This window comes from Anopheles moucheti, chromosome X (genome assembly GCF_943734755.1).
Source record: "Anopheles moucheti chromosome X, idAnoMoucSN_F20_07, whole genome shotgun sequence".
Taxonomy (NCBI): domain Eukaryota; kingdom Metazoa; phylum Arthropoda; class Insecta; order Diptera; family Culicidae; genus Anopheles; species Anopheles moucheti.
The window spans coordinates 13,389,818-13,460,320 of record NC_069142.1 but is presented as its reverse complement, the minus strand read 5'-3'; the positions used below and the strand labels follow the sequence as shown (position 1 = coordinate 13,460,320).

General features: G+C 45.2%; 7 protein-coding genes across 10 annotated transcripts; 5 read left to right on the top strand and 2 right to left on the bottom strand.

Annotated features, from left to right (window-relative positions):
* The first annotated feature begins 10,693 nt into the window (after positions 1-10,693).
* On the top strand, positions 10,694-12,187 carry LOC128306645 (lysine-specific demethylase 7A-like). The gene is made up of 2 exons (XM_053044214.1): positions 10,694-11,114; positions 12,141-12,187. Exons 1-2 carry the CDS (start codon positions 10,694-10,696, stop codon positions 12,185-12,187), a joined length of 468 nt encoding a protein of 155 aa, XP_052900174.1.
* A 15,224-nt stretch (positions 12,188-27,411) lies between these two features.
* Positions 27,412-37,691, top strand: LOC128306934 (monocarboxylate transporter 8-like). The gene is made up of 6 exons (XM_053044608.1): positions 27,412-28,156; positions 34,159-34,332; positions 34,400-34,802; positions 34,873-35,418; positions 35,500-35,794; positions 35,881-37,691. Exons 1-6 carry the CDS (start codon positions 27,412-27,414, stop codon positions 36,529-36,531), a joined length of 2,814 nt encoding a protein of 937 aa, XP_052900568.1. The 3' UTR covers positions 36,532-37,691.
* A 663-nt stretch (positions 37,692-38,354) lies between these two features.
* On the bottom strand, positions 38,355-44,199 carry LOC128306355 (arginine/serine-rich protein PNISR-like). Its single transcript, XM_053043833.1, has 8 exons — positions 44,062-44,199; positions 42,728-43,823; positions 42,547-42,654; positions 42,377-42,473; positions 41,522-41,575; positions 41,288-41,454; positions 40,899-41,208; positions 38,355-40,822 (listed from the first exon to the last, which is right to left on the bottom strand). Exons 2-8 carry the CDS (start codon positions 43,724-43,726, stop codon positions 40,104-40,106), a joined length of 2,454 nt encoding a protein of 817 aa, XP_052899793.1. The 5' UTR covers positions 43,727-43,823; positions 44,062-44,199; the 3' UTR covers positions 38,355-40,103.
* A 377-nt stretch (positions 44,200-44,576) lies between these two features.
* LOC128307356 (NADH-ubiquinone oxidoreductase 49 kDa subunit-like) lies at positions 44,577-46,822 on the top strand. Of its 4 annotated transcripts, none has more exons than XM_053045145.1 (2): positions 44,577-44,660; positions 45,061-46,822. In XM_053045145.1, exon 2 carries the CDS (start codon positions 45,147-45,149, stop codon positions 46,557-46,559), a length of 1,413 nt encoding a protein of 470 aa, XP_052901105.1. In that variant the 5' UTR covers positions 44,577-44,660; positions 45,061-45,146; the 3' UTR covers positions 46,560-46,822. The 4 variants fall into 4 exon arrangements, with proteins under 4 accessions (XP_052901105.1, XP_052901107.1, XP_052901106.1 ...); XM_053045147.1 differs by having other exon boundaries at positions 44,604-44,660; positions 45,066-46,822; XM_053045146.1 differs by lacking the exon at positions 44,577-44,660 and adding an exon at positions 44,789-44,921.
* A 225-nt stretch (positions 46,823-47,047) lies between these two features.
* On the top strand, positions 47,048-47,550 carry LOC128306644 (uncharacterized protein C15orf61 homolog). The gene is made up of 2 exons (XM_053044213.1): positions 47,048-47,167; positions 47,230-47,550. Exons 1-2 carry the CDS (start codon positions 47,048-47,050, stop codon positions 47,548-47,550), a joined length of 441 nt encoding a protein of 146 aa, XP_052900173.1.
* Positions 47,551-49,730: 2,180 nt separating this feature from the next.
* Positions 49,731-59,603, bottom strand: LOC128307357 (adenosylhomocysteinase-like 1). The gene is made up of 6 exons (XM_053045149.1): positions 59,280-59,603; positions 53,806-54,764; positions 53,344-53,663; positions 51,439-51,788; positions 50,786-51,357; positions 49,731-50,693 (listed from the first exon to the last, which is right to left on the bottom strand). The coding sequence occupies exons 2-6, from the start codon at positions 53,813-53,815 to the stop codon at positions 50,566-50,568; spliced, it is 1,380 nt and encodes a 459-aa protein (XP_052901109.1). The 5' UTR covers positions 53,816-54,764; positions 59,280-59,603; the 3' UTR covers positions 49,731-50,565.
* A 1,161-nt stretch (positions 59,604-60,764) lies between these two features.
* LOC128307025 (BTB/POZ domain-containing protein 17) lies at positions 60,765-65,464 on the top strand. The gene is made up of 4 exons (XM_053044734.1): positions 60,765-60,883; positions 62,079-63,081; positions 63,164-63,339; positions 63,428-65,464. The coding sequence occupies exons 1-4, from the start codon at positions 60,797-60,799 to the stop codon at positions 63,677-63,679; spliced, it is 1,518 nt and encodes a 505-aa protein (XP_052900694.1). The 5' UTR covers positions 60,765-60,796; the 3' UTR covers positions 63,680-65,464.
* Positions 65,465-70,503: the final 5,039 nt, after the last annotated feature.

The window sequence follows — 70,503 nt, the reverse complement described above, 5'->3', positions numbered from 1 at the left end:
ACTCAGTCACACACCGAAGCCAGGTCAGCACCACCAAGCAGAAAGAGTCCAAGGAAAAGAAAGTGGAAAATAAAGTACAAAATTTATAATGATATATATTTACATTAAGCAAGGTACAAGGACAAGATGGAAGACCCACTCGCACGTGTGTGTGTGTGTGTGTGTCAAAGAAACGAAACCATCCTGCCAATCGTTTTGGTTGCTTGGTCGAGCTTTTAGACACAGAATTCCAACACCTCTCCCGAAACGCGGACCAAAACAAATAAAAAAAAGAAACCATTATCAGGGTTTGCAATTTATTTCACACCTCCTAAATCAGTCCAGGTTGAGCTGTTGGGGAGGGGAAGAATCGGACCGTGTAAATGCAGCGGAACGCTTCGTAAGCTTTGCTCCGGGACGCACCGTTCCAAGTAAAACCATAATCGGTCATCCATTTGCGCATAGATCATAATTTAATCGCCCCAACGGCATGGAATTTCGCTGACACAGCGAGAGGGGAGGGGTGTGGATGAGAAGCGGGCGAAGGGTGGCGAAGGTTTTGTATTCAGGCAGATTATGCCGGGTGCGAAGTGTAGCGTATTTATCATGAATCGACACACGCACATAGCGGGGGAGGGGGTATTTTTCGGAGGCCCATTTCGGATACGCACAGCAAACAGCACGAGAGCGAATTATTATTATGCTTTTGGCTTTCGCTTACCGATTTGGATTAATCGCCCTGCTCTATACGGTGCATTCGAATGTTTACATTACGACCTTCCTAGCGCTTCCCAGCCCTACACGACCCACCCCCAAACTTCACCTTTAGGGGTGGGGTGGGTAAAAATAGGTCGCATTCCACCGGAGCACCGGTAGCACCCGTGCGGGAGATGAGAATGTTCCGGCCAATATGAATTACGTGCACAGCGTTGGGAGGGGGTTTTATGCATGGATGAAAGCGGTAAAGCCAAGAAGCCAAATTGGTTGGCCATTACCTTCGCCGGGAAATGCATCATGCAACAGTTTGCCATTTGCGTGCCAAATGAAGGTGAATAAATGATAGCAACTGAGTTGTGAATTTTATTCGCCCTTGTACTGCTTTAAATTAAATGGCAACTCATACTCAATGAGCTTATGTTGTAAAATGTTTAACAGTTAATTATATCATTAATTACAGCATTAAAGTGCATAAAACTTCTACCTTATTATTTTACAACTTCAACAGAAAGCTTTCATCCCCGTCGGGAAAAGCTCCCACCATGCGACGGCAGCGCCCTCTGGCGGTGGCTAGTGGAAGCGTTCTGTGTGTGGGGTGTTTTTTTCTGGACATTATCCGGCCACAGGAGAACGGTGACAATCCCCCCTCCACTTCCTCCCCCTCACCCTTCGTTTCTTCCACTCCATCCCCTTCCACCCCTTTCTTTTCCTTACCCTTATGCATGCCAATTAAACAATTTACCGAATGCCAATCGGTCAAGGGGTCAAGGTGGTGCGTGTGGTTGATGCAAACCGGGTGGATGCATACCATCCAAGTGCAGTGTGGCATTTGTGCGAGACCAAAAAAAATACAGCCTCCCCCCACTACCTGTAAGGAGCTTCTGTTTTGCGCCGGAACCCAAATGCCAAATGTGGTCTGCAATCAATTACCGCAATCCGCAAAACCCACAAATGGAACCGCGCAGAAATGTTCGGCGAAGCGTGAGGGAGCCTGAGAGAGAATGAAAGAAACGTCCCAAGTAAAGAACAGCGGTGTGTGCGCCCCAATCTCCAGGAAGGATACGCCGGTATGCGAGACGGCTTCGACACTTTGGGTTTTTGGCACCGGGGGTGGGTAGGGGGCCTGGCGGGACAAATCTTTCCGAGTGCTATAAGAGTAATTATTTTATTTTATTTTTGAGCTTCATTCCTACCCGGCGGTATCGTACTGTCGCTGCATTCTGATCAACGTTGGGCGACGTGATGGGCTCGCGTCACACCCGTGTTTCTGGTTGCCCGGTTATTGTTTGCGCTCTGTGTCGCTATGTGTCGGGCCGAACACGGCAGGGAACAACACGTGGTATCCCGGTGAAGGGCCAGAGCAAACACGAATCGTGAAAACATTCGTGGTGCAGAAAAGCAAAATCAACCCGGAGCGACCAAGCGACACCAAACCGGACAAGGAGCCGGCGCATTCCTTATGCGAGCTGCCGGCTTTACTTTACTGTCGCCAGCCGGGAAGATGTACTGGAACCTCCCCCCTATCCGCGGCATAGCGGCACGCACCGATCGCACAGTGCGCGACTTGTACGTAGCATTCCCCGTCTTTCTTTTGCAGTATTGTTCGTCCAGCACGGTTTCCCACGGTGTTTAGTGGAAGGTGTTGAAATTTGCCAAAATTCATTTCAACCTGCCCGGTTTGTTTCAAATGGACACAGGCAGCTCATGCAGTTGTACTTATGGGGAGGATGCTGGGAGAGGGGTGGGGAGTGGGGGAGGAGGTAGATATAAACACGTAAAACAACCTATCGCATCTATAAAAGGGAGACGATTTAAACGTGCCGACACGACGCGCAAAGTGTTTATTAAATTAAGCGCATACAATCATCATCCCGGTCACGGCACCAACCGGAAAGGGAGGAGGAAAACATACAGGCAGGATAGTATGCGGGATGCGTGTAGAAAAAGCTCAAGTTCTGCTTTGCAACTACAGCGCCATCTACCGTCAACTAGGAAATGCTAGATAAATTTAAATTGACCGTTACCAATCAACCCCTTAGGATTACAGTTTCCACCCTTATTTTGCGTATTGTTATTTAATCATTTAGACAACAAAATATTACACAAAATTATACATTCATTAACATATTCGCATTGATTATCCTGGTAAGTGTCACGAACGCTTAAGCAATTACCGAAATTTAAAACACGTGATAAGTGTAATCAAAGTAAGATTCCCCTATTGCCCCTTAGTGAAGCTACTTTGTTTTTTTTCTTTTTTAAACCAACCATAATTCGGCGCACCCTTTCGCACAAACTTTTGCTCCCTTTCGCGCATTTTCCCATGCCCGATGTTGGTGGAAAAAATGGGGGCCTGATAAACGGTACGACAGCAAAACTAAACGCTCTTTCGAGCGGCTCTTTCTTCTGAGATTTTTTTTTCCTTCTTCTTCTTTTTGCCACTCGCTCTTCCCTTCTCTCTCTCTTTCTCTCTCTCTCTCTCTCTCTCTTTCTCTCTCTCTCTCTCCATCACTCGCTCTTGCTCTGTCACGTTGCGTTTCTTATGCCGCACGCAGCCTCCCGAAGCCTGCTCGGTAACCAGCTGCCGCATTTCGGTTTTCGAGTGGTCGTCGCCCGAACGGCCCGGCTGCGATGATGCGTGCCAGTACGCGGTTTGTTGTCCTCGGAGGTAGTTCGGGCTCGGAGGGTAAGACAAACAAATAAACACACACACACGCGCAAAAAGCGCGCGCGCTCGGAAGGTGTTTCACGTGCGTTGTGTATCGTTTTTCGAGTTCGTTTCTGGCGACGATTCATTATTGGGGTGGCACTGGCGCGATCGCGAAAATCTACCTCACTCCTTCCTCCATCTGTGTGTGTGTGTTTGTATGTATACAAGTGTAAACGAATAAGCAGGCACGGAGTGAGAGTGATCGAAATACCGGGTCATTCGGGCATTAGATCAACCTCCAGCATGAAGTGGAGCATTATAGTATTATTGTGACAGATTAGTTTCAACCGGAATAACCGATCGTCCCTAATAATTAGTGTATTTCAGTAACGACTAGATAAACGACCAAAGAATGTAGAAAGAATGGCTAAAAAAATCCGTTTACCCATGAAAAGAGAGAAAGTGAATGTAAAGAGAGAGAGAGTGAGAGATATTTAGTACCGAGAATGAAAGTGAAAATTGTTTAAATCATTATTTTTTACAACTGAATGGAGTAGTATTGGATTTTCTCAATTGTGTGTATCTTACACAAATTCTTTAATCCATTCCTGCCTCCTACACAGTGATAAAAGTTCTCAAGTCACAGTTCCATATACATAGTGGGATTTGAACTCGTAGCTTCCACTGCAGTACCTGATAGTGTTTTGCGCTGGGCTAAGTTAGTCGTTGCTTCTAGAGGCGATAGAAATCCATCACGTTCGGGTGATACCTGCTTATCAATTCCATATATTACCCTAGGAGAAATACATTGTAGATGATTTTCAAACAAATTTCACTCGCTAGCTGCTAGCTTTTAACGCGAACGGTGAAATGTGGCCATAAAGCAGTAAAAAAAAGCATCACAAACTATGACTGCCCCCCCAGTAACGGCTGCAAAACCCAAACCACCAGCGAACCAGTTAGATAGAAGCGAAACGAAACGATCTTTTTATGAATTGTTGACAAGAAACGCGAGGAACCACAGGCGAAAGGTAACGCATGGGCCTGAAGGGTGTGGAAAGTCAAGTGCAGAAAACTGGTTTGGATGTTTCTTTCCCGCAGCGGCGTATGTGTTCCTGCGTCTCGTTCTCACCACGAACGCCGTGTTCGATCTTCATTCGGTCCGGTGTGCCAGAGATCATGGGTGGGGAGGGAGTCATGCTACAGTTTGAATCTGTCCTACCCGCTCCCCATTCCTGCCACGGCTCCTAGACCATCCGTCGGCCAGCCTTCTCCAAATGGGACCGAAGCCAATTTGCCGCTGTACGACACGGGTCGGTTTGGCGTTCGAACTCCCTCCAATTCGGTCTCTCCATTTGCCGAGGATGGTTGCGTGGATCATACAGCTGCAGCGATACAGCTGTAAAAGCAAAGCAACCGAGCACCAAACCACGTATACAAAATCGCACGCATTCCCGGTGCGCGATTGCGATGTAACGCCCGGGAGGCTCGCACCCGGCCAAAAGGTAAAACAAAGGGCAGGGAAAAAAGCCTCCTCCCGATGGTAGGACCCAACCAACAGCCGGGCAAGAGTGGACAGACGAGTGGCGGATGGAGTGGCTGGCTGGGAAACATGCGAAAGAGAAAGGCAGTGAAAGCCCCCTGGCAAATCGGGAAGGCTCAACCTCCTCGTGTCAAACGGTGAACATCGATCAACGTCTGGCGTCGATCAGCGATCAACCATTTACAAAGCGCCCCAATAGCGTGGGGACGGAAATCTTCCCAACGCCGAGCGGGGCTTTATTTTTAATGGCGCCAGCATGCCACCGAGCAGTGGGACGTTTCGGGGCTGCAATTTGTCAGCTTCTTATTATTTGCTGGCGGCTCGAGTCTCGTACAAACTGGTGGAATTTTACGAATTCATCTTACAAAAGGCTCTCCTTCCACCAGTCTCGCTTATGGAAAAATGTTTGTGAATACAAACAAAACGAACCTTCATTTACAATGGCAACTGTATGTGGTACAATGGACGAGAAAAATGCAAAACAAAATATGGAATTTTGGTCTCAACTGTCACACTGCCGTACAGTAAATGTCACCGTTGCATATAAGCACGACATTCCATTCGTGGCATAGACGACAGCGTACACTCACCCCCGGTTTGAACTTTCGGTTTCATGTACCTACCGAGACTCAGCGCCGTGTGCAAGTTGTTTTTAGGTGGTTTAACACCCTCGTCCTCCGTTTATACCCGAAGAAAACACGTAATACAAATTAGAATTCATCAAACTTTCGTGCGTTGTTAGAAGTAGGTAGGAGCACAAGGCACTACCCCGGACAGACACTAGAAGGACAAGCAGTAAACATTTTTTTAGGACATTTAAGGAATCATACATATTGCAGTCAAACGAATGACCTCAACAACGACGATTATTGTCGGCATGAATGCAAGAACAACTTAGTCGTTTGGTAGCTTGACATAAGTTAGAAGACGGGCGCCGGTCCTCTTGCAGAAGAATCGGTACAAAATCCCACATTTATCTTTTTCCCATACGTTAGATTGCCTATCCAGATCCGAGTCAAAAGCATAAAAAACAGAATAGCTTTTCGTCACCTTGATCATCGACTACTTCTTCGTTTTGATCTCCATTTGAGAATTCCAGAAAATCCTCTGTTGAAACTTTGCCCAAGAAAGTTCCTTAATATTCCTTCCTGCTGACATCTTCAGTAAACTCTGGAAGTTTTGTTGTGACTTATTTGGTTCAAATTCCTCAAATATCGCAAAGATCAATTCATTTGCGCTGAGTGTCTAAAGTCGAAGAATCTTCGGAGAAAGCAATAGTAATTGAGAATTCCAAAAATCCTCTGTTGAAACTTTGCCCAAGAAAGTTCCTTAATATTCCTTCCTGCTGACATCTTCAGTAACCTCTGGAAGTTATATTGTGACCAATTTGGTCCAAATTCCTCAAATATCGCAAAGATCAATTCATTTGCGCTGAGTGTCCGAAGTCGTTCTGTTAAAGGTTTTTTTTTCCTAGACACTGTGAAAGTCATCTAATGATCTCCATAATGATAATGATGATCTCCAGTTTACTGGATAAAGGGAGATAATATCCAGATTACTGGAGGTATGCAGACTAGGAGAAGCGAAGAAACTTTGTCTTGGTATTCGACCACTATGCGTTTCACGGAAGTAACAAGCCCTAGTAAAAACTTGGGTGAAAGTCCCACAAGATCGCCAACTCAAACCAACAGTCGTTCAATTTCTAGTTGCCCGGATTAGCGTTTTGAGCTAGTGTGCATCTCGTACCAGAACGTGTACTGGGTGAAGATTAAAATATGTTATTAATTTCTACTCCCAGCTGTCAACAAAAGGGACCCAATACCCATTGATCATTGCTTTCCGTTCGACAGCGTTCCTGTCCGATTAAGCCGTTGTTAAATTCAATAAAATTTAATTAACAGACAACCTACATCAATCCCGTGCGTACGCCTCCCTCGAGTACGCGCGAGTGAGTGATCGAGTTGCGGCAGGCGAAGGAACAAATAAACATAAAATATCATTTGATGAAAGCCACCACCGAAAGGGGGAAAAACGCATAAAAAACAATAAACCTACCGAACCGGCAAATCGTAGCACCACATACGATGCCCGTAAATCGAAGTAAGGTGAAGAGCATAAAAGGCAACAAGCCAAGCGGCACGGGCATGCTTCCCGTGCTGCTACCGCTCGGTGGAGTTTGATGTTGATTCTGCCGCTGAGTCTTTATGACTGCTCGAAACGATCATCATCATCATTATCATCGACATCATCGTCGTCGTCATCGTATGTGACAAGGCTGTTCTGTTTCGTTTTTGTTTTGGGGTTCGGCAGTAGGTGAGCGCAACAGAACGCATGGGGTGCAACGCGCGAACCGATGGCGATACCAGGACCGTGGGCCGCGTAAAGCATGAGCGCCAACAAACGGTCCCGTGCCGTACGTGTACGCGGGTGCTGCCGTAATGAAATATGATATTTACAGCCGCCTGCTTACTGTTACTGTTATTGTTATTATGTTTATTGTCATCCTTACGCGGAATAGGATGGGCGCCCGGGTGTTGTGAATGATACACCACGCACGATTTATGAACTGTGCGAGAAATTATTTAATCGACCACACTGCAACCCCACCTACGACGCCTGCCTTGTCCCACGTAGCTCGAGGTGGTCAATGTGAATGACGGAATCAGGTCCTTTCAAACATTCGCCTGGCAATGGGTGGATGGATGTGGAATACAGCTCACTAGAAAGATGTCCAGTAATTTCCAATGCTGATTTAATTTTATCTGTCAAACATTTGTAATATGGCGCCCAAAATGACAACATTCCGCCATTTCGAGAACGGACGGTACCAGGCATGAAGGCCGACGGTTTTGTTTTGTTTTTTGTTTTTCTTTGCTGTAACCTGCAACAGGACAGCTTTCAAGAAAGGGTAACCAATGAGCATCGGTAATCGATTCCACGTGCGATCGAATCAACGATAAGCATGAAGGGGGAACGTGAATAACTGGAGCTGATGCCATACCCTAGTAAGGTCACCGGTGTCTCTACCATGCACTTGCTTGCAATTTTCCTACGGGAGTCGTATCAAAACCAACTCACCGATTCTCGAACGGTAGCAAAATGAACGTTTCTTCCAAATCACGCATTATAGGAAAATCTGTGATAGTTGTGAAACTCTTAGTCCGAGATCTCATAGATATACTGAGAGCATCGTTTACTACTTAGTTTTAATATTAAAATGTTATACGACGAATAATAATCAAATAGAGTTCTTCTAGAAGTTCTTCTCTTCTCTATCGGCACTCATCAACCTTCAAGAGGTCTCTTCTGTCTCAAGAGGCCATTCTGACTTTCTTTGGACATTATTTACCCGTAGCTCGATAGTGTCAGTTACTACGTACGAAGCACTGGGGTCCGGTCCGAATGGGATTTTGGACCGGCCCGTTCGTGTCCTGCGCCGCAACCAACATACCACCGGTCCGCCACGTCGTTGAAGATTGAACACCTAATAATACCTACACCTTTAGCGAGACTTCGATTTGCGAACTTGAAATTAATTTCCAGTAAATATATTGAAGCTACTGGATGATCATCATCATGGCAATTCTCATCTTCAGTGATTATTTTCCGACTACCTCACTGCGTATTATCCTGCGTTACCGCAGCCCACCAGATCGATGTCCTTCGATGGTGATGATGATTAATTGCATCAAAAACCAACCACCGAAGTACTTCGATTCGCTTAATCCTCCCGCTCCGAACCATTCGCACGGTGCCTTTTGCAGTTGCGTTTGCTAGAACCTTGCCAGAGTTCATTAGCAGCAAAGCGGCCGGGTGCGTAGCTGTGCCCCATCAACCATCCACCAGCTAATGGAATCGGATTATTCCCGAACCCCGAAGGCCGAATCGTCTTTCGGCATCGACGTTAACGCAACCGTCCACTAATGGGGTCAGCCCGGCCCGTATGCGCCCGCTTTCGGGGGTGCTCCAGTGTACAGATGTACGAAATAAACCGTTCATTAAAAGGTCACAAGTGACGGAACGATATGCCGTCTGAATATCTGTTTACTCCCAACCGGCTGCCCCACTCTCTTAATCCCCTTTGTACGCCAAGATTCTAGCGCTCGCTGACACAAACCAGACCAAACACCGGGGGCTGATGGATTCCTTCTGGTTGACGGTGTTGTCTGTCATCAGCGAAGCGATATATGCCAACAAGCAGCACTCACTCAAAGTTTGCCTCTTGAAAGGGTCATCAGATGCGGTGCGGTGGATGCGTCACACGCATCATCATATCTTTCACCGGTCTGCCAAATTGGCATGCCTTTAGGAGGGGGGGGACCAAAACCCGAAATCCCATCGCTTCTTCGCGGTACGGATGGTCAGTGTCGTGCTGGGATTTGCAAAAACACATTCGCACACACACCCTCCTATCGATCGGGAACAGATAGACACATGCAGACAAAGTAGACAGGAAAATGCCGTCGTCAATCAACACGTGCCAATCAACCTGTCAGCGTGCGTGAGGCATCAAATATACAACCGAGCGAGCACCATTGGAGGATAGAATAGACGACAAAGTAAGAAGTTGCCCATTCCCCGGTAGCTGTTAGATACTACTCGTGGGGTCTGGTCCAATTCGCAAAATATGTGCCGTTGTCTCACTCGTAATGGAGCTGGACACAGCAACAGAATGGACCGATAATGAGGAATTAGTCGGCACGTTTGTCGCACGTCCATCACGATGCCGATTGACACTGTGGCGTGATGGCGCTGGGCCTGACCCAGACAGCCTGCCATCGATGTAGCCAAACCTGCTCGCTACTTGCTGTGGCTTGATGGCACGGACAGATTCATCGATAAGTAATTGATTAGCCACAGTGTGGCCACGTCCAGCTCGCCCATCTGGTCATGATGTGCTGGAGAAAGGAAACGTTCTAATTTGGCAACACTGCTCCACTTCGGTGGGCTTATTTTGTTGCGGAGTGGATGTTGGAGCTCACCGTGGACGATTTCGCAAAGTAAACACGAGTGCAAAGCAAAACAACAAACCGGTCATCATTTATCTCATTCTTTATTGCCTCCTCCCCCACCCCCCCGAAACCATATCCACCGGTTCTGCTGCTGTTCGCCTTCTGCTACTTGCTGCTTCCTTTACGATCAATGACGCTCCGTTGGTGAACCACGTACGCAGGGGAAGATGTTGAGTGCTCCACAGCTAGTTCGGGTCTTGTGCTACCCTCTTACGACCCATTTCGCAAAACGTGACGATGTGTGAACGCGTAGTGAACCCATCTGCTAGTGCGCCAAAACCCTCTTTGCCCCTCAAGGTGCGCGCTGAAGTTACAGCGGCAGTTAATTATCGCTATCGTTTCAATTAACCCAACCAATAACCTGTCGGACTCGTGTCGAGCAGCAGTTACAATCCACGGACACTGACACACGCGGCCACCTTCCAGCAAAGATCGCCAGCGGGTCGGTTCAGCATGCCCGGCCCAGTGCCGGTGAGCAATGGCAGTGTGCAGTTGACAGCCTACCCGAGTCACAGCACGTCACCCCAGCCTATGGAGACTATGTGCGGCTGCCACGTACATGCCGGTGGCATCGAGTGTTGTCGGTCGCTAGTACGGCTCGACTACCCGCAAACAGCTCCAACAGTAGTGGCGTGTCCAGTGTTTTACGGTGCGTGGACAGTGTTGCCAAACGGCCGAAACTAACATCTCGTACCCCGCGTAACGGACATCGACGCTCACGAACTAACGCGTAACGCTAGTGAGACGGTTTGTCGCTAGTTTACCAAAGATACGGACCGCCGTGAGAGGGACATGTCGTTCTCGTCGAACGATACGATGCGGCCGCTGGCACTCCAGCGTTCCCATTCGCTGCCCCACCTCACGAACTCCCGGGAAGATTCCGGTGTAGCGCTGAGTGCCAGCGGTTCCTGCAGCGGGCTGAACAATCTCGGCTACGGTTCGGACGGTTCATCCGGCAGGCGGCATCGGCACCATCACCATCACCATCATCACCGCCATCACGATCTGAAGATACCGTACGGCGCGCGTCTCGTTGCCGATCTGCGGCAGCTGATCACGCTCAAGCAGCACTACTACCCGGAAGGTGGTTGGGGCTGGCTCGTCACGTACATCGGGATCATCATCAACTGCATCGCCCACGGTTTGCAACTGTCCTCGGGTGTGTTCCTGCTGCAGACGGCACACATCTTTCCCCACCTGTCTGTGGCCGCAGGTGAGTTCCGCTCTATCTCGACAACTGCAATTTGAACTCCTTTCGATACCTCACACCACACGACAATTAAACCAAAGATGTGTAAGAAGAACAGCGGCTTTGCGTGTATTAGTGCTTTGCACTTAACAAGATCGCAGAAGTGTGCGAGAGCCAAATGTGGTATACACGTTACAGGGTTTGCGAGGTAAGGAAATCGGTAAGAGTAGCGTGAAACGCATGGAAATTGAGTGTTGTCAACTCAAAATGAGCGACTTTTTTCTGCCGGAATACTTCCGGGTGGGTGGGCTACGCCTCGCTGGGTAGAAGGCCTTCCCTTAAAGCCCCCAAAGACAGTCTCCGCGGTCGATACGCGGCATCTGATCAAATGCGCTCCGTCTCGGCGTGCAACGATTCGCCACTCATAAGGGGCGTTTGCCATCTTTGGTTCGATCTAATGTTTTAATTTTCTGTTTGAATAATTCATGACGTGGCGTCGCGCGCAACCGCGCGAACTCAAGATGAAGATTGACTTTCCACCTCAAGCTCGCTTGGCTCTTCCACTCACCACTGCTCATTCGCTATCCCTGCAGCTAAATAAGTTCACAAGCAATGTGCGAGTCGGCTGGAAATGGTAGTGATGCATTATGCCATTTTTTTTTCTCCCCAAGCCTCCTCACTGCAGCGCATTAGATTCCTGCGTTGATTGCATTGCGTTGAATTTCTCCACCTCCAATTCTCCACGGTTTGTCCACGGTGCGGTTTTTGTTGTGTCCATTTTGGAGTAGCGGGAGCCACCTCACGTGTTCCAACGATTGGATGCGATCGGTGCGTAGATCTCCACGCTGATTGATGTTGGCAGGTCCCGGGAGTGTGTGCTGCGATCGGAAAATTAAAGCACCATTTGGAGCGCCAATAGCGCCCGGTGCCTATATGGATGATGATTTTTCTGATGACACTCCGTACGCGTATTGCCTAAGGGGACGTTAATTGTGCCATAAAATCGAGTGCTCTTTTATCCTCACGACAACTCGTCGGGAATATCTCCAGCTTCGCCAGGTCGTCCAGAAATTCTTCACACCATCAACCTGCGCTGAGGTGCGATGTAGAGAACCCTGCGGACATTAGTTCCAAAAAATCTTACACACTGCACTGGACACAACCTCTGGTTCAGCTTGTCAAAAAGGGAAGGACCTCATAAATTACCGCCACCCTGCTCCATTTCCGGAGATCCCGCCCAATCGGTACGAGCGGCCAATAAATCATTTCGCCCCGCAGAGCAATCCAGCTGTTGCGCATCTGTAACCGGCCCAGACAGGGCCGCTACCAAAGCGATATGACAAACAAACGCAAAACCTCCAGTAGCAACAACCAAACACAAAAAAAAACCGCCCTTCACGGCAACCTTTCCTCATTTTGCTACCTTGCCGCAACATCGACGAGATAAGGCGCAAAACCATAACGGAATCAATTTCCAATTATGTTGCGTTGGTTCGCTAAATTAAATTATCATGAATAAATGCCCACCATCAACCGGGTTTCCCATTTTAGGAGTGCATCCAGCACGGCACGGTATGTGTTCTGTGCTAGCAAATCATAATCGATGCTATTAATGAGCACGATGATGACGATGATAATGCTGAAAATAGCCACGTCAGCGTCATCGAAAACCGGTAATGGGCGTCCCGGGGGATAATTGGGTGAACCCACCCTGCTCCACATTACAGTGCGCTACGGTTGCGCAGCGGCACTTTCTTTTGTTTGACCGGGAATTTTAACCGGCCTGAGTTTTATTCCTTCATTCCCTCGAAGGTTTCTCAGTATATCAAAAATATATAACATTTGTATATTAAAATAACATGCAAATGCAACATTTGTATATTAAAAATATATAAAGAATTATTAATCACACCAACAGTACACCACAGAGCGATTATAATCCAAAGAGTAATAAAACACTTGTACTCACTCCTGAGTATGTTTATAGTCGGCAAAGAGAGTAAGATTGAGTATAAACGCAAAAGAGTGATAAAAGGAGTCATAAAACACTCTTCGTGCTGAGTTATATTACTTCACTCCCTCGAAGATTTCAACTCCCTCACTCACTCTTACTCAGTGCATTGTATATTGAAAATATATAAGTATATAAATATATAATATAACATTTGTATATTAAAACAACATGCAAATGCAACATTTGTGTAATGAAAACATATAAAGATTTATTAATCACACCACAGAGTGATTAACAGTACCACAGTACCCTTTTTAACAATACCACTGAGAGATTATAATCCAAAGAAGAGTAAAACACTTTTACTATCTCTTGAGTGTGTTTCTCTTCGGTTCACTCCCTCGAAGGTTTCAACTCACTCATTCACTCTTACTCAGTGCGCACATCGTCGATTTTTTCTTATTCTCGGATAAAGTAGGCAGTACAAACAAACCAAAGAGTAAAGTTCTTGCACTAAAAATCAAATTCTAATACTACAAAACCAACACGGCAGCATGACATTTGCTAACCAAGGCCAAACGAACATTTTTGTCTTAAGTGACGTTAGGGTATGGCCACCCGAAAGCAATAGGGCTAAACAGTTATTAAAATCGTTGCAAATTGCATACTTTGCGGCGCAAAATGAAGCTTTCGTTGTACAGACAGTGTTATTATTGTACAACCGGCGTAAAGCTTGGTACGTCACTGTTGTCGTATGCCTCCTCGCAGTTCCTCTTTTCCAAATGGACCTTCCCTTCTTCACCTTCCTCCCCCATCCCCCACCCTCTTTCCTCCCTTCACTCTCTTGACTACCTATTACGGTTGATTTAATACGCCATGAGTAAATATTCGTTTCTGCTTCACTCAACAATTCAAACCAACGGTGGTGACCACTCATTTCCTGCCATCCAGTCACCGAGTTCCGTAACCCTACCCCGCCGGTGTACCAATCTTGGATGACATTATTCTGCCAGTTCTGCAGCACGCCGGTGGTCCACAACTTCATCTTTGTCCCGCACACCACACCGCACGACACGTTTCGATGTCCTTTTTTGGCGATCGAATTGAACGATCGATTTCCCCCTTTTTTGTGCAAATAAGATGGGATGGTGAGGCCGAGATGCTCGAATGTAAAATAATTGCAGCAGGCGTTTCGGTTTCAACGAAATAAAAAAAAACAGTAGGACGGAGTGGATGGAATTTTGGTTGTTTTGTTTTTATTGGCCGTCTCGCCTGTTGAAACGGTGGCAAACGATGGGGAAGGATCGTGTGGTACCGCTACCATGTGGGTGGGTGATCAGCAGCGCACAAAGAGGAATGTAAATGAGTCCATTCGCGAACGCGCGTGGCCAGTACGAAATGTGTTTATGATATTTTAAATTGGCATTACTAACACACGACTCGATGCGTGGCAAAATGGACATTTTGGCAATAGCAGTCCGCAGCAGCCAATTTCGGATGCTAACGAGTGTATAATTTGCTTCCCGGCTTAGCACGTCCCCTTAATAATGGCATCGCAAACAGATTGCGAGGAGTTTGCCTGTTTTGCTGTTGCTTGCTTCTCGCAGCGATTGTCATTTAAATCTATTTACATTTCACACATGCCAATACATTTATGCCACATCTGGGCTCTTTCTCTTTTAACCACCCACCCCCTCCCCCCCCCCCCCCCCCCTCCCAATAACGTCCCATTTGTATGCAATTTTCCTTTCAATTGGTCGTAAAATAAGAGACAAATAAAACCCCTTTCAGCAAACGCCACGAAACAATCACTCAGAAACCAACAAACAAAAAAAAAATAACACTGCAGAATCAGAATGAAAGTGAAATTTCACCCCACGAAACGCCCGCCAAATGGGGGAGTGGGGGAGGGTTTTCTTTTCTTTTGGCATCAGAAAGCAAAACAAATGACACAGCACTAAGCAGCGTTAAAACAGCATACAGCGTCTCTTTCGCCGGTCGTCCCTAGCCCGGGGTTCGGACAGTCGCGTTCGGCCGTTGTCAGCAGTTCTTCGTGAAGTTTCTCGTATCAGCATATTTTGTAGCGCTTTGTTTGTTATGCTGTGCCAACCGGTCAAGGTGGGTGGAATGCCTGCAAGCGTCTGGGCGAATGTTTCCCCAAAAACCCCCGCTTTTGACCGCGTTCGGGCAGGATCAATCGGTACCGTTGTGCATGTGCTTTTTATTACCATTATTTCCCAATTTAACGACCATCCTGTCGTGTGGCCAGACAGGGTGAAACCGTCCCCTCCTCCAATGTACATGTTGTGTTGCTCGGTCTGCGTCATTCGGTGACATTCGAAGACAAAATGGAATATCGTTAAAAACAAACAGCCCAGCAACCCATTGACCGGGGAGACATTGGTTAATGGTTAAGCAGATATTGGTGGATTGTTTCTGCCATTCACCCCCCCCCCCCCCCCCCCCCCCTTCCGCACACACCTCTTCCCCTACCAACCCAACAGGCACATGCGAATTACATTGAGAAACTGAAAGAAATGGCGATTTTTTCCCAAGTTCCAAATATGTGCGCACCGTAAATCACGCCGGGAGCGGGCAAAAAAAAAACCAACCAAACAAAACATCGCCGTGTTGGTGGAAAAGGTTTTGCTGCACAATGCAACTGATTCGATTGGGTAATATGTTTTCAATGTCGGTTTTCGCTTGACAGCTGTCATGGGTTCGGGGCGATATCATACGCTATGATTGCGGCGATCGAGCAGGAGGAAGGCACGGGAAAATTATGGCATGGCGGATTTGTTTCCCAGGCCGCGGTTTCTCAAAAGGTTTGCCGACGATACACATTCACGCCCCGGGTTGAAGCAACAACGGTAATAACAGTTCCAGCACCACACAGCAACGACAAATTAACTCATTTTAAACCGGTTCATTTGGGACCGGGTGGGCACGGTGTACGTTCCGCATTCGTGTAAGTAATGTATGAAATATGCTCGACATGAAGCATTCGTTTTTTTTTGCCCCTTCCTGCACTAACAATCGCTCTGTGGAATGCAGCAATAGAAAAGATTATTTGAGGGCGCCGTGGTATTTTATGTTTGAAGCAGGATAGGACACGTTTTAGAAGAAATGATAGTCAAAAACTTAAAAATGGATTTGTTAATGTACTTTGTTACTAAAAAATATACTCATTACCGATGGTAGTACCCAAGGAGGCGCCCAGTACTTCACTAAAGCAGTACGGAAAGGACTAGAGATTAGTGTTGGGTAATTCAGATTCAGATTCATGAATCTGAATGAATCCTTGAACTGAATGAATGAATCTGAATCTCTATTCCGAAGATTCATGAATCCTCGAAATTCACGTATGCTCTACAAGTATTTTTGTAATACAAATATATAATTTATTAAAACACCTTGAAAACAACTTAAAACACCTCTCTCATCTTTAAGCAATCTAGCTTTAAGAATGCTAGCAGTGCTGATAATAACTTCAACTGTATAAAACTTCTTTTTTTAGACGCAAACATCATAAAAAACACGCCATAAAAAATTATGATTTGAATGACTTCTTGTTAAAGATTCATATGAATGACGCTTCTCAAAAAAAATCATAAAGCACAAAACTACTAAAAAAGTGATTTTTGACTCTTCTAGAAGAATGAATCTTAATGTTTCGCTCTCTGGTAAGAGTCGACTCTTTGAGAACATCTCTAAAAAGGACAACTCCACATAAAAAAAGATTCTAGGCTCTAGGAAATTTTAAAATTCTTGGCAATTTTGAAATAGTAAACAACGATCAAATTCATTATGTTTACTGATAATGAGATAGGTGAGTTCAATAACCCAATTTCGACGCATCAACTTGTTATTGGGTGATTGTTCCTCATGAACCCTATAAATGTCTCCCTTAGTTTATTGGATTTCCTTTACGTCTCCTGTAGAGTAACCTTCTCGACCTTTGGATCTTCTTCAAAATTAAGTTGAGTTAATCGTGTACCTTCTCAGTTGTCAACTCCCGAACTTCCTTGAAAAGTTTGATCAAATCTGTCTCACCTACCTACAGATATTCCCAGATCCCAACAAATTCTAATAGGTGGAAGCCTACGATGCTACGTTTCGTTCCGATGCATACGTTTATTCTTTGAAGACACTTTCAGCTACAATTAGATGCTCTTTGTACAGTTAGGACACTCGTTGTTCACGTTTGACTTCTCTAACACCCAGTCTGATCAATAGCATATCACAAATTAAGTGAGGTCCTCCCAGAATTCTCGAACTCAAGAACTCCACCACCTCAGAACGAGAGAAGCATGCAGCATACTCACTGGATACTAGTCCGAGAGCGGAGGCACAGGTATACTAAATCCAAGGAGGCAACCACACACATTCGAAAAACAAGCGCAACGTATAAAAACATCATAAAACAATGCTCTCTTAGTGTCACCAGTGTATAGGGATAGCATTCTGATAATGTTTACTGTAGTGATGAGGAATACAGAGTACATTTATCAATAAAGATAAGAGAACTTCAGTAAAAATCCAGAGTTTACTCTGGATTTGATTCCATATTACCCCGAAGTCGACTCCAAATTTAACTCTGACGACGACACTCAGTTCTTAACACTGGTGAATTCCGTAGTCAAATCCGTAGTGATCAGTGTGATCACTATAGTCACTGTAGTCACTGAAGTACCTCCGCAAAACAAATTTTTCCAACCTGCTCACATCCAACAACGTCTGTTGCTCACTCACTCACGGTTCCTATGGCAGGTTGCAAGTACCAGCATTCCTAGACACGGCAATTAATCGGTCTCACGCACATTCCCGACTCGAGACGGTGGGCCAATTTGCAATTTGATTTGCCGTTGGCACTCAGCCCAACATTTTTTCTTGCTATTTTATTTTTGTCACCAACCACCGGCTGGACGCGTGGAGCGGCCAAAAAGTGCACGGACCAGGGGAGAACCATTTCCGGCCGAGACACACCGCCCATCCTGGCTGTCCGTTACACCGAACGGGCGGTTGGTGATTTATGATTGGGAGTGAAATTTATGCTCTCACTCCAAAAGCCAACCCACAAACCGTCGAATGATCCGGCGGGGTGGCAATGTCGTTTATTTATGCGTGTTCGTTTTGTTTTAACCTTCGCCCTCCTCTTCTTGGGGTGGGCATGGAAATGACAGCAAGGTAGGCCTGACGATTCCTTCAAGCGCGCTACCTTCCATTAATCAGTGTCCATCAGCGAGGAAAATACACTTGCTTGAGAAATTCATACGCAAGATACACGATTTGATTAGGATAATTAATTACCCCGTACAGTTCGGGGTTGCATTAAAAATGATCCATTGTGGAGTGTTTGCCCGCCTTTGGGGCAGGGCAATCAACACCACCAAGTGCCGCACAGTACAAAGCTTTTCATTTCATTGTCCTACATCCTCGTTATGTGTTCGACCGTTTCCATTCGCCTCATCTACCCTTTTTTGTAGTGAATTTTCCACCCTACGGTACAACTTTATCGCTTTATGACGCTAGCTGTTCGTCCCCCCTTTTTTGCGTCCTTCGGGTGACGAAAAATCTCCAACGAGAACGGATGCACATCATTTTACAGCGCGCTGCCCGTTTTGCTGTACATCAACGGTAACAAAGGCGATAAAGAAATGAGCGACGGAAAAACAGTATCTAGAGCACACCACCCTGCTTGCTGCACAACGGTTGGATTTGGAGCTTAAAAATGCAAACTCTAATGGTGTCGTTTAGCAGTTGCGAGTTGAACGGATTTTTCTGCTGCGGAAACACAAAAAAAAACCCTTGCAATGTGTTCACACGAGACGTGTTTGACACGATGCGTCCTTTTGTGGATTTTGAGTGGATGTTGTTGAAAAGTAGCTCAAAAATATTGTTGAAAAGTCAAACTGGTCGAGTTCATGACGTAGAGTTTGATATTCCTGTGTTACTCCCAACACTTAAATTTCAACAGCCTAGAAGCGTAGAGTCCTATAAAGTGAACTCCAAAGTGGAATTAATGGGACAAAGCATTCAGGACATACTGCTCCATGACTAACTAGAAATACAAATCATCAAGGACACTCAAAAGAATGTAATCTTTAAAGATGAATCTCTGATGATTTACACCCTGGAATTACCAAATATCATGTGGTTTCGATAAGAAATAATAGAATTGCCAATAACTAACTCTTGAGCATCATTTGCCAATTATATATACGGGTTTCAAACTTAGACGAAAACCTTGAACACTCGTCTTTAAAAATACAGTGCAAAAATACAATTGGAAATGCAGATGAATGTCAAGCCCTTTGGTCATTTAGAATGGATATTAAAGACTCACAAGTGGAATTCTAGAGATACCATTAACCTCCCTTATAGTAGACTGAAAATCTTCGTTCTGTGTATCTGGAGTTCCAAATACAGAGTTTGACATTAATGGTTTAATGCTGGGATCGGCACACCTTCCCCGAATAGAGCCAGATAGTACAAACAATTCTGAAGTTGCGGGCCAGACACTCCAGGAAAAAGGTGATATCACAAAACTAATGTTTTGCGTAATGAATCTTTTGAGAAGAGTCTTTTATATGAATCTTAAGTGGGGAGTCATTCAAACCAGAAATCGACTCCCAAAAGGTTTCATGAATCCTCGGAGCATTGGCGTATCAAGTCCTTGAAGCCTTGATCATTAGGGAGGGGGATAAACAAGCTCCATGAAGGTCATGAAGGTTAGAAGTTTCATAGATATTTGAGGATTTATTAATCTTTAAGGACATATGGATCTTTCAGGACACATTTGACGATGATTCACTCTGTTTTACTCTAAATTTGAACAAATGTATGTATTTCCCTTTCAAGCCAGCTCAGCTGACAAGTACGCTACGTGTGAACTCAGGGTTACAGAAATGCCGTTGTGTCCTTGTGCTATAGAGGAGACAAAGTATAGTTCAATTTCAACATAAAAACAACTGCTATTTCAATTGAAGAAGCACAAAAAAAGCTTCTCAAAATGTATGCTAAAGTGATGCAAAGCTTCTACAACATTATGCACGTACAACTATCTGACGTGCGGTACACTTTCGCCAGAACAATAATTTGTATTTGAACAAAAGAACACTCCACCAATCGAGTGGGTTAGTGCAAATTTTGACAATTAATTTCACTCCATCTCGCACATTCGCCATTGCATTTGCTTATTCCGGCCCGATGATGCCATATATCCGTTTCTTTTATTCCATCGTGTCGATACCGGCCACCTCAATGTTTGTAATGTGGCAAACCGGGACCACTTCCGGGGGTTAGCATTTTCCACGCTCGTTGCATCGAGAAGAAGGTACCGACCTGCTGATGGTACCGCACAAAAGAAAACAGTGAATATTCCTGCATTTCGATTTCCTCTCTTGGTGCGTCACCCCACCCCGGCCAAAGTAGGTCAAAGTGGTCCATTCCCAACCGAGCGACAAATTGGTGCGGTGGTGGTGTGAAACGAGAGTGCAGCAAGTGTTCCTGTTCTAGTGCCACCACCAGTAAACCACCTCAGCGCCGGAAACTCAAAGGGATACAGGGTGTGTATGTGTGTGTGGCCGTGTGTACTGTAGCTGGTCCGGAAATCGGACAACATCACTGCATGTTCTGTCGTTGCTCGGAAGGAAAAAGTTGCAGTCGCACCACGAGGAGTTAGAGGAGAAACTGTTAGACGCAAACGGTGCGTTTGTTTGCCAAAACGATGAAAACTTAAAGTGATGTTTTCGAGCACATTGACACCACCATTACAGACGATGCACAGGGAGGCAAATGGGGTAGTGCAAAAACAGTGGAATTTGGCGCTCAGTTTTTTCTACATTTTGGACATGTTGTTTTCTATGCTACCATCCCACACATCCACACAAAGCGAGAATCCTGGCGTAATGGTTGCAATGAATCTTGATTGTACAAGGTAAGCGCGTTCTACAGTCCGTTATGGTGCGGTTCTGATCACATTAAATCGCACAGGAACAAACAAACAGGTATACGCGACCAACAAAAGCACACACTGGGTGGTCGATCCTATTGTTTTTTTTGGTATGTTTGTTCTACAGTCTTGGTACGAACCATGAGTGGAAATAATTCCCAAGCGTACTTTCCGGTACTTACCACTTCAGCATCATAATAATTCGGCTAAAACAATGCAGCGTTGCGTGAAGAGATCGTAAGAACTGCACCGAGTTGAATGTTGGCGTCATCTTGGAGCACTGCTGCCGTGTTGCCATTGCAAAAGCGTTGTTTCTGCATTCCCACTCCTCAACGTCACTTCATTATTTGCCCAACTGCACTTCAACTCTAGACGACAATGGTAAACAATGGCGCACCAGTTATTAAACCCCACCCCGGTCCAGTTTTTGCTACCAAAATAACAAATACACACATTTTATTTACACTGGGATACACTTCTCCAAACACGCGCTCCGGGTGTGAATGCAAACATCTGCATTTTTTTGTTTTCCTTAAATCAGTTCCACCCCATTCATCGCGATCGCGTCCCAGCATCCCCATGTTGTCAAAACAAACGAATAAACTACCAATCTGGCGTGTGGCGGCTGAACACTGACAAACAGATCGGATACAATGAACGTCAAAGCGGATCGGCAGATGTGTTAAATGGGTCACACTTTAACCACGCGCGCCTTCACCGGTATGGAGAGATTATTCACGCTGCGATCGTTAAGCCAAATATCTGCCTCCCATTGTAACTCCCGGTCCGAAATGTCATCCGGGACCGATCGCCGTACGCACCGGCACGATTAACGCAGCCAAACGTAAACAAATGCGTGCGTGCGTGTGGTTTGGCGGAGCGGAAGCCAAAACCGTGTGCGAGTGTGTGAGCGTGATTTCACTTTCATCTGGTTGCGGTACAGTTTATCTCACCGTCACTAAGCGAGCTCGTTCGTTGCAGCTGGAGGCTTCGGCATCATCACTTTCTCTCACGCGTGTATTATCAGCTCGGGTTGCTCTCGCAGGGTTTTTAATATCGAATGGAAAGCAGATGGCCCTTCGCGCTCTCTCTCTCTCGTTTGTTATTGCAGGGTATTAGATTCTGCCTTAATGATTAGTAGTGGGATTTAAACAAAAACGTATCTTGTTCCTCGTAGTCTTCTACTACCATTCATTATAAATAATTTACAATGTTTAAATTCATATTCAACACGCATTAATATGTGTTCCAAATCTGCAAATTAGTGATTAATTATTTTAAAAAAATGTTGAAAACGAATATTTCGACCATTATAGGTTTAATTTATATTACAGATAAACACATTTTGCAGGACTACGTACGCAGGACTATCTAGCTACGGGTAAATAAAGTCAAACGAAGCCAAAAATGACACGCCTAGACCTCTTGAGGTTGTTTTGCTAAGTTGCTATTATATCGTCACATACTCCCCAACAAATAAGAAATAAACTTTCCAGTCTGTCAACATGTTCAAAATCGAATTGATTGACTCGTTTAACTAACCTACGACTTAGCTGGCCATGTTAGACTGTTCATGGCTATATCATTTTCTACATTTATTTAATTCCATTTTCGACTCGAATTTTTTTTTTGTTTTATTTTCTAAGTATAACTTTTTCTAAAATTTTGTACATCTTCATCATCATGCCAGAATGACATCAATGACATAAATTTCACTCCTTGCCATCAGTAACTTGAGTACATATTAATTCTTTGGAGGATGCATACGTTCATGTACTCCGTTAGGAATTCTTCAATAATGGTATTTTCAATACTTAATCTCAAACTGATGACCAATGTCACAACTTCATGAACTACTGGTGTTTTCGTCGAAGAAACTGTCCGAGCAGCTCCTTAACCTTCTTATGTGGTTATAGCTTATTTCGACACTAAGCAACAACAACAAAAAACAAGAATCTTTCCACAAAACAAATTTCTCGTTGCAAGTGATGGCTTTGGAACATTTATATCTACTCACTAGCCGAAGAACTCGTTAAAAGGGGGGCTTGACTATTGACAATTCGAAGTTATTATATTTCATTGAGTGTTTCATTGAGTCCCTGACGTGTTATGTAAATCTGTTCTAGGACCAAATCAACGGAAACAATAGATATAATAACAACGTTGACATGGAATAAAAATTCAAAAAAACTTATTTAGAAAAAAAAATTTTAAAACCCCTGCTTTTAGTAAATTTTACCTTCATATCCGCTTCATTCCGATCCGCTCCGCTTTTTTATCTCACCGATCCAACAATGAGAGAGCCGAACGCGAAAACTGCGTGCGAATCGGGTTCGGGTTCTGCTGTGCTTTTTGGTAGGTTTTCTGGTCGCACGGTTGAGCACCGGTCGCCTGTCAGTTCACCAGTGACAGTGGACCGATCCGGATCTAGTCTCCGGCGAGCTGGACTTAGCCGGTCGTGGGGCACTACATCTCGACCGTTTAACAGCGCGCGCTTTAACATTGCATTGTGTGTGAACGTTTGTGAAAACTTGGGCAGTGTTGCTCGTCGGCTAGTGCGTGCGGTGATAAAGATACATTTGCCTAGTGCCACAACCATTCGGTAGCTGCCACAATCAAACCCGATCAAAAATAGTTCAAAAGCGTCACAAACTTTTCGGCCTGCCAGCGGATGTAACGTGTTGGCAAAACAGAACGGACGCGCAAAACCCAATGTCTTCAACGACCCACTTCGAAAAGGTTTCGCTGGAAAAGATCGTAGCGAAGATCACCCCAAAAAGGCGGAGAAGAACATGGCCTAGGTTGAAATGGGGCCCATTTCCGTGCCACACAACGGCCCAAATCGCACACCAGATTGAAAGGCATTTTTAAGCGCGCGCGCGAGAGAGAATGGAAAGGAGGAAAAAAAAAGATTTTAATCTACCGCATCTCAACGATCATTGTTAACTATGGCCAAGCCATTACCATTGTCAAGTGTTTTTTTTTTTGCAGCGCTGACAGGTGGCAAATGTAACTACCAGCTAACATTTCAACCAGATTGACTTTCTAGCCATTTTCTTGCTTTTACCGCATGTTGGAAAATGTTTTCTGATCTCCAGGAGGAAAAGTAGGGCGCTTTTGACATAGATTTTGAGTCGCATTCGTTAACTTTCCCGGCAAATCTCAAACCCTTGAAAGTTAATAAGCGATAATTGCAACTATGTTGCATACATCCTGGCGAGAAACGATATTTCCGTGATAAAGTGCCAAGAGTATTATTATATCGTAACGCCATTTACATTGGGTGCTTCTTGCAGTGGAACCTTATCAGACAAAGGAACTTCAAACTTTCGGGAGTTATAAATATGAAGTTAATAAAAACGAAAACAATGAAAATTTGGTGTGTGAATATGGCGGCTGCAGCTAGGGGTGTAATTTCTCCGGAGCTACATGTAACGCTTGCTCCGGAAAAGATAAATCTATCAGCTATACCCTCTGCCTAGCTGTACTTCAAACTTGTTCATGTGCTTCTAATTGGAATACAATAAATTCCAGCTGCGCAACAAATCAATCGACACTTAAGCCTCCACTAATTGGCCTTCCTCCGAACAGTCTTTCTCCTCCGCTCCGAGACAGGGGGCAAAAAACCACCGCCAAATAATCGAAACTGTCGATATGATTTATGTTGCAACGTCTTTAACTCCTCCTATGGATGCCTCTGCTCTACATGCGAGACAACCGCACCGCGTCCTTTGCAAAAGACAAACCGAATGTGAGGTTTTCGGTGCTCATCCCGGAAGTTCCGTCGCTTCCGGTGTAGTTAGACGAGACAGTAGAGGGGGTGGTGCACTGACTGAAACAAATCTCGCTTTCGGTAAAAGTTCATCTTCGAAAAGTTCCAGGCAGATCAGGGGAGCAACAACACAAAGGGGGCTGTACCGGGGTTCATAAGGCAGAAACCTGCAGCACCAACTACTGTAAAGTGTGAACAGAAAAGCAAAAACTTCCTCACCACCTCTACCATACAGCAACCCACACGCTCACGGGACACTGCCCTTCCTGCAATGCACACAAATCCGATCGGAAAGACAGTTCCGATGACGTGCTACTTGTGCAAACACACATTCCAACTTCAAATTGCGCTATAAAAAGTTACATTGCTCGTCGAAAAGGGATCGTTTCGAGTTTTTTTTCCTTCCTTTCTTCATCTTCTGTGCTTGCATTGCTAGCCACCCTTAAAGCAATGGGATCTGATCGCATGAATCGCAGCAAAGGCAACAGAAGAAGGAAGGGTTTTTCCAAGGGCAAATTGTACGGAAGAGAAAGCGAGAACAGAACGAAGAAAAAAAAACAAATCTCACAAATGGTTGCATGGTATAAGATTGGCAGTAGGGTGTACTTGGGAATGACTGACAGTGAGCGGGCATGATAGTTGCATTGCAAAGAACCTCTAACTGACTGTTGAATGCAATATGACACTTTCCGTTGAGCAGGCAGTGTTGGGGTGGATCAAGCGCAGAAAACTGAACCTTAAACGTTCTGGAATGTGTGTTTGGTGGAGGACGGTAACCAAACGAAAAAACAAAGCTGACAAAATGAGGACGCTTCTTGTCCTTTTTTCGAGTTTGATTTGCACCCATCGCAGAACAGCGCGAAGTACAGCTAAAAATCTTTTTTCCTCCTTAATGATTTATTACGATGCTTGATGTTGGAAATGAGGTGGAGTTTTCTTTATTTTCCTCCATTTTCACTCCAATACAAACACACACACACACAAACTGGCCAATGTCATGCTGGGGACAAATGGTTGAAGAAAATACAGGCGGGAGTAACTCCCAAGGTAAGCGCAACCACCCCCCCAACCTGACGGGGTGTTGTTTCGGTGCTACGCGAACGCATCTTTATTAATTATTACGGCTCGATTTCGGCCCACACTCCGGCTACTTCAACACGATCAAGGGTGTAGATTTTTTTTTATTTTTCGTTGCTTTTTGTTGTGTTTGTGTGAAAATCTAAATTTCGCCTCAACGGGTCGGGAAAATCAGAAAACGAAACAAAAAAAAACACATGTCACACAGCCCAACCGGACGGGTTTGGTGCCGGTCCCTCCCGCAGCCCGGAGCATTATACACGGCTAACCTTCGGTGCTGCCGCACGTATAAATCACACCACTGTTGCGGTACGGATGGAGTAGCAAAATAAACGAATGTACGCGCACGGGGACACAAGCGCGAAAGGAACCACGCATTTTCATGAAAATGTGAGCCTGTATGCGGCTTTTTTTTTGCTTACTTACAGTGGGGTGGAGGAAGGGGGGGGTGGAAAGGGTGTGAGAAGAAGAAAAGAAAATATTAGATTTATAGAACCATCTCCATCTATTGCAGCGGAAAACCTCACGAAGAGTATTATCTACGCCACCGGATCTCCGGCACGATGTGTCACCACGGAAGCATGGGTGAAACATCGCAAAAGGGGTATATTTGGGGCAAATATTTGCCCAAAAAGTCACACAAGACACATTCGTGTACTGGTCGGTCGCCAAAATGAACCTTCCGCTGATAGGCTTTGGTTCGATAGGCACGGTTGTTGCAATGGTCAGACGAGAGCGATAGCATTTCACCCGATGGAGACAGTATGTCGGAGACTAGTTGCTAGCTGCCCGTTGCCTTGTCGCCATTTTCACCGAGCGACAGCTTGAGATAGTGCTGCGGGTATTACCAAAACATTTGAATTTTATATCTACCCTGACATTAACACGGCTGTATGGTAAGGGCTTGGTCTAATGTAGCTGCGAGCAACATGCTGCTGGTGGACTCGAACCATGAACGTTGAGAGCTTCTTGCTTTCATAAAATGAGCTCCAAAATCCAAACTTTATTGCCAGAAAAAACACAATTATGCTCGTTCCGAACCTCCTACCAAGGTTAATAGAAAGATGTTTCTGATGGTGTGACGGGAAAAGAAAAACAAAATGAACTGAATTTCGTTTCCCCGCGACAAGATTAGACCATTGCCTAACGTTAATATGCCCCACACTCACGCACGATGAACGGCGATGAAGCGGAATGTGATGGGGACTCATATAAAATTATATTTATACATCTTCCCATCTCCATCACTGTTAACATTTGGTTTCATGGTTGTTGATTTGTTTTTTATTTGTTGTTAGCGTGTATTAGTGCGTCGGGTTAAGTGCGTGTGTGGCAGTAAGATAGACAGTCCTTAGATTATAAGAGAGGAAAAAACAAACACATTCAGCAAACAGGCGGTGGCCTTTCGGTGCGTACGATATGCCGTAATGTAGGTTCCCATGTGTACCCGAACCCGTTCGCTCCATTTTGCGAAAACACTCACACTAGTCCCGCACACGATGGTGGATGAGGTGGTTTAAACGCAATGGCGGCACGGTGAACGGATTGCTAAGCGACGAACACGATGCGCATACTATTCCAAAACGAGCCGGTGTACGGGAACTACGAGGATTCGGGTGTCGCCACCAGTGCCGACGCGCACTCGCTCGTGTTCGATGAACCGATCACACCGCCACCGGTCGGTGGCAATGCACCCGGCGGTACCGTCCACTCGAAGGTAAAAGGCACGCAGGAACGCGGCACACCGCTCGGTGAGCTGGAGGCACTGGCGAAGGCACTCGCGCAAGCACAAGGAGCAAAGCTGGTTAAGCTGGCACCCGGTGGTACCGAACCCAAACCGAAGCGAACGCGAAGACGCACCAACAAACCGAACGGAGGTGATACAGCGGTGCGGGAAAACAAACCACCAAACGGAGTGGATGGCGACGAAGAAGAGGACGACGAAGAAGAGGAGGAAGAGGAGGACGAAGAAGAGGAAGAGGAAGAGGAAGAAGAGGAAGTGGATCCGGAGCATGGGGAGGGCGGGGAGGATGGGTTGGGTGGGGATGGGCATTCGCCGACATTGCCCCATCTGATGCACCACCGGCATCACCATCATCTGCCGCACCAGCAGCGTGCGTCCAGCCGCATGTCCAACACCAGCACCAGCACGATCAAGCAGCACTATTATCCGGAGGGTGGCTGGGGCTGGATCATCGTGCTGGTCGGCGTACTGATCCACATCCTGACGCACGGTCTCCAAACGGCGGTTGGGGTGCTAATTCTCGCGGCCGGACGCGCCTACCGCATCGAGTCAATCATCTTCACAGGTGAGAGATCCAACCGAAGATCTCGTCGATAGTAACGTACACAGCTACAGGGACTCTGTATCAACTACCTTCTGAAAACAGGAATTTCTGTCTTGTTAACCTTCTAATCGGTCTAGGAGTAGCTTGTGGAGAGCTAATAACCAATTTCCAAAGACTTTGTGAAAGATTGTAGGAACCCACGTAACGCAGTGGTGGTTCAGGCCAGGAGATCCTTGGAGAACTAATCTATCAAAGGAATTTCAAGAATTCCGATTTATAATAGAGGTAGAAGACGCTGCGCTTAGACATTCACGAACCAAAACCCAAGATTATGAAGATTTCATCAACTCTCTAATTGAGGATGGGTGTTCACACTTTTGAAGTCATCCAATACCTTAAAGGTCCTGTTGCTCACGTACACCTCAGAGAAGATTTTTTCTTACGCGTGACGGCTGTCACGACCTCACCTCCTGTTATCCTGTTCTCAAGACCTCACAATTCTACAGCAGCTTTGTCAAGTTGTCCAGGCTGAGTAAGAGTTAGTAAGAGGAGTACTCAAGAGTTTTATTCAACCTAAGCATCTTGGTGAATCGTACATTCGCCGGCAACTTTATTTGATCGAACCTCATTCCTTGTTTTTTCCTCCCACAACCAAAACATGTGACTCATTTCCATCTTCCTCTCTGCCTCCTCCAACACAGCTTCCGGGATTGGGGTGGGAGGGGGTGGGGAGGGATTTTTGAACCACTTTACATTGAACCCAGCTGCCCGAAGAAGCGTGGTTGGGGCAAAACAGTTTTGATTACTTTTCACGAAGTAATCACATTCTCAGCACACCGAAACCGAACTATCTCGGACCGTTGCGCTTTCTTTTATGTTTTACGCCCTCCTGCTTGCTTTCCTTCTTCCGTTGTGCCTTTGTGCTCACCACCGAACCGTGCAGCGGGGTTGGAAAACTCAACTCATAATCCTCACCATCGAAAAACCAACACAACCACTGCCACCATCTTCTCATGCACACCAAACCCCACTACTGCTCATCCACCCGCTGGCCTTTTATCTGCTGTAGCGAGTAATGAACTTGAGAAGTGTTTTTTTTTTTGCGAAACAGCACATAAGATGACTCTGTGTGCCGAAACGTTACGCAGACGGTCCTGGTTTGTTTCACCAATCCACTTGGAATGTTTGTTGTTGGCCTGTTGGTTCCGGAGCACGCGGCCTAACGATGTTTTTCATCATATGCTAACGTCCATCCAAGGGCGCATGGTTTGTGCATGTGGGTAGGTGTGTGTGTGTGTATGTTGAGTATATTAAATGATCACACGGCACTTCATCGTCCAATAAACATGATGTGGGGTATGTTCGGTGTTGATTGACTCTATAAATTTATTCTTCCTGCTAGAGTGGAAGCAAAATATAATGCGACCCTACATTCAGCTATTTCAATCTTTAATCTACTTCGAAGGTAGCGACTAGAAACAGTGTCTTCGGCTGATATAAAAATGACTTTAGGGTCTTAATTTTAGACATCCTATACAATACAGATGGTTTAAAAATCTACCCGTCAGAATTCGTGAGGATTTTCTCCTTTTGCTGTACTTACCCTATTTTTCGATAAGATTTTTAAACTTTGTTTATCTTGGGTTGGCAAATCCCTAAATCCTCTATCCGACTCCGTTGTTAATAGCATAGAGGACCCCGGGAATAGGTAGTCTAATTGTTAAAAAATTTTTAGATTTCCCATAGTTGACAGCTTTCTATTGTTCGCTGGTCAGATCGATCCCGAAGTCCTTTTTAGTTGTAAGATCGCTTATAGCAAAAACTACATAACTGAAGCCTTGAACCAAAAGGACCTTTAGTGGAAACACAACTCTCGACGTACAATTGATCAGATCTTGAGTTTTCTTAAAGATTTCAGCGTACAGGATGTACTAATTCATCGAATTACTTTCCCCGAAGTCTTAGCGTTGGTCTACACCAGTATTCTTCTAAACCATTCTGACAATTTGATACACCGGCCTTTTTGACGGACGCATCAACGTCATCAGTCTATCTCAGTTTAGGCCTACCACGCCTCCTCGGTCCATGTGGACCAAAAACCCTTCTGAGTATCTGAGGAGGGCTTCATCAGTTTTGGACTAAGTCCATGTCTGAGAAGCGTTTGTGAGTACCGGAACTATAAAAGTTCTTTACAGTCTCAGCTTCGTTCCCACCAACACAGACAGATCCAAAAACCCGCCTGAGCATCTTCCAGGAGTTCTGAGCATCTGAGGAGAGTTTCATCAGTTTTGGACAAAGTCCATGTCTGAGAGACGTATATGAGTACCGGAACTATAAAAGTTCTTTATAGTCTCAGCTTAGTTCGTCGCGACAGGTGCTTTGAGAAGAGTAACGCGTGTTGTCTTTCTGTTAATATAAACTTCCTGATGTTTATAATATCAAAGCTGCTTTCCGTAGCGCCCATCACTTTATGTCGTGCTACTGGCGGTTTATAATAATGTATATCAGCTCCCTGCTCTAGCTTTTAGTTATTTCCCTTTACGTACCATGCAAGCAAAAGTGCTGATCTACACGCGCGGCAAATCATTGCCTCCGTTTACCAACTCTCTAATGCTTTTAATTGAATTTCACCCCCAAACGCAGCCCCCTTTTATGTGCTGCGAACCAATTCCGGTTGAGTTGTGACAGACAGACTACCGGCCATACACCGTACGGCCACACTGGTGGGTATTTTCGGTCGTGGCAAGTGTATAAATTTACCACCGATTAGGGCGGACCAAAAAGGCAAGACAAATGGCATCCATATATTGCTTGTTTCCCCCCCCCCCCCCCTCCCTCCTTATCACCCAGCCTCCCTCTCCTCCTCCTCTCCGTTGTTGTTCTTGTTGCAACCTTTTTCCCCTTTTTCATTCTGCTGCAACCGTGCAGTGGGCCACAAGCTACCAGGCGTCTCCTTCACAGTGGTTGATGCTGCTTTACGATAATTGTCACATTCGGTGGTACGCGGTGGTTTTTGCGGTTTGCGGTTCGCTTGGTTGATTTATCATTCGCACTGAAACCTTTCCTCCACACCTCCACACCTCCTCAGCTGGTACACAGACAGCGGCACACACCCGCAGAAGGATGCAACCGATGAATTTCCATTTCAATTCAGCGCTGTGCGTAAAATGTGCGATCATCAGCAGTCAGCCGCTATTCTCTTTCCCTTTTGCTGCTTCACGCGCTGTTTTCGACTAATATTTCCGCACCCCGAACAAGCGCTTTTATTCCATGCCATCAAACATAAGTTGTACGAGGCACACACACCAACGAATGCACTAGCAACTCCATTTTTTTTTGTTTTGAAAGGATGGTTGATAAACGGAAGAAAAAACTAGTCACACTTGTACGACCGCGCTCCACAGTTTTGGGAGGTCGGAGGGATGTTGGAGTTTTTTTTGGGAGGGTGGAAAATGTAATTTAGCAGCCATCCCGCTGAATTATGGCGCGTCGGTTGCTTTCAAACCAAGTAGCGGCATCCCACCACACCGTCAACAAATTTTTAGACGCCTAGACGATGTCTGTTACTTCCATCCTTCCCCAACGGTTCGCATTTTGTAGCGGACGTCGCTAAAAAGGTGGTTGTTTATGTTTGGAGATCATGGTGAAATGGTGCAATCTATTTGCCCGAATGTGTTCCCGAAGCGGGCAAGGATTTAAGGATGCCGAAACAACGCGTGATGCATGGCGCTTTGCTAAAGATTGGAAACAGCAAGCGATACACACACGATACAACGTATGATGTGTGTAAAGGGTTAAGGAGCATTATGTGAGATGGAAAATAAATGTACAAAACAACATGCAGCATGCACATGCAATTTACATTATCAACTGCCAAGTGGACGCAATCATAACGATGACTACCTCACTTGGGCGACGAGTTACGAGCTGGTGTTCCGATCGAAACAGCTGCTAAACTCATTAGACGTCTACACCGAGTCCATTGCCTACCGAGTTGCAACTACCGCTGCGGCCCATTGCGGACAAGTGTGGTCGGTGATGTGAAAAGTTTGGCTTCACATCCTGACGCCACGGTGACCAGTCAAGCGTTCCGGGTGGAAAAAAACACACACATACGTTCGATTGCTCGCTCATCCGTTTCCCGTAAAAACGGGATGAACACAACAGGAACAGGAAGTAATGGCAAGGGGGTGGGGAGAGAGGAGGAACCATAACCTCCCCTCCACCTCACCAAGCACAGTGGCCATGCGACAAACGATTAAGTGGAAAATAAAAATTAAAAACCATAAAACATTCCAACCGGCCCTGAGTTCCCCACACAGACACACACATAACAGGGATGAAGCACACAACCGTGGCCGACGGTTGAGGTAAAAGTTTTAATGGTTGTTTTTGCTATATCTTCCAGCTGGGAAGCGGATACAATTTTATAGCCCCACACAGCCCGTTGTTTGCCGATTTGAAATTGTATTTAACGCTGATTGCATTGATTTCTTGTCCCTTGTCTCTCTTTCTCTCTCTCTCTCTCTCTCTCTCTCTCTCTCTCTCTCTCTTTCTGTCCCTTTCTGTATCTCTCTCTCTCTCTACTTCAAACGATTATAAACTTCCCTTCACTGAAACAGGGATAAGCACATACACATCATGCAGGATGCTATAATAATAATTCCGTTGCTCGATGTCGATCCTCTTGTTTCCGACAAGCGTACACGGAATGGACGAGGGCAGATTAGAGCATCGGCTATTAAGACATGCTACATACGGCTGGATTGTAATCTTAGTTGGGTGACACAACCGTAATAACTGGCAGCAGCTGGTGGTGGATCGTTTATTTCAACACCCTTGCCGGCTCAATGGGTTTGGTCTAGTTGGGTGAGTTGTCCGTAACTTGGGCTACGATCGGCTCAACTTCTTCCCGTGATGTTCATTATCGTCCAGTTTTCTGGTTGCATATATCCATATGCTAAAGAAACTTTTGCTCTGGAGTTCCGTTCGAGTGTAAATAGTATTCCAAGATGTCTAAGTTTTGAAAGATCTCAGTAGCACCTCATTCATTTCGCGGGTAAATCTCCGACATTCTCCGACGCTTAATTCCGATATTCAAAATCCACTTTCAAAGGTCTTTGAAATTGTGCCTATATCCAGATATCCACAGCAGCAGTCACTCATACGAAAAGAATTTTCAAATCTTCTCGAGGTTTTTCTCCAAATAGCTCAAGAGCACCGAATGAAATCATTCTCGCAACGCTTTAATTATGCTACTCGAAGACTAGCGCAACTTCATAGCATACACTGAACCAGTAAATGTCAATGGTTCAACGAAATCGTAGCTCGTCCCGCGAAGATGAGGAAGAAAAAAAAAACTTTACCCAGCATTATTAACTCATCATGCTATCTCCGCCACTATTCATCATGTTTATCTTTCAACCCGACGCTAATAAATCATCCCGCGTCGTACAGTGCTTGTTGCCACGGATGTCAGGAACGCACCGAGGCAAACCCGAAAAAGGGTAACGGAACGAACGCAACAGTGATCTAGTGTTTTCAGTATGGATGATTTTCGGTGTCTGGGTGAAAAAAAAAGCTTGTTGTGTCAATAAAGCAACAGCAAGAAGAAAAACCAAACTGTTAGTGGGAAATTAAAACGAGAGAATGAAGTCACCACAACTGTGAGTTGTGGGTTGCGTTATTAGAACCAAACGTATTTCGCAGGCGAGTTGTGGGTGGACAAAAAAGGGCTGAAGATGGCACACACTTTCTTGCTACCGATGCATGATTTATGTGGCACTTTATGGAATTAAACTCTAGCGTGATGTCTAGCGCAATATTGAGATCACATCTCACACAATTCTGCTGCTAACGTCTTTGTTGATGAGTAGTTACGCGTGAGCAGCAATGATATTTCCACATTAAAAATGTAACCATAAATATTATCACAGTTTAGCTGTCTGCAGCAAGAATACCTAGGATCTCCTCCACTCCAATGTACGACAAATGATTAACAAAAACAATCTCTTTCTCCACAGGATGGTTGGGCGCACTGTCGACAGCGGTAGCACTCTTCATATCACCCATCACTATCGCGGTATGCAAACGCAAGTCAACGCGACTCACCGCCGTCATCGGTGGACTGGTGACCGCGCTAGGCTGCCTCTTCACATCCTTCGCATCACAGTTTCACCAGCTGTTCTTCAGCTACGGTAAGCCAATTTCAACATCAACATCTCCAGCATCTCCGGCTATATTTGCCTCTTTCCTCCTTGCCAGGTGCCGTCGTGGGTGTCGGTGTTGGGATGACGCGCGACTGCTCCACCCTGATGGTGGCCCAGTACTTCAAGAAGCGGCGCGAATTCGTCGAGATATTTATCGTGTCTGGCAGTGGGCTCGGTATTGCCGTCATGTCGAGCTTCATCAAGTCGGCGATCGATGCGATCGGGTGGCGGCTGGGACTGCAGGCCGTCACCGGTACCGTGTTCATCACCTTCATCCTCGGCACCTGCTACCGTTCCGCGTCGCTCTACCATCCGCAGCGGCGCGCGATCTTACACCTGAAGAACCAGAAGCGTAAGATCAAGGACAAGAACAAGCACGACGATCGGCCACCGTTCTTTGACTTTAGCACGCTGCGCAGCAAAACCGTACGCATACTACTCGCATCGACCGGCATTGGGTAAGGGGGCGTTGTCTACTACACCGAGACACACTGAGCTAACTCTGTCACTCTGCTTCTCTGTTTTAAGTGCGTTCGGTATCAACACACCCATCTTCTACTTGGCACACGAAGTGCAGAAGGATGGCATCGGCGATAAAGTGATGATCTTGCAGATCTACCTCGGACTGGCCTGGACACTCGGGTGTACCGCGTTCGGGTTGCTGGTCGTCCGGAACAGCGTCGAATGTCGCATCGCACGCCAATACCTCTGCCAAACCGCCATCTTCATGTGTGGCGTGTGCATTCTCGCACTTACCGCTGTGCACGGTAACTACCACGGGTACGTGATGTTCGTCTGGATATACGGTATCTTTTGCGGCGGCTATCACTACTCACTCAAGATGTACACCTACGAGAAGGTGCGGGCACGCAACTTTGCCCGCGCCTGGGGTTTCGTCCAGTTTGCCCAGGCAATACCGATCGCACTCGGCGTACCCATCTCCGGCTACATGAACGACAGCGGATCCGGCACCGCCGGGTACTACTTCAGCTCAGGCTGTGCCATCGTCGGGAGTGTGCTGATGTTTCTGATCGATTTGCACCGGCGTTCTGTGTCGCGCCACAAACACACAAGGTACGTACTCATCTATTTCGCACAAAATTAAGCTTCATTTACCTCCGCTCTGTACTCAATAATGCCTTTCCCCAACTTTAGGGCGAACGGTACACGCCACTTGTGCGTCTCGGAAACCTGTCCCCAGCGCCGCAAACTCTCCTTCTCGCAAGAGCCAGACAACGAACCGGGCATTATCACCGGCAACACGGCGATGATGATCGGTCCAGAGCTGCTCATACCGCCACTCAGCGACGGTATCGTAGAGCCGATCAACGGACTAGACAAGCCAGAGCTCACCTGCATCTCCGAGGAGGGAATCGCCGACATGGATCTGCCAGATAACTTGCTGGATGATCTGGACTACGTCGGTGATTGCATTACCTCGTGCAACAAGGTACCGTACACTGTTTCCAGGTGCTCCAACACCTCCGCACCTCATCTTCAGCAGCTCATCCACTTGCAAAACTCTATTCGTGACAGGTGGAAAACTATCTCATGCTGAGCGAGTTCGAGAACAACCTCAGTGCCGAAGTTCCTATCCTGCTGGACAAGCGGGGCCGCCGGTTATCCCTCTCCAAGACGAAGGCACTGCTCGGGGCGGGTGCCGGTGGTGCATTGTTGGCAACCGGTACCCAGCACCATCCCGAGTGTCCCATCGAACACTCGCTCGGTCAGGCCGCCCTAGCGGCTGCCCATCCCGGTGACGCGAACGGTCTCGCCCTGCTGCATCATCCCCACCAGCCACACCACAATCAGCATCATCATCCCCATCACCACCATCACCACCATCATCCCCATCATCTGCATACCCAGCAGCCGCAACCGGTGAATGGTGATCTCGGGAAGAATGTGTCACCGCTGGTCACGAAATCGGACTCCGCTCCACAGAACACGATCGGTGGTGGAGGCACCGGCGGAGGAAGGGGCGGTGGCGAAGGTGGCAAGCAGCCGGCCGGTAATGGGAGTGGAAGCAGCAGCAGTAGTAGTGGTGGTGGTAGTAGTACCGTCACCACCACCAACACTCTCCAGCCTCAGCAGCACTGCAGACTGAACAGCAAATGGCGCCCGAGCCAACAGGTCGGGTTTCTCAACAACCGCGTTATATCTGTGATCGATGAAGCCTCAGTTTAGGAAGTGTGTGTGTGTGTATGTTTGGGTGACAAGCGGGACACCATAATAGGGATATAGAGCTATAGAGAAAGGGTGCGTTACGGCTGGCAGAAAACGCGCAGTAACAGTCACAGTACGGTAAAATAATAGATGATCGCCGGCCAGGAGTACTCCCAAAATTTTCACTATTGTACATAGTACTTATTGGTAGTTTATCGATGTATACCTGCTAGCATGCTGCACGTTTGTACGTTACGTTACGTTACGTTAATGCGTTATTTACTTCAGTTACTTAGCCTTAGCGAAAGTTGTTTACATGGCACCGTTCACTTCTGTAGAGAACAATTGACTGATTGATTTTGAGTGTTTTTTTGTTTTTGTTTTTGTGTTTTAGTCCTATTATTTTACGTTTGTTGTAGGTCTCCATGAGTTTGTTTTACTTTCCGCCCATAAAAAGGTTCTGTTACATTTTCGTTCCCTCACACTATCTCTCATACACGTACTCTCTCTTTCTCTCTCACATACTCCTCTCTGTCTCTCTCTCTCTCTTTCTATCGATCAATAAGATGATCCTTTTTAGAAGCCATAATTGAATTTCTGAGATTTTCTCTTCGTATTCTTACCAGCACTCTAACCTTCATCTAGCCCTTCTACCCCTCCTACTCCCGCTCCCGATCACCCTTCCCACTGATCTACCAAATTCCAAAATAAATTTGTCACATTTCTTCACAAAATTAACCAAAAGATGCTAGCAATCTAATACGAACACAAACGTAGCAAGGGCGATTGAGCAAGTATAGAATTGTGCACAAAATAAAATAATTATACTACTAATAACCGAAACGCTGCCAATCCATCCCTCCCCACTCGAATGATCGTGTGTAAGATAAATGATATACACAACACTATTACGTAGAAGCGTTTACATATTATAATAGAGTATACATACTACTGTACACAGCCACACTAAACTATATTGAGAACCCTGCCTCTCCCTTTTCCTTCCCATCCCTCCACCCCAATCCCCACCCTCCCCCACCCACACACACACACTCAACCCAGAGCGAGGTGAATGGAGGAGGTTGGGGGGAGATGGGTGGGGAAGAGGGGGCGGTTGATGGGGTGAACCGGAACAGCAGCACTCGTACAGAGGGTGCTGTAACCCCGCAGCCAAAACGCAACGCAACATAACTGGACAGTGTGCTGAGCGAATATTGACTGTAGCGTTTTAATAAAAACCAGATGAAACCAACAGCGTTCCGTTCAGCGTTTGTTTGTATTCTTTTGTTTCAATTATGTTCTGCCGAGAGACATTCTCGATTTCAATGAAGAGACATTCGAAATGTGAGCTAACTTTCAAATGATTAGGCAATCGTTAAAGAGTTATGAATATTTAAAGATTCATGAATAAGTAAACATTCAGTCGCGCCGATCAAGAAGCTAAGACTATGTACATCCGGTGTACAGACATAACCCTCGTTGACATGGATTCTGTTCAAAACTGATGAAACCCTTTTAGCAGCGTTCGAGAGGAAGTTGCTCAGAAGGATTTCTGTCCTAGTATGCGTGGAGAAGCTCGACAGCGATCGGTTTAGACGACTCCTGCAGTAGACTAAGACCGCGCCTGTTAAGTAAGTTGAAGATCTTCAAATTCATTGATGATTCATTAATCTTCAACGATTTCATAAGACTACATAAGATTAATGATTCTTCAAAGATTCTTGAATCGCTATTTTGTTTGAAGATTCCCAACAAATTCTTTCAGCTGCATTTTACACAGACCACAACACGGAGGGCATGAAAACGATTCAAGTAGGAATTGTTGTTCTATTTCTGCGATAAAAAACCTTTTGTTTTGTACGGGAAGGGGAAGGCGGGGGAGCGAGGAGAGGCGACAAAAAGGCTTTTGCTAAATCGAAACTCGGTTCCCAGGTTAGGAAGAAACTTTCAACTACAGTAGTTTATACAAGGGTGAACATTTTAAGCAACGAGTTAGTATCCTTGTATGCTTCTCTTTATGATATTCCTTCTGTTTTTAATCACTTCCTATTCTCTTGATACAGCAGCACATATCTCTGATACGCATTGTGCTTCAAAAACTTGCGTGGTTCAAGTTTTTTTCCCTTACCTCGCTTTTCTACGGTTGGGTTTTAACGTACGTCGTCGTCGTCGTAGTTTAACTAATGGTGCTCAATACGAATAAAAACAAACAAAAAAAAAACACTTGAAACTGATTACTTAAAATACACAAAATGTTTGAAAAACTTATTTTAAAATGTCTTAAATTATTCAACCCAACAACGTGAGGTATATTTCGTTCGGTCTTTAGCTTTATCGCATTTTAATTCCGTTAAAATGTAAAAGGAAATACATCTCACGTTTTTAGTTTAATAATTCTAGACATATTAAAATTTATTTTTAATAACAGTTAATGTTTTTTTTTTGGTTTTAATTTGTTTTTATTTTGTTTTTAGCTATAATGAACACCTCGGGTTGTTTATTTTTTTAATTATCTGGAAAAGAGTTCATGCAAGAGGATACCGAAAATGTGCATCGAATACGAAGCCACTAAATCCTTTCCATCAATGTTTATCAGAGACGCAGCTGTATCGACTACACTTTCAGAGCTGTCCTTCACTTTCTAGCTAACTTCGTGCTCACGGTAACACAATTCCTTTTCAATTTCGTAATTTATGAAAAAAAGGTAAATAAAAATATATTTAACACACCACAAGCCAGACGCATCGATGGTTGAAAAGCTAGACGCACAGACGCAGCTACACTTTCACAGCAGTCCTTCACTTTCTAGCTAACTTCGTGCTCACGGTAACACAATTCCATTCCACTTTCGTAAAGGTATTCAAAGGAATAAACAAAAAATATATGTAAACCACACCAATAGCCATCGGAAGGGTGGCATCATTGGTTGAAAAGCTACTGAACTTAAACTTAACATATCCTATACACTGTCACTGTGCCAAACCAGATAGATCCTGCTGCACGTTCGTTAACTAGCCTTTGGAAAACTAGCTCTAAAGCGCTAGGAATTATTTTAAATTTTTACTTCTTTCTTAGAACTTTAAGGGTCAAATCCCCTAACGCTTCTAATCATTCAATTCATAATAATAAAAAGGTCATTAAAAAAAATCGAGCTTGCCTACCTGTCCTGCAATGCAAGTTCCATATTCGCTCTAGCTATCGCTTGTCTTTACAACTGTGTGTTCGTGCCTTTGTTGTTTGTTTAGAATTCCTTGTCTCACTGCTTAAAGATAACTAGAGTGTGTGCTTTTATGTGTCTGGGAGAGAAGGAATCGAATAGATGGTTGGGGAAAGGAAAGGAGGAAGGGTGTAGAGAATGGGTGTTGGTGTTCAGGTATGTGAAATTGTAGCGTGTGTTGTTCTGTGTGTATTTATACATACTTTCCCTAATTTATCACACTGATTTGATTCTCTCGTTGAAATCGGCCTCTGTTCGGGGACGGTAATGCTCTTGTGCACAACCCCGGTGCTCACGATCCGGCCATTGAATTCACCGAAAGAACATTGCAATAACTAAAATGCCACTGCAAGACGCATCCCTGTGGTGGAAACGCTTAGAACCGCCGGCGGGAAGAATATTTCGAAGAGGAACGCGACCGGGATCGGGATGGATCGCCACTGTCCCGGCGGTGACGGCGCGATGATGAGCTGGACGATGGTGAACGACGGTCGCGATCGTGACGGGATCGCTTGGACGAGGAGCGTCGATGGCTCGAGCGCGAATAGTGGCTGCTCGGCGACAGACTGGACCGGGACGAGCGTGAATCGCCCGAAACCGATCGCGAAACGCTCGACCGTGAACCATGGGATGAACGCGAACGCGAACGGTCGCGGTACTTCCGTCGATAGCTACCGCCATCGTTATCCTCCCCGAGCGACTTCTTTCCACCGTCGAAGTTCGATGTCGGGTGGTGCTTTTTTCGCATTTCCTCCACTTCGCTCAATGCCTTAGAATGGGTCCCCCCCTTCGGACCGGGCCTAATACTGTAGATCGTTTGGTACGATTGCCCTGGTGGTACGTTCAAGTACGTGTTGATGGACTGCTGGCCGGTAGGGTGGCGTGCCTTCCCTTCCTGTGCTGGATGTTTCTGGCGGACGGCACTCGAACCAACTGTGGCTACATTCACACCGGCAGACAGTTCCAGCGCTTTATTGGGACGCACTGTTTCAGCGGACGTTGATACAATCGAAACATGCGTGATGTGCGTCGTACGTACCGTGTCCCGCGGATCACTGAAGCGCGATACGCGTTTATCACGCCGCTTGCGGACCACTAAAAAAACATAAAGAAGCGTTCGATAATTTATAAAAAAAACTATCTCACATAATTTAAGCAAAAAAAAACGAACCATTGTCCTGGCTGCCACTCGCTCTGTTGACTTGGTCCGACTGTCGAGTTGTGCTGGCGAAGGGCGTGAACTGCGACATAACGAATCCATTACCGGTGCTTGCCTTTCCGTGCCGTGGAGATTCTGCACGCTCTGGATCGGAATCAGCTTCATCGTTCCGCTGCAGCTCATCAACCGGGCCTTCGTCTGACGATAGTGACTCTGTCTGCAATTCGGTATTATGAGGGGTGTACTCAGCCACATCGCCCAGCCACTGTTCGATTTGCGCAGCAGTAGATTTGAAATTCTGTTGCCGATAGCGTATTTTTTCCTGCGTGAAAGAAGTAATACCGAGGTTGTTTACAGCTCTCCCGTAAAGTGAGCGACAGCAATAGCACATATTAACATACCATCATTTTTTTCATCGCTTCTGTATCGGAATCATCGTCGTCCGAGTTGTTTGCACTTTCCAGATCAGAGCCAACATTTGCACTCATCGATCCCTTGCTAACATCGTTGATCGTCTGATCCTCTTCCTCTTCCTCATCCTCATCACTATCGCCATATATACCAAGGCCTGTAACAAATACTACCCTTATAAATACCCATTCAACCAGAAAATTCCGGAAACGAGATCTTCATACCAAGCCCTCTGGTATATGTTGCGCGTCCAACATTTGATATGGCTGCCTGTTTAGCTGTTATTTGGTGGGACATATAAATATAAATATATATCGAATGAATTCAACTTCACCATTTCTGCTACCTTAATATGCTATATCATAGAACCACAATTAGCACACAGGGAAACGAATCTGGCACAAAGCGCCTTTTACATGTGCATATTTACATATACACAGTCCTTTATTCCTTTACCACGACTTTAATCCGTTTTACGGAAGCTTTCTTTCCAAAGCAGTAAACTAATCCATTCTTTCTGAGGAATAATTCTAATTCATAATGGATATAATTTGTATACGCACCTAATAACAAGAATATTATTTACAATTTGCATTCCGAAATTATTGGGCAAGCTGGAATGCACATTTACCCTGAGAATGAACTGACCGAAACAGCGACACTTAACGCTGAAATAACTATGGAGGCATATAACTTTTGAATACGTAACCTAAGAACGATGCATTACACCAGTGGTCTCCAAGCTACGACCCTCGAGCGCCTGCTGCCAATGTATAAATGGCCCGCAAGTTAATTTGTGGGCTGTAAACTTTGGAGACCCCGGCACTATACGGATAGCTCCTACCCGGTAAGTTATGACATTCAATATCATTCCAAAAACTTGTTTCATTTGGAATACTTTGGAACCGAGATGCAAAAAAATTGTAAGTTTCAAGAAATCACACGCACTTGTTATGTGGAAATTTGCTCGGTGTGCGAAATTCATTTAATAGGAGTACTGATAATGAATGAATAGACTGTATACAGAAACATGACACATCCTTATTTGCAAAGGCAACCAATACTGAGGTAGTACTTACCCTTTCGCTTCTGCACCTTGCTCTGTTCTTCCTTAGCGATGGAAAGTAATACTTCATTTGTTGTTTCCATAAAAATTTCAGTCAATATTTTCTTCGTCTGGAATGAAACAGAATGGGTGGTAAAGATATATAAAAAATAGTTAAACATAGGGGAAACATTCAATACATACTATCTGTTCAATGTCCTGTTCGTTTAATGCAACCTTCTCTTGGATCGGTTGCGATTCTTCCTGCTCTTCCGGCGAACCCAATGGCATGGTTTGTTCCTCACGGCTAGGCTGTAGAAAGTAAATGGCAATAAATTTTCCCGTCCCTCTCAATTCTGCTAATTCTTCCCTGTCCCATACGTACCGACAGAGACAGAGAGCGAACATTTTGCTGGCTGGATAGTTTCTCTTCCCGCTGGCGGTGTTCCTGCTCCCGCTTCAGCTTTTGCTGCTTTTCGCGTTCCATCTTTTCCAACCCTTCGCGAATCCATGCCGGCAGCATCATGCGTTTTTCCTCGTTAATCGTGGCAGATCCACCACCACCACTGCCAAAGTTCTCCTTCGTATTGACCCGATGCACATCGGTGGACGTGACCGAACTGGTAGATGACACGTTCATCTTTATTTCCTGATCCATCAACCCGGGCAGGCGTGCCGGTTTCGGTTGCGTGCTAAACATCCGTCGGTTTCCCGTCGTCTGTTGTCGCACCGTCGCAGGATCTTTGGGATATGCGACGGGGAAGAGATGGCTGTTTTTCGCTTGCCATAGCGCAATGGCAACGGCTGCTGACACCGGTGGCCCGGACCGCTGCTGGACATCGGCCAGTTTTTGATTGTTTGGAAGCGCTTGTGGCACATGGTGGTCGCCAAGCGTTGATGTGCTGCCCGCCGAAGATGGCCATGACCAGTTTCGCCACGTATCGTCTGTCGATGGCCAGTCGTTGGAGATTTTTGGTGGTGTCGGCGGAACCGGTATATCGCTGTCATCTTCCCGCTCTACCTCCATCGGGGCTTCACCCTGCTCTTCGTATTCGACCCCCGGAGCGGTTCGGTTTCTTGAGTGTGTATCGCTCGCAGCTGGACTGTCGAAAGTGTCCCGATCGAATGAGGGCGGTGGTGGCGGTGATGGAATTAAGGTGGGCATGGGTTGCATCCAAGTTTCACGCATTTTGATCCACTGCTGGGCTAGGGCGGCCCAGTCAACCTGATCGTTAGGCATGTTCTGGTAGTGTGCCAGGGAGAACGCATTGCTACCCGGTACAAACGCTCCCTGGTTTGGGCCATTGTCGGACATTAAAGCAGAAAACAGTTGGCCCTGATCTGCCGGTCGGTTAGAATTCGAGGCACCGTGTCGATTCATCATGTTGCACCAACTACTTCCGACGCCAGGTCAGCATTATTTCTTCTCCCCTATAGCGTTGATCCTACTCCAAGCTGCGATAGAACCGAGAGGTGCACGTCTGCAAACAGTGGTAGAAAGAAAAAACGATTGGAAATCGTCCTGAACCATTTGCAATTTAGATAATTGCAAGGAACTGGCGTGCTATCCGGTGCGTAGGACCGGTCCAAAATTCCATCCGGGCCAAACCCCGTACGCCGGACTCACTATCCAGCTACGGGTAAATAAAGTCAAACCAAACTAGAAATGGCAGGCCCAGACCTCTTGAGATTGAAGTGCAACTAAAAAAGAATGCGTACCTATCCAATCGAGAAAACGGTGGTGTTGAAACGGCAAGTAATAAGAAAAGCAAGCTTTTAGACACCAAAATTAACATAAAACACTCTACACATCACGTATTAACATATATTTCTTCTTAACAATGGCCACTATACACATGCGTTTTGTTTTCTTGGAAGGTTTTAGAATGCCCAAGATGAATAGACAGTGGGAGAGATGGACCAACACAACACCAACAATAAGGTCATTTCAACATGCACCATCTTGCTTTCAGTGCAACAATTCGCCAACGGAAATTATTTTTATTTATCCAGCGTTTAAGTTACTTGTGCATCTGATTCAAAGAATCTTATTTTCTTACTTATTTAGTAACGTGTGATAAAATTTTCACGATTTTCAGAACATTCCAAAGGTCTTCATTTTCAAAAAAAAAGATCAAGCAACCCGAGTTGCCAACAATTGGGTCAACCTGCTGTACATCGGTGGCGCTCTTGTGAACGGTGTCGAACGCAGCGACACTGACGGCTGTCAAACACGCTCGGCCAATTTCATATTGTTGTGCAGCGATTTTCTGCGGACGGGAAAATCGGACCAATCTCCAGTGGGTCTAGAACGTAGGGTAAGTTTTTTAAAGCGGTCCAAACAAACGGCGAAACTTTCATTTGGACGGCACGGTGCAAGAATCCAATATATGCCCATGTTATTGTTGATTTGCTAATCGCAAGCAGAGAAACTGACACTTAGTTGCGATGGCACAGAGATAAGTGGAATGAAAATTCTGTCAAATAGTGAAAAAGTGCAAAACACAGAACTTACCGACACACGTACACGTACGAGTACGTCCCGTGTGTGTAGGAAAAAGAAAAATAATTCCCTGAAGGTGCGAACGTTTTATCGCGATATTTTCTTCCCACTCTACACCACAGCCCTGCTCCACTGCCCTCCTCGATAGCACCAAAAAAAAAACCGAATCACTGCTAATAACCGAACCGTGTGTGTTTTCCTTCCGTGTGTTTCAGCTCAGATCGGAAAACCACCAACAAAAGGAAACGGAAAAGCGCTCCTTGCGAGAGAGGGTAGCAGCAGCAAGTAACGAGCAGCAAGGATGGCATTCAGCGTGCTAAACACGGTCGCAAAGCGTACCGCCGCCAATGTTTATGTAACCGGTGGTGGGCTGCTGAAAAATGTCGCCGCTTTATATAATGCGCGCCAACCGGCCCGTTCCGCCGGCAAATGGTTCCCGGACGAGGAGTTTATCGATCAGTTTAAGGGTCCGGTCATGTACCCGGACGAGGTGACCTCGCGCTGGAAGCTGCCACCGTGGAACAGCAAGATCGCACCGGTGGAGAAGACGGTGCGGAACCTAAGCCTTAACTTTGGCCCACAGCATCCGGCCGCTCACGGTGTGTTGCGGTTGGTTCTGGAGCTGGACGGTGAGACGGTGATGCGAGCGGATCCGCACATCGGGCTACTGCACCGAGGTACCGAGAAGCTGATCGAGTACAAAACGTACACACAGGCGTTGCCATACTTTGACCGCCTCGACTACGTCTCGATGATGTGCAACGAGCAGTGCTATTCGCTCGCGGTCGAGAAGCTGCTCAACATCGACATACCGCTGCGGGCGAAGTACATCCGTGTGCTGTTCGGTGAAATAACCCGCATCCTGAACCACATCATGGCAGTCGGTACGCACGCACTGGATGTGGGTGCCCTGACACCGTTCTTCTGGCTGTTCGAGGAGCGCGAAAAGATGATGGAGTTTTACGAGCGTGTGTCCGGTGCCCGCATGCACGCTGCCTACATAAGACCCGGCGGTGTCTCGCAGGATCTGCCGCTCGGTCTGCTGGACGACATCTACGAGTTTGCGTCCAAGTTCGGTGAACGGTTGGACGAGGTGGAGGATGTGCTGACGACGAACCGCATCTGGGTGCAGCGTACGGTCGACATTGGCGTGGTGTCGGCAGAAGATGCCCTCAACTACGGATTCAGCGGGGTCATGTTGCGCGGTTCTGGCATCAAGTGGGATCTGCGCAAGTCCCAGCCGTACGATGCATACGATCTGGTGGAGTTCGATGTGCCGATCGGTACGAAGGGTGATTGTTACGATCGCTATCTGTGCCGTATCGAGGAGATGCGTCAGTCGCTGCGCATCATCGACCAGTGCCTGAACCAGATGCCGGCCGGTGAGATCAAGACGGACGATGCGAAACTCACACCACCGTCCCGGGGTGAGATGAAGCATTCGATGGAGGCGCTCATTCATCACTTCAAGCTGTTCACGCAAGGTTACCAGGTGCCGCCCGGTGCGACGTACACCGCAGTGGAAGCACCGAAGGGTGAATTCGGTCTGTACCTGGTGTCGGACGGTTCCAGCCGACCGTACCGCTGCAAGATTAAGGCGCCCGGGTTTGCTCATCTGGCCGCGCTAGACAAGGTCGGCCGTCATCACATGCTGGCGGATGTGGTGGCCATTATCGGCACGCTTGACGTAGTGTTCGGAGAGATCGATCGTTAAACCGTGCAATCCGGTTGCTAATAGCGTTATTACTCCTTTCGCCCACTTGTTTTGTCCGTTAAACTAGAACATAAACTAAACCATCGAACCGTACTGGCGACACTTATCCTTGGGATCGAAGCTAGGATTTATTGTCGTAAAAAATCGAAACGAACACTCATACAGACACCAGTGTCCTTGCGGTTTGGGTGTTGTAAAGCTTGAGTTATTGTAAATGAGAATAAATAATTACACTAAAACGAAACTGAATGTACGTCTGTTATTCATTTTGAGATCATTGAGAACTTGTGTAACTCTCATTATCTTGCTTTAATTGAAAATAACAAAGAATCTAACCATTATTGATGATATATCTGTCAAGAATTGGTTTATAAACTATTAAATATAATTTATAATTGCTGCAACTCTAATTTTATCGGATTTTGTAATGCTTTCTTTTCAAACCTTTTGTTCTAATTTTAATTCCAGCTCAAGCGCATCGCATAATAATGCAACTGTTACTCCTAAAGCGGGCATTACACACCACCAGCAAACCGAAAGTATCCGTGGTGCTAACGGCATACCTGAAGCAATGTAACGAACCACCCTGGACATCATACTTCATCAAAGTAATCGATCTACTCACGATCTTTAATATTATTTACTTACACGGATTGTATTTTTTTTTCAGCACAGCGACGTCTACAACGATCAGTTCGGATGGTCACATTTCAACTGGACGCTCGATACGGGCACGAACTATCACATCCTGCGTACGGGTTGCTACCCGTACATGAAGTATCACTGCACCAAGCGACCTTGGCAGGACCTAACGCTAGACGATCGGTTCTTTCGCTGCATTAAGGTAGCAAATCTGGGACTGCCGCAGCTATTTTACGGGCTTGCGGCGATGTTTCTTATACGCCACGTTGAGTACGTCCAGGTCGGGAACGGTACAGCACCGGTGCCGATCTTTTTCCTTTACGCGGAGGACAAAGGATCGATGTATTGAGGGTGAACAATAAACTATAGCGTGGTTTTAATTTCTTTACTAAATGTTCGCGTGTTTTGTTGTTGATGTTTTTTTTCATTTATTCTGTTTTCCTCTTTTTTCCGCTGCTGGTTTTTTTTTTGTAGCAACTAATACAGGCTAAATAATGTTTCGTTTCGTAAAAGTATGCTTCGTTTGCAGCCATGCTTTTCTCTGTACCTGATTCTACGCTAGTTCCCCCCTTCCAACGGGCACGCCCTCAATAGACAACATCACAACACTGGGCGAGAGTTTGGCGGATCTTTCCCGCACGTGCCAGGGGTGAGAAGGGGGGAAAGCGGCGACAAAACATTCATCATTTAAACCGATGCACGGCGAATATACGTGTTTGTTGATCGAATATATATATATATAATATAAACTACCCCCGGTACCCCCGGAACGACATAAAGCACGGGAAAATTGAACTGAACCATTTGGGAATAAATTGCCAACTATTGCCGTTGCGTGTTACACTACTGTTTATCTATGGTGAAACAGGACTGGAAAAGGGTTTTTGTTTCGATTTCAGTTTCAAGGGGGCGCAAGGTGATAGAAATTCGTTTCTACTCTAAACAAGTGCACTGTGGAGTAGGGAGAGGAAGGGGAGGGAATGGAAGGATTTATCAAGAGCAGGTAGGAAAGGGTGTGATTGCCAGTAAGTGCAAAAACATAGTGCGAACATAGCTATTGTGCAAAAGTAAATGCTATTTCCCATCGCAAACAAGAAAACAAAACTCGAAACAACTATTAACGCTACTAAGTAAATGTAATAATACCGTAAAGAAACCACGTATGCTGTTGGTTTGGAAAGAAAGTGGGAAGCGTGTCCTGCGTGTACCTTACTTTACCTAAGTTACAATAACGGCCTAACGGTTGAGTGCCACATCACCCAAAAACCCCCTTCACATCACCTATAGTCTGGGTCTGCTACCAGCGTCTAATACCCACCCTTTTTTTTGCTGCCCAGAAGAAACGGACCGACCTGACTTAACCGATTTGTCGTGTCGTTTCTTCGGTCTCGCGTGGTCACAAGATCTTGACCGTATCGTTTGTTTGCTTTGCCTTTTTGTTTTTAATAATTGTTCCACAGATCGATTCGTTTATCGAAGCGTTTTTAGCTCACGCACACACGTGTGCATTACATATTACTACTTCATAAGTGAGTTTTCTCTCTGCTTTTGCTGCTTGCTTGCTTCGCTCAGTTTTGTTCATCTTACAGCCAGTACATACGTGATGATTTTGCCGGAATTCATTTTCATTCCCCACATCTACACACCCTATCAAGGATAAGTCTATCGTTTTTTGTTTTCTTTTTCAATTTGTTTCGCTTATTGAAAAATCGGTTTCCTTTTTTTACAAATGTATGTGTTTTTTTTTGTTTTGTTTTGTTTTGTTTGCGTTCCATTGAAACTAAAAACCTCCGCGCCCTGTATGCCAATTATTGCACCACAAACATAACAATTGAAAAAAAAACACTCATGTTCTCGATAGACGCGAAACAACATTCACATTGAATCACATCATCGCGTTGCGTCATTGCGTTTTTTTATAAGCCAATATTTGCTGCTATAAATGCTCCCTAAAGAGAGGAATGAAGACGCAAATCTTAAGGTTCTATACAGAAAAAAAAAATCCACCATAACCCATGCGGTCACCATAGCCTGGACAGCACGCGCTTTACGCACTCAACTATACGGATCGTGCCGCAAAGTACGCATTCCATTCCCTAACAACATCTGGAAACAGTTTAGAATTTCGAATCTATTGCACAAAGAGTTCCCAAACCTCGCGCCATTCATCTGTTTGTTAATTGACAATTAATTTTCAGTTGAGAAAAAAAAAACCTCGCGATTGCTTTTGCAACCTGAAAATGCTTTCCAACAATGCGAGTTTCACCCCCGTGCAGGTTATGAAGTTTCAAAGTAATCTTCGTCCCTATTAAATACCGTTCGGTTATAACAAGAATATTAAACAAACCACGGTACCATCTCGTTGGGGTCGGTTGGCAATATGTTGTTTGCCGTGCTCAGCAATCGCGGCCTATCCACCACACCAGATTGGTGGTCTTAGGCAGGCATCTACCAGTAGGTCGTCACGCTAAGCAGAGATAGAAGAAGATTTGCTACCTTCTTCCAGTTACAGACTAGATTAATGATCTGTGTATGTGTAAGCGGCGGAAGAAATACGTTTTTATATATTCTTTTTTTTTTGTTTCTACAGCGCAAAGGAAGAACTTGACCTAATTTCTGCGTTACTCTCTCAGCATGCGTTCGTTTGCATGAGTCAGGGCAGGGCATACACGTGCGTCCACGGGCTGTCCAAAATCCACGAAGTCATACAAAAATTCGAAATACCGACACGGAATTCTGCTCGTACACAAAATCATTTTTCTTCTTCGATTTCCATTGAGCATAACACATCAACCCCACACATGTATGCAGTTATCCTGTTACTCTTCCTTCGTATTGTTTTACCATTCTAATCCATCTCCTAAAAGCTAGAAGGTGTGTGTTTGTGTAATATTTCTTCGCTTCCAATTGCCGTGTACAGTTGCCGCTGCATAGCTCTAAGTTACTATCATATTACATCGGTATAATGTGGGTCGTTGGAGAAGGGGTTCAGTAAGTAAATTTTTTTGTGGCTCCCGAAAAGCCGAAACGTTCCTAAAGTGATGATCGCGTTGCTTTTTTCTCCCGCTTCTACAATAAATTCGCTTTGTTCTAATTGCGTTTGTTCTGCAGCTAACTGCGAAATTCCGGTCTTTGTTTCGTGTCAAATAGTAAAATAAAAATTTGCTTCTCGATTTCCACGGCACTGGTTGCTCTAATTCGCCTAAGGTGCACTGCGGCCACATACCCATTAAATAATGCTCGTCAATTTTTCCTGCCGTACCAAAAAAATCATACGCTAACTCGAAACGGACCTAGCAAGTACGACTAATGTGAAACAGCGCAACAGTGCGACCGGGTCCGGGAACGAAGCGCACTTGCTATACTAATACCTGTAGTAGTTCGGCTTGAACGGACCGGCTTTGTTGAGGCCCATATACCGTGCCTGCTCGTCGGTCAATTCCGTTAGATGTGCATCGAGCGTCTGAAGATGCAGACTGGCGACGTATTCGTCTATGCAGAAAATAGAAAGGCGAAACAAATAATCACATCACTCAGTATGAAATAGTAGCACAGACACGTTTTTGTTGCTATTCGCATTTTACCCATTTTTTTCGGCAGCAAATACACGTCCGCCTTGTAGCGACCGGGCGGTGCATTGAACAGCTCGATCAGCGCCAGTGCCTGCGTGGTGGCCGAAATTGAGGCCACGAACGACGAAATGCTCGAGCAGGACAGATTCACCAGCCTGCCTTCCGCGAGCAGAATGATACGCTTGCCGTCCGGACCGGGCCAGATGATGTGATCGACCTGGGAGCGCATCTTTTCCCACTGCAGCTCGGACGTGCGCAGGCTGTTCACGTCGATTTCCGTGTTCGAGTGGCCCATGTTGCAGACGATGCAGCCGTTCTTCATTTTGTCCATATGTTCGCGCGTCACCACGTTCTTGTTGCCGGTGCACGTGATCACCACGTCCACCGTGCGGATCACCTCGTTCAGCTTCACCACGCGGAAACCGTCCATGCAAGCTTGCAGTGCGCAGATCGGATCGATTTCCGTCACGTACACGATGCATCCGAGCCCCTTCAAGGCTTGGGCGCAACCCTTGCCAACCTCACCGTACCCGCACAGCACAATCTGCTTGCCGCCAATCATAATGTCCGTGGCACGCTTCAAGCTAGTTGAGGATGTAACAGCAAGGGCAGATAATTAATATCCTCTCGTCAAAGCTATCTCCCGCCAAGTCCCACTAAAGTACCTGTCAATAACCGATTCCTTGCAGCTGTACAGGCTGTCAAACTTGGTCTTCGTGATCGCATCCTTCACGTTCATCGCCGGCACGGTGAGCTTGCTTGTCTTCGATAGCTGGTACAGCCGGTGCACCCCCGTCACGCTCTCGTCGACAATGCCCTTGATCATCTTGAACATTACCGGGTACTTCTTCAGCATCAGGTGCGTTGCATCCCCACCATCGTCCAGTATCATGTTGGGCTGCCAGTTTTCGGCGTGTACACACTTATCGATGCACCACCAGAAATCTTCCTCAATTTCGCCACGCCAGGCGAAAATCGGAACTCCACTTTCTGCCAGTGCTGCCGCGACCTCATTCTGTGTCAAAAAAGGGGGTAAATATTCCAAAAGGATATACATTAGTTTTGGCCTTGTTATGCAATCGCAACCAGGTTGCGATTGTGTTTCGGTGGTGTAAGACCTGCCACAACTGTTTCCCCTCGCTTGTGGACGGCCTTAAAGGATTTAATGACTTGATGTGTTTTATTTGTGTAAGTTGCGAACACTCTTCAAACACACGAGGACCACCAACAACAACAACCTAAACATTAAGTTCACATCGCAGGGTTTACCCTTATCTCTCACATCCTGACAACATGAGGCAAAGTATCTCTCCAACAACGATTAACAGAAGGCTTTCAAGATGCGCTCGTACCGGAATACACACGCCTAATTACATTGTCTAGATTGTGGAACGAACCCCGGTACAATTGATGCTCAAATCAACAAACAGACAACCCTGCCAGTAGCTATATTATGTGGAATAAACAGATAAACTAAAGACGATGTTTGCCCGTGCCGAATAGTTGAGACGTTACGTGTAACAAAAACACGTGATGCATCCTAAAAAAAAAAACCACCCCTTAGCCTACGGCTAGCGAATGCAGTTGTGTTCATATTTTATCATATTTGCGTGAAGTCGAAACCTAGATACCTAGGCGTACTACGATGAAATAGCTCTTCGAAATACGTCACCACACAGCGGCGATATGCACGGAACCGGCAATTGAGTAATAAAACAACTGGCACGAAACGGAAGGGGGGGGCTGGTAAAGTTATCTTTGGATGCTTCTTCCACCAAAGTGGTTACCCGATTGCCTCGGAGTGGCAATATTCATTATCTATAACCTGTGCGATTGCGAGAAGTTCTGTTCACCTGCATACCCCGGTACACACGCTATCTGTGTGTCTCATCTTTATCATAGCGGCGATGTCGTAAATTAGTTTGAGCAGGAGGTGAAAGAGAGAGTGTGTGTGTGGGAAACAAATATTCGAGTACTGACCAAAACCTGACGTGTGTGTCTTATCATGGCCGTATGAGGGACGGCGAAGGGATGGACGCACATTTCCTTTTCTTAAGTGGAAACATGCAGTACAACCAGTGCCCCACAACTGGTGTGATTTCCGGCCGCCGATTAGTAATACTTCGAGTAGTATGTTTGATGATCGATTGGGTACAGTTGTTTGATCAGAAGTTGACGCCACACCGTGCGCGTTACAACTATTCGACGTTAAAGTTTCTAAAACAAAAGAAGCAAAATTCTGGACCGCACGCTTGTTGCAGAATTAATCAATTTGTGGGCATTGACACATACGCGCCCGAGAATCAAATGACCAATCAAATATATCTGTCCTCATTGCTTCATCATCGTGGATGATAAATGGTATATGCGAACGCGGGGTCCCCATACCTCAATTCGACAAATTATCGCTCGACAGAGCGCCACCGAACCACCGAACCGGCTAGCGATGCGAACCAATTGCTACGACGTTCCGAAGACGGTGAACTCGCGCTCGTTGTACGCTGGAACTCAATTTAAATCATAATGGGACGCCGCTTCTCCCTGTGCGTCCCTAACCGAACCGTACCCACCTGCGTTGAGTAGATGTTGCACGCTGCCCATCTAACGTTCGCACCGAGACAGATCAGAGTCTCTATCAGCACGGCGGTTTGCGCGTTAACGTGCGTGCAGCCAACGATATTCGCACCCTTGAGCGGTTTGTCATCGAGGGCCTGCTTGCGCAGTGCCATTATGCCCGGCATCTCCTGTTCGGCGATTTCGATCTCATGCCGACCGAACGAATGCTGCTTGATGTTGCGCACGCAGAAGTCGGCATAGCCCTTGGAGTTTTGCTGCACCTTGTCACGCGGCGACAGATCATCCTCCTCCGAGCTGCTCTCGGTGTACGAACCTGCCGGTGGATGCGGAAGAGACAGAGAACAACAGGGATGGTATTAGCCGCAGAAGTCACGCTAATTCGCAATTCGTCCACCGCGCGTTGGCGTGCATTGCAGTTTGATTGAAGTACTGAAACAGCGGTATGAAACACTTACTCATACTCATCCTTCACAGGTGTCGCTGTTTAGTGTATCCGCGGTTAACTCTGAAGCTTGTTGCAGCAAGCACGGGCTAGTACGCGATACTAGGCACAATACGCGAGCAACTACACTGCTGTCGGGCGCACAACTGAACCTTCCTCCAGTTAGTTTTCACTTCCACCTGCAGCGAGGGTTTTGTTTTGCCACACTACCACCTACGGGTTGATATTTATATCACCGGAACAAAGTTGTTCGCCACGTACGATAAGCAACTGCACACTCCAGTGAGGCCGCCGCTGCACTAACCGTACTACTATCAGGTGTGATGGTTTTGAAAAACTTGCCCCACGGTTTCCAAGCGCCTCGTCCGGCCTGGGAGAGAAATTGAGCCCGGCTTTGCAGGCGCACGACACGCAGCAATGCGTTTATTTTGTTGATCGATGAATGCGTTTTGCACGCTTGTTGTCACGACGGTAACGTATGCTTCCCCGATCCGCACTGGTCGACTTCCTAACAGACACTGCTAATCAATGCTGTGAATCGCGATAGCATAAATACATTTATATATGTATCGTTTGCCGCTTCCCGACCGACACACGTCCCTCTGGGTGGAGGTTCGCTTAGGCTCCACGCTCTGTTCGCCGTCTGTCGTTCTCTTCGCACGTTCTATCTACGGTCGTGGATCAGTAAGAACTAGCACACTCGAACCCGCCCTTGGCGCCCTCAACACACGATCGTCCGGTCCCCGTTTTCCGATTGCCGCTCCTCCACCCTCACCGCCCAGTCCGTTCTCCAGGTCTCTTTTTTTTTTGTTGGGAGGAGGAAGGTGCGACAACGAGACGAGACGAGACAGAGCGTTCAATCAAACTACGTCAGGCCGTCGCGTCTTGCGCACGCGGGTTTGGTTCGTGCCCGAAAATGTTAGCAGGCTTCGTCTTCGTCCGAGTTAGCGCTCAATAAATTGCCCAAGCTATCTGCAAAGAAATAGATAAGTAAAAGGTACGTGTGTGTCATCAATTGATTTCTCACTGTCTCGGTGGTAAAGAACATATTAAAAACCCAAACAGCATATCACACCTACTTGAAACCAGCCCACCCGGCTGTGACAAGTACGCTTAATTACACTCGTTGCCTATTTTCCTCATTATCTAACGCAATTACTAGGCTCAAGTCTAATGCACCTCTCCCGTACCCTTGGAAGGGCGCAGTGAATAGCGCCCTACTTATAAGTTTTCATACTTGTAACTTCAACTATTCGCACACAAACGCGCGCGCGCGCGCGCATCTACATTCATTCTCTCCGGCACTATGATACGGAGAGCTAACGGCATCATTGTTGTTGCCATAGAACACTGGAGTTTTTTTTTCTCCATCCGGAGCAAGTCATATGACAAGTGAATTGCCTTCGTGTGAATATCTTCCCATCTCGCGCAAGGTATATCTTCGTTAAGCAGTTTTGGAAGCCCCGCGCATGGGCGCTGTGACGTGTTTTATAGCTGGGGTGTTTAATTAAAATTTACGATTTCCCACCGATGGGTGCCGTACCTGATAAGAGACCTCACCCTTTTTTCGCCCCATTGCTTTCTAAAACACTACCACCTTGGGCTGAAAATTCCACAACCCCAGCGTACTGGATCCGGATATATAATAAACGTTGCTTCTGCCCTAGTAGTCACCATGACTGTGAAATGATAACCACAAAAAAATAAAAACATCATAATAATGATGGCTACGGTACACGCAATCGTCCCAAAACTCGAAAAACTGAAACGGCGGAAGAAGATGAAATGATGCACTAATAGAAACTAATTAAACCATCTTCTACCAGTGGGTTTCACCATTATGAACTAGAACAAATCCAAATCACCTTTGGATTATCTGATTTCTGCTTTAAACCCAACTTCAAAGTATTTCGTCTGAGAAATTCTGAGTAGTCTGCAAGGTAGTGAAATACACTTCAGAGCTACTGAGGAATCGAATTTGTTTAAGGTTTATCTAAGAATTAGGAGTTCTGGGATACTGAATATCGGATATATGCCGGTATATTCTAAGATATAGGTAAAGAGTTCTGAGGTACTGAGGAACAAATCTGTTACGGCTTGTTTAAAGATATTGGTAAAGAGGTGTGAGGACACTAAAGATCGAGTATCTCTCTCTTTTCTCGGCGAAACGACCCTTCTAAGGACATGCCTGTCATTTCTGGTGAACTAGACTTATTTTACCACATAGTCAGTTCTTGCAGTCCGATTGGGATTTTGTTCTGGTCTGTTCGTGTGAAGACCGACGCATTCTCTATCATGTCACCGATTCGCCCTCGGTGATCGAAAGAAACAGGTGAAAGATCGAATATGTTCTAGTTTTTTCAAAGAACTAGGAGAAGAGTTCTGAGATATTCTGGGAAAGTTCTGGGTTACGGTAATGATTTGGAAAAAGTATTTGTAGTTTTACGTCTGATCTGACAAACATCTGGACAGTGTCATAATACGGTTAAGATAATCAAACGATAGGCAACGTACTGCCGGCGACACTGTCGACAATGAGATGCAACTTCAGTTGCTGTTTTTTTTTTATTATTATGAGGCTTTTGTGCATTCGCCTCTCATGCAATTCCAGTGGAAATACATACGAAACAACATTTAGCCCTCCTCCAATATCATGCATAATGCATTTGTTTCTGTTTGTCTACCCGTCTCCCCCTTACAGGGCCACGTGAAGATGCAGCCACCGATTGTACGACGTGCGAGATCGTTACAAACGGAATGATATTTGCCATTTGGCTATTTATGCAACAGCACATCGACTAGGGGATGATGCAAATTTAAAAAAAGAATAAGAAAAATAATCTATCAACCTCGTTGAAATGGTGTCATTTAGCAATCAATGAAAAAATGGGAAACATTATTCAAAAAAATCAATTATTTCCAGTGTTTTTTCACTCCATACATAGAGATGCAAAATGTAGCGATAAATAACGGAAGATGTGTGTGTATGGTTAAGTTGGATGTTACGATGGTTGGATTATGTTATGCGAAAAACACGCTGTTATTTATCATCATAAAATAATACAAAATATGTATGCAGCAAATAGAGACGTGCAAAAGAAATTAGGTTTATATACAGAGCATACATAGAACATTTAATCGTACATAAAAATAGTTTGTCTCGTTCACACCCTCGAAGGTGTTAACAATTTGCTAATCAAATGTCTATTCACACCATTGCCGAAGGCTTTCCTGTTATTTTTCGCTCTTTTTTTTGGGCGAAAACTTGTTTCGCTTTTCAAAGTGAGATGTTAATTGCAATATAATTTACATTGATGAAACCCCGCTCCAGGTGTGTCTGGATCCTATCCAACAATACTCGGCAATAAAGAACCGGAAGAAAAGGGGGAGGAAAAAAAACATCGTAACGGAAGGATTCATTCTACGTGCAGTGTGCAATAAACACACGCAGCACAATCAGTGAGTTATCATGCCACACACACACACATACTAGACCGTTTTGACAGACCTTCGTTCGCAATTTGATCAAAACGCTATGAAAACGTTCCAATTCAATCCAATCGTGCGCTAGTCGTAATTGAAAATGACTCGCCGTTCAACCGTTAGATACCGAAATGAGTACAAATCTATTAAGTGGATGAGTACATGGCGCGCATGATAGATCACAATGATTTACGCGCGTTGCATCGACTTGTGTGACGCTAATGTGTCGTTGCGCTCGATGGCTGCTAACTAAGCGTGGCAGTTCTAACCCGATTGCAACATCCGATTTTCTCGATTAATGCTTCAACGATCTGTCCTTCATCTTGTCCGCAGAATAACATATGATCGCTTATGTGTAAATGTGTTTCTCCAGATTGTTAGGTACGCCCAATGCAAGTATTACTTTCTAGTTCTAGCTAGTATTCAGGGTTCGTGTATCAAACGGCACAGTGGCTCAATTATAATCGTCCAATAGCTCGTTAAGCACAGCTCGATGCTACTGAAAGTAAAGACACAGTTTCAAAATACATTAGTATTCGCTACGTTTTATTGCTGCCTTAACAATAGGCACAACACAAACAGCTGTGTAATAGCTAACTTACCACGTTCCGTCACGTGCTATTCTGTACTGTTGTTCTCACCTTGGATCCACAAGTGGCATTACGATTTTTTGTATCTGATAGTTGAGTAATGGAATAAATCCGGTTGATTGATTGAGCCACAAAAAAAGCTTTTCTGGGAGAAACAATACACTCTAGCCCTTCCTTTCTCCAAATTGTAAAAGTAGAGTAAGAAGCAATAAACCGAACATGACTTCACGTTTCGGGAATGTGCGGTATTGAATGTTTGTAGATGAAAAATGGTGATTGTCACAATTTTATCTGCACATTCCACGAATGCTGCTCGCTGCATTGCATCGTAAAAGTTAAGTTGGGAAGGTGGGTGGTTTGAAAACTCACATTCCAGCCTTCCCGGGTAATAGTTTGGTTACGCAACCGTGCTCTTCGTAACGCACTGTCCATTCCATGCCGCATCATGACAACGGGAATTTGATACAGCTCGTAGCAGTTGCAAACTCCAACCAGCAGGGAATTTAAATATAGAAAGTGAGCATTATGGTTACATCCAATGGCAATGCAATTCCATTAGAAATGAGCATAATATCATAACAACTAAAAATAATTAAAGCATTTGCTTCAACCAAGTAGAAACAAATGATATGTTTTATTGCAAAAAGCGACATGCTACGCACACACATTCTCCCTGACCTACATACGGCATTTGGATGCAGTGGATGCACTTTTACACACTTTCAAAACAACATGCCACTTGTATTCAAGGATGGAGTGTGCAAGTGCAAGATTTACTTACGATCCCATCATGTTTCATAATTTTCTGCTGTTCGTAAGGTACATCATTGTACAATTGTACAGGCGAAAGATTCGTATGTGATTTATGTTTGGTCATGCACATTTCAAACACATTTTTTTACAATAGCAACATCAGAATGCTCCAACACAGCCCACCAAGAACCGTATGCTGCTGCTTCTCTATGGCTTCTTTGAAAGTCACGAGGAGTTGCTATGTTTGTGTGGATAATCCGTCGCACAAGGATTACTTTTCCAAATTGTAATTTATGCCCGACACCTAAGCACGTACCTCCGACATTGTTTTTTTTCCGTTTGGTCGTGCCATACAACATCATCATCAACAAAAAAATCCTACATATGCACATATGCTGTCAATGAATGGATCGATGGAACGGAACTGTTTTTACAGGTGGAGTTTTACATGCACTAAAGATCCTAATCGGCACAGATGATGGAATGATTTCATGTGTTTTAGAAAGACACCGTGCAAAACCAACCTCGATATTGAAAAGCCAATAGAAACTAACCCACGATCGGGACGCCGCGTAAATCTCATTTTCCGCTAACGACTTAAACAAATCTAAAACAATTGAGATCGATTTCATTCGGAAGTTGTATGACTAATCGAACTTACCCGTCGTTTTCTGGTAGCTGTTCATCCGGTTTGATGCTGGGAACCAAATGAAACTTTGCTTCTTTGCAGCTGGGCAAACTTTCACTCAGAATTCGAAAGAATAAAACACAGCGATTCGCGATAGCCTGCTATGATGCGTCGCTTGGAAGCAAGTGACGATAGCACGTTCCGGCGTTGTTTAGTCCGATTTTCAATTAATCTTATAATGCTCGCTTAGCACAACTGCATACGTGCTGGACGTTGTCGTTGGGGTAAGGGTTACGAGTCGTCTTTTTTCGAAACATCAGGTCTTAACAATTTTATTTTTATGTGTCTATGCTTGAAGCTATTTCACATTTCTCCAGTTGTGTGTGTTCTACCGTTTCGATTATCCGTGCTCGTTCCAAGAAACTCCCGGATAATTCGACACGACGAACTATCCAGTCGGACGTTTCGCTGAGGTTTATATATATGTGGTGTGAAGTGAAAAAATCCTAAATTTACGTATATATTTGAACCCGAACATGGCCGATAAAAACTGCCTCATCAGGTGGTAACCTGCGTTGAACGTTGTTGCAATGTTTACAAGCATGCATTGCATTTTGAATGCAATCTGGGTAAAACATACTTTTACAGTATATTTTTTAATAATATTATAATATAACGCAAATAAACAAAACAACCATCAGCAAAATTCGCGATTAAAATCTATCTTTATCTATGTTGTACATGTGATGTTGATGTGTGAGGTATACATGTAATAATATTTTTATAAGTACCTTGCCCACAAAGGCACAACGCCGCCTCTGTGCACCTTGCGGACCACAAGTGTCAAACATCGAAAAAGCGTTCTATTCTTCCAGTCGTAGCATTGTTGATAGCGTTTATTCAAGGCTCTAGTATGTTGTGCTATTGTTGCGAGTAAAACAATTATAACCAATCGTAGTGAAAGCCCTGCTTAGTAATACTGTCTGTAAGGGAAGATCCAAGCTGCCCAACTCGAACCAATTTAATAGCAACTCGGAGACTTCGGATCGAATGAATAGGAGAAACAGTTTTATACACCTGCACGACACTCGGATTCTATTGATATATCTATAGGTAGCACAAAACAGATCGAATGGCGAAGAAGGCTGTCAATTTGTGACGCTCGTCATTCATAAAATCATTTTCTCTTGCCAATGCTGGCACACGACAAGCGTAAGCATTACGTTAATGCTTTGAATTGCTTGTTCTGTACACATAACAAGAGGTGGAGTCGCACATTGTCGTAGAAGGTTTCAGGCCATAACAAGCCGTTAGTCGTGAGGTCGTAAGCCAGCTTAAATTCACTATAAAAAGTAAAAACAACGTGAGGTCTTATCGCTATTCCGCAAAGGAAGGTTGATCCTCTTTAGCAAGAACAGAATTTGTTACCAGTTGACGAATATAAACCTGCAATGTCAACATAAGACAGGGATGGTGTAATCCCAAATACCGTAACAGAAGAGAAGGCTGTGTAGAAGACAGAGAGACAAGTGCAGGAAAAGAATCCGAACATGGAGTTGGACTCGGACTGCTGTGAATTCCCGCAAGACTGCTCGATGGTGGACGTCCAGGACTTAGGAGATATGGGACTAAAAATGGTAAATAGAGCTTAGTAACGACCCACCTGGCAAAATCCCACCCATACATATACAAAACTTTCTCAATAATTTCTCAATACCCTCGCAGAAGGCGTCGTTATTGAGAAGATTTTGAACATGTGTGCGTGTTCGTGTCCCTCCGGCGTTCGTGTCCTCTTCGGGTATCGAGACATTTCTTTCCATGTGTTAGTGTTAGTTTTCCCTTCCATTTCTTTCGTTCTTTCGGCGACAAAGGAAACACAGTACGATGCACTTGCTATACGAAATACTTTACTTTATTTTTAATATAAAAATAATTATAAGGTCACTTGCACACTACTTTCACTGCACTTTGAAACAATAGAAAAAAAAATCACTTTTATGGCTGGACGAATGCAGCCTTCCCTGGCTGTGCACATGACTGTGCGGATGACGCTTCTAATGCCACCGTCGGTCGCTCCTGGAATCGTCGTCTGAAACAAAAGGAACCAGAAAAAAATGATATTAGAAAAGGTCCCAAACATTATCTTACCTTATGTAACATGATGCACTAATATTTCACTGCTCCTCGGCCGACTTACAAGCATCCATCTTGCAAGCTGCTTCACAAGATGGACGCTTGTAAGTCGGCCGTGGAGCAGTGAAATATTAGTGTATCATGTTGCATAAGGTAATATAAAGTTTGGGATCTCTTCTAATCTCAATTTTTTCTGGTTCCTTGTGTTTCAGACGACGATTCCAGGAGCGATCGACGGTGGCATTAGAAGCGTCATCCGCACAGTCATGTGCACAGCGAGGGAAGGCTGCATTCGTTCGGCCATAAAAGTGATTTTTTTTTCTATTGTTTCAAAGTGCAGTGAAAGTAGTGTGCAAGTGACCTTATAATTATTTTTATATTAAAAATAAAGTAAAGCATTTCGTATAGCAAGTGCATCGTACTGTGTTTCCTTTGTCGCCGAAAGAAAGAAAGAAATGGAAGGGAAAAATAACACTAACTCATGGAAAGAAATGTCTCGACACCCGAAGAGGACACGAACACGCACACATGTTCAAAACCTTCTCAATAACGACGCCTTCTGCGAAGGTATTGAGAAATTATTGAGAAAGTTTTGTATATGTATGGGTGGGATTTTGCCAGGTGGGTAGTAACAAACCAAATAAAAAACACACGTACTAAATAGAAACACAAAATATGTTTCGGAATATTTTTTTTCAGATGTACAATACAAACAGTGTGTTGCAAAAGATTGCCAACCTGTACGCCGAACGTTTGATGTCAGATGTGACGCTTGTGGTGGGTGAGAATCGTTATCCGGCTCATCGCATCATTCTCTGCGCCAGCAGCGACGTCTTTCAGGTGATGTTGATGAATGCAACTTGGCGCGAGTTTGGCGACGCGGTCATCACGCTGCAGGAGGAGGAAAAATGCCAAGACGTGTTCCCACAGTTTCTGCGCTACATGTACGTTGGCAAGATGACGATCTCGGTCGATACGGCAGTGTACATATTGAAGCTTGCCGACAAGTACAACATCCACGATTTGGTGCAAATATGCATTGACTACATGAAACGGCACATAAACAAGGCAACCGAAAAGGGTCACTTCGTCGAGTGGCTGCACAATGCGTTGCTAATCTGTCCGGGCTGTAAGGATTTGATCACGCTGCTGGAGAACTACCTGAAGTGGAACTTAGAGCGGATAGTGTTGTACCCGGGCTGGGAGCAGCTAAGCCCCGGCCTGATGAACTTTTTGCTGCAACAGAACGATCTGGTCGTGCGCAGCGAGTTTCGGCTTTACGAGCTAGTCGAATGCTGGTTTCGTTACCAAAAAATGCAGATCGAGGAACGGATCGATATGCGAGAGCAGGACCGAGAGAGTGCTATCAATAAGCTAATCAACGGTGTACTGGTACACATACGATTCGCGATGATGAGCCTACCGCAGCTGGCGAACGTGCTGATGAGCGGTGCATCGGTACGGATGTTGAAAGAGTTTTACGTGGCACGGGTTGCCGACGGTATGAACTTTCATTCGCGCCATCTAGAGATAGTGAGTGCCATACGGCAGAGCGAAACGGGCAAACTGTTTTTTACCCCCCGGCTCTACGCGAGCGACCTGTGGAGCCTTGAGATTGCCGTCAACTACTTCCACAAGGTGGAAAAGTATTCGAGTGTTGCGTCGGTGTTTTTTTCGCCAACCAACTTTAGTGATGTTGACGGTAAGTATGGGCAATATCCTGTTATGTCTACACGGCTTGTTCTAATTGCTGTGTTGTTTTTTTTCTGTTTCATTCGTCACAGAGGAAAGTAATGGCTGGGATGTCGAGTTTTTCCCGCTAGGCGTACGATACAAACCAGCACAATTGATTGGTATTTACAGTGCGGCCACCAATCGGGAAATACCCGAAAGCATCATTCGCACTGTACGCTTGAGAATTACCAGCCAGACGGCAATGCGAACCGAACGACGATACATGGTACGTATCAGTAACATTAACCGTTTATTTCGAATCGTATGTTCGTATGTTATCTAATGCTAACACGAAAAATCTTCTGTTTCCCCAGATTGGCGTTCTGATATGTGGTATGATGAATGACGAAGAGTATGTCCGCAACTGTCACGTGCGGATGGCATATTTCTCCAACGATCAACGGGTGCTGAATATCGATAATTTAATACCGTTCGAAGAACTGCAGCTGGGCGCGAGGAAGTTTAGTCAATATATGGTCGGATTGGAGCAAAATACGATCAAGATTAAGGTTGTTATCGTACCGTTAAATCGGTTCTCCAACGTATTTGCTCCAAAGTTGGAATAGTAGCTAGAACCCCTTAACGAAGCTCCGAGAGTAAGTTTATACTATTCTTTTAACATGTGGGCTGATAATTGGCAAGGTTCAGCTGAAGCACTGAAATGAGCACTGAAGATGGTGAACACAGTGGACGCCCAAAAGAGGTGGTTACTGAGGAAAACATTAAAAATTTTATTTAATATATATTATGACGGCTGTGCCGTATTTTCAAAAAACATTAAAAATAATCCACAAAATTATTAAAAGCAACCATAATGTGAAGTTGATCGAGATAGTTGACACCCTAAAGATGTCTAAGGAACGTGTTGGACATATCGTTCACGAGTATTTGGATATGAGATAGCTCTGTGCAAAATGGCTGCCGCGCAAGCTTACATTTGACCAAAAACAACAAAGAATTGATGATTCGGAGCAGAGTTTGGAGCTGTTTGAGCGAAATAAATCCGAGTTTTTGCGTCAGTATGTTACCATGGATGAGTCTTGGCTTCTCCACTTCACTGCAAAGTCCAACAGACAGTCATCCGAGTGGACTGGACGCGATGAACCTGTTCCAAAGCGGGGGAAAACGCAACAATCAGCTGGCATGGTTATGGCGTCAGTTTTTTTGCGATTCGCAAGGAATAATCTTCATCGATTATCTTGAGAAACGAAAGACCATTAATTGCGACTACTATATCAAGTTATTGGAGCGTTTGAAGGACGAAATCGCCAAAAAACGGCCACATTGGAAGAAAAAAAAGTTTTGTTTCGTCAAGAAAACGCACCGTGCCACAAACCAGTGAAAACAATGGCAAAAATTCATGAATTAGGCCACGAAATACTCCACCACCCACCGTATTTCGTAGATCTGGCTCCCAGTGACTAACCCCATTTCTCAGATCCCAAAAGGATGTTCTCTGAGAAGAAATTTTCGTCGGATAAAGAGGTGTTCGCCGAAACTGAGGCCTTTTTTGACGCAAAGGACAAATACTACTACAAAAAGGGTATCGAAAATTTTAAAGACCGCCAAAATCGGTGTATCGCCCTTAAAGGGACGTATGTTGAATACAAAAAAATAATTTGGCCAAAAATAAGTGTTTTACTGTCATAGGCCAAACAATTATCAGCCCACCTGTTAGTACATCTCTCTATTTTATTCGGAGATCTCTGCGCATTCGGAGATATCGCGGTTTGCGAAATTTCACTTCTGAGTTTGTTTATGTCCCAAATCATTGACTTAAAAAGACTCCTGCCGTGGCTTTTAACGTCTGAGCAGTAAGTAAGCTATAAACTAACTCAGTTGTTCAAATTTTGAAACCGCGTATCTCGGGGACAAACTGTATGTTGTGGATTGCCTTTAATTTTCTCGCTAGATCAGTCCGTTGGAAACAGGAGTAGTTTTCTTTATTTACATTTGACTAATATAGATAACAGAATCCGGACCGTAGCAAAGACTATCCGGTTGCGTATTAAAATAAGTTTATTAGCTGAAACAGATAACAGAATAGGGAGAATGTATATTAAAAATCTTTGATTTTGATTCCGTTTCTTCTTATTCATAATAATGTACCGACACTTATGTGTGTTTTCGTTGTTTTCGTTTTGTGTTAAAACTCAATATTAAATGTTATGGATTTAACAGCGGTAACCATTACTTAAAAATAAAATTTGTGAATTTGATCAGTTTTTTCGTAACGTAATTATGCGCTTGCACTTCCTTCGTGCCTATCCATTACCGACCGTTACTCACTTCATGTTCACTACATCCTGCTAGGTTCAGTTTACGTAACAGTTGTGTATTAGGGTACAATACAGTGCCAGGAAATTATTTTTGGTATTCAAAACCAATGGGCTTATTTTGAAGCGGGTTAAAAAAAGAACAAGAAACAATAAGCGAACCCTTGATTGCTACGTTTATCAAGCCTTTTTTAAAAAAGTACGAGACCGCAACATTTGCAAAAACCGATGAAGAAACGCAACCGATTTCATTTGGTTCGGCGTTTATATCGCCATGGCAATTGACGAGAACCATTGTGTTGCTCACAAGAAAAACTTCAACCAAAGTTCAATTTGAGGGTGAGATGGTTATTAACTGCATCAACTATCTCCTGATAGGTCCAGACCAGATCAAAACAACCCATGCATCTTCGTATGGGCAATTCTTCATGTAGGTGACAATTTTCGGAACATAAGGACTCGTTAGTCGAAAAAAAAACGGATATTTCCTTTTCGCTCATCGTCTAACATTTAGGCAGTGATCTCGCGCTTCGCCGAAACGAATTTCTTCAATCGTAACTTCAAGGCACCAATCACCGATCAGATGCAATACTTTTCCCCTGAGGGAAAAAGATACTCTAAATGCCAGATTAGCTGTCTCCAAAAGATACGCAGTACGTGTTTTAAAAAATGAAAAAAGGATAATTTCGCTCCAGAAATTTTCTAATGCAGTTGCCTAACTGTTTGTGCAATTAGAATTACAAATTAGTTGGTAAACGTTATCAACCGTTATGAGTGCAAAATAGGATCACTACAGTAGACGATAGATAGTTGTATATTTTTTTCCCACTAGGTGGCAAAGATCTCCCAAAAAAAAAAAACAACATCACTAAACCATTCTTTGTTTCGCACAAAATTATTTAATTTAAAGATAATTTATAATTTGATGTATTAGATCGTAAGTTATAGTACGCGAGGAGAGGGGTGTGTTCGACCTCTGTACCACCCTGAAGCAAGTGCCACATTGAAATTCTCTTAAAGAGCAACGATAGTTTATTCGCAACCCTTACGTTATTAATAACGTATTTAAGTTAAACTCAGGGCTTATAGGATATGTGAAGCGATGCTGTGAATATTAGACCACCTTGTATAACTAATAATATTCGGCTGGAAGGCAAAAATGTTCTGTTGCATAATCTTTTAAATTCCAACCATCTCCAATAAAACAGCCCAGTATGAAGAGAGTGATCTTGTTAGTTCTGTAAACAAATCATAACAACAACAAAAAAAGGCAATATCCCACGATATCGGAACGTACGACGGCGATCGCAAACGTCTGCTGTATGCGGTCATCTGATGATCAACGCATTGCAGACGTCTTTCTTCGCACGGATCGTTCTCACACGAGGGGGGGGGGGTATTGCCCGACATGACGGTTTCGACGCGTTTGGGATTTAAAAAGGGAAAACGTTCGCTCGGTGCGATGGGGTATGATTTTCACTTTCGATAAACTTCACCCGCCCGGGTTGCCGTCTGCCGCGCACCGTTGGCGCGACGGGCATAATTGTGGCATCAATTGCTGCTCAGGTTACTTGGGCTGGTGTGATTGTAGCGAAGCCACCCGGGCAAAAGGGGGGATGCTGGCAAGCAGTGGTGCACCATTAGGTGGTACGGAAACGCTGCCATTTCTTTTAACCGGTGGAACTATTAGCCAATGCGATAGGCTGGTGCGCTGCGGCGTGTGTGCTGTAAGCGTGTGAAAGTGAGAAAAATGTACGGGAAGCGCGGGATGGACGCGGGTGCGGCGGTAAAATGACGGATAGCGCATCGCATCGTGGTAATGATGCCTTTTTGACACCGAGCTCGTATCGTAATGCGCGACGATACCGACACATTTGCTAATGCCGATTTGATGCAACCATTAGACGAACTTTTTGACCTTTTTGTGCCGAAGTTTTATACTAAAGACTATGTGTGTTTTTTTAAAAATCAGATCAGATTGAAAATAGGGAACTCGGTGGTAAGGAATTTGCGGCATCGGAACCTAGCTGCAACTCTGGCTGGATCTATCGAACGCTTTGACAGGCTGTCAGCTTCGGTGCATTTGTGACGCCATAAGGGTATCGTTCTGAAGCAGTGGCCGGTAAAGGGTGCGCGTCTTTTTATTTTCCTGTTTTTTCCGTACTTCGTTTTTGGGAAGGTAGAAGGTTGTTCCCGGAATCGCCCGCGGGGCCCACCAGCTTCAGTGTGGAATGTATCTCTGTGTGTGAGTGCGTGTTTGACCCTGTTTCGGGATGCCGATTCCGCTAATTAATCCATTAATCCAGTGAATGTTTCACGCTGGCACACCGCGAAGCGAAAGTAGCCCGAGGCTCGAGGGCGCGCGCGCGCGCTCGCTCGCGCACACAAACACACACGCGCGTTCGTGAGATGTAGGAGCCCGCAGAATGGGCGGGGTGGGGTTTAGTTTTGATTGATCGGTGGCACCGGTGGCATCGTGGCAACGGGAAGATCCAAAATCGAACCGGCGTGGTCGCTTCGGCCAAAAAAAAACTGTACAAAAAAAAAACGGTCTTGTGGGCAGATTACGAGCGAAGAGAGCTGGTGGGTGGCCACAACCACCCACTCCGTAGCGCAGGCGAAAGGAATGTTGATGGTTTTCCACTCGGAAGGAATGTTGTTTTGCTACTACGTTCCTGCAAAGCAGGGAATGCTTTAACCCCATCCGTGTCCTTGCTGTTTGTCAACGGGCATTCGGATTCCTGGGAAGTTTCAGGTTAGCTCGTGGCGGATTTTGCATTTTGCTTTATCGAACACGCCACCCGTCAATCATTTACAGGGGTTTCGAAATGAAGTAGGAAAGTTGGAGCCTTTTCTGGACTCTGTTCCAGTTGAACTAGATGGTGCCGGGAGAGATCTTGCTTTTTCCCACTTCCTGGGAAGTTGCTCAAAATTTACCAATTGAGTACGGAAACCCTGTATCATGGCAAATCTGGTTAACTAGTGGATACTAACAAGTGTCGGGTGAGTTTGAACCAGATTCATGAATCTAAATCATGTCTTGAACCAAATGAATGACTCTCAATCTCTATTACGAAGATTCATTTGCAACTAATTTTATCTGAAATTTTCGTTTTTACTAACAATGATAAATAAGAAAACATTCTTACTTAGTGATCTTACCTCCTCGCGGTCTAAGTCTGTTGCAGAAATCCTGCACGCGGCCAAGCACTGTCTATATTCCGTGCACCATGCGGACGAACTTACGGCTGTTCAATTGCGCGATATATTTCCTTCTTCTGGAGATACATTAATCTTCGAATATTCATAAATCCTTGAAGATACGAGAAATATCAGAGATTCAGAAAAATCCTTGGAAAATTGAATCTTTTGCTTATGGTTTAAAAGACTCTAATTGAAAGGTTAATTAGTACAAGGACAAGCACCTTTTTCTTAACAGGAACAAGAGAATTCTTAACAGTGGTTCTCTTAAGGGGTAAGAAAACGGTGTTTAATATGGTCTACAAGATGTTCTCCCTTGTACCACAAGATAGTTGGAGATAGTTGGATACTGTCAGAGGGAAACAGAATTTTAACCACTGATCAGAGCTTCATCATGCGGTAAAACGTGGAGAAAATGACGGAGCAACATATACTCCTTCCATCTCGTCATCGACTTCGAGGTCGCATACTATACCGAATGACAATGACCAACGTCACATGATAGGTGAGCGTGGATGGAAAACTCTCAGGGCCCTCTGCTACCATCAAGGGTATGTGCCTAGGAGATGAGATACTCTTTAACCTAGCGCTAGAGAGGACCTTCCACAATTCGAGGATGGAATCTTTGGAGTCCACAAGATCTTGGTATGCGCTGATGATATAGACATCATTGGTGAATGGCTCTCCTATGTAGCTGATGGCGACAAAAACCTCGGCTTGGAGAATAACAAACCAAAACCCAAATTGACGATGTCGCCACCAACACCTTCGAAGTCATCCAGAATTTCATCAATTTCATTCATCTTGCGTTTCCAGTCAGCACCGACATGAACATTGATGTTGAGGCGCTAGGGTGTTGGTTGTCAATTGGTCTTTCTACAGTCTGAAGAGACTTCGGAACTGGGACTATATAGAACTCATATAGTTCCAGTACTCATATACGCCTCTGAGACATGGAGACCCTCTTAGGTGTCTTGCAGAGGAAAATTGTTCTAACCTCGTGCACGGATGGAGGAACCACTTGTCAGCGCCATCTCAGTGCAACTACGAACTTGATTGAACCGAATCAATCAGAGCTAATTCAATTGCTGCTAAACCACTATGAAGTTATTGTTAGTAGGCAATCTAAACATGGAAAACTATCTCTACTTTCCGAAAATTGCCATGTAAACGTAGACCACCGCATTGTTGCCAGCATCTGAAACTCTGCTCCATTCCATTCATCTACTACTGATCTCTCCCAAAATTGCAATGCTTATCGCATAATCTCCACTTCCGGCGAGCAGCTGATGGTTCACCGCTGATCGGCCATCCCAATACACCTTCCGCAACAATACACGCATTGAACGGGGTGGCTGCCCATTAAAAGCCCATTAAGTGACATGTGTCTGCTGTGCGATTCAGCTGCCTGCTGAAGAAGGTGAACGCCCTCCTGTATGAACCCCAGCAGGGCGGGTTAAGGGTGGGGGAGGCAAGAAACGGGGTAATGGACGCGAAAATCGTTCGCGATCGCCGGTTGCTCGCGCTCGGATTAATCGATTCGGTACGCGATCGGGTCGGTGGCCTTCAAAAATTTTCACTTTTCACCACCGAAACAGACGGACTGGCGGCGGGAGGAGGGAGGGGGGGGGGACAGTATCATCGAACCGAGGCTCCACTTTCCACTCACTACATTCCAATCCACCCACACACACACGCGTGTGAGTGGCTACGGGAAGGGCTTACCCTGGGACAGTGTGCATTATTCCCGTGGCGTGCTTTGTTCGAACCGTCACCGTGGCAGCGGGTTCAGCCAGTTGACAAAGGGGGTGATGATGCTTTCAAAACGTTAAAAAAATATAACGATAATGCAAAATTGGCCTTTCCGGCCGGCAAAAGGGCAATCACCGTTTGGAGTAGAGTTTGGGTAGCAG

Coding starts and splice junctions, on each gene's coding strand:
- LOC128306644 (XM_053044213.1), top strand. CDS start 47,048: ATGCAACTGTTACTCCTAAAGCGGGCATTACACACCACCAGCAAACCG. Junction 47,168..47,229: donor GGACATCATACTTCATCAAA/GTAATCGATCTA, acceptor TTTTTTTTTCAG/CACAGCGACGTCTACAACGA.
- LOC128306355 (XM_053043833.1), bottom strand. CDS start 43,726: ATGATGAATCGACACGGTGCCTCGAATTCTAACCGACCGGCAGATCAG. Junction 42,655..42,727: donor TTCGCTCTCTGTCTCTGTCG/GTACGTATGGGA, acceptor TACTTTCTACAG/CCTAGCCGTGAGGAACAAAC. Junction 42,474..42,546: donor AACAGGACATTGAACAGATA/GTATGTATTGAA, acceptor GTTTCATTCCAG/ACGAAGAAAATATTGACTGA.
- LOC128307356 (XM_053045145.1), top strand. CDS start 45,147: ATGGCATTCAGCGTGCTAAACACGGTCGCAAAGCGTACCGCCGCCAAT.
- LOC128307025 (XM_053044734.1), top strand. CDS start 60,797: ATGGAGTTGGACTCGGACTGCTGTGAATTCCCGCAAGACTGCTCGATG. Junction 60,884..62,078: donor GAGATATGGGACTAAAAATG/GTAAATAGAGCT, acceptor ATTTTTTTTCAG/ATGTACAATACAAACAGTGT. Junction 63,340..63,427: donor GAACCGAACGACGATACATG/GTACGTATCAGT, acceptor CTGTTTCCCCAG/ATTGGCGTTCTGATATGTGG.
- LOC128307357 (XM_053045149.1), bottom strand. Junction 51,789..53,343: donor GCAACATCTACTCAACGCAG/GTGGGTACGGTT, acceptor TTTTTGACACAG/AATGAGGTCGCGGCAGCACT. Junction 50,694..50,785: donor TTTGCTGCCGAAAAAAATGG/GTAAAATGCGAA, acceptor TTTTCTGCATAG/ACGAATACGTCGCCAGTCTG.
- LOC128306934 (XM_053044608.1), top strand. CDS start 27,412: ATGCGCATACTATTCCAAAACGAGCCGGTGTACGGGAACTACGAGGAT. Junction 34,803..34,872: donor CTCGCATCGACCGGCATTGG/GTAAGGGGGCGT, acceptor CTCTGTTTTAAG/TGCGTTCGGTATCAACACAC. Junction 35,419..35,499: donor TCGCGCCACAAACACACAAG/GTACGTACTCAT, acceptor CCCCAACTTTAG/GGCGAACGGTACACGCCACT.
- LOC128306645 (XM_053044214.1), top strand. CDS start 10,694: ATGTCGTTCTCGTCGAACGATACGATGCGGCCGCTGGCACTCCAGCGT. Junction 11,115..12,140: donor CCACCTGTCTGTGGCCGCAG/GTGAGTTCCGCT, acceptor GAATATCTCCAG/CTTCGCCAGGTCGTCCAGAA.